Genomic DNA, 72,089 nt, shown 5'->3' on the forward strand with positions numbered 1-72,089 from the left:
AAAATCAGTATTTCCTTTTGCAGATACTGGTTTTTGCTTTTATTTGCTTTTCCTACATCTTTTTCTTCTATGTCATGCTATACAATACTAGGCATTTAGCTTGAAAAGAGAGTATCTAGTAATTACTCAGAATGCTATGAATATATGTGGTTAGTACTGACCAAAAGAATAAACTCCACAGTAGTATTTTCTCCTCTTTAGTGGAATTAAATTAGGATTTGATACAGACAGGAGCCTCATGACCACCTTTGTTACAAATAAACTATAAGCATCCTTTTAGTTAAAAGTGACTTGAAATTAATTTAGTGTTCTACTGCTTAGAAACATTTTAGACTCATTGTGAAAGATACTAGAGATCTGCAGAAAACATTTGAATCTTCTCCGAAAACACATGTCTGAAGATCTGAATCAACTTCCTTTTAAACCAGTGTGAATGTTTCCATTCGTTTTCAAGAAATCATTGTGAAAAACAGATACAAGTCTACATACAGAAAGATGAAATCTTCTCTTAATCCTCATTTCCTAAGTTTCCACACTTCAAACTGAGTTAATTGGTGTTTTGCCCCAGCAACACAACCGGGACCAACATTTTGTGTTATAAAATGATAAACTAGAACTCAATTCCTTTGTTTCCTAAAAAAAATTAACATCTCCATCATCCAGATGCTTTTTTGAATACAGTCAATGAGGTAAGAAGCTGACTTCTCTGACATACAAAGACTGTTCTTACTCTAAATAGGGTGCTGTAAATTCGGTTTTGATAAAATCTGACTCCCTGGCAAGTGAAGAAACATACCCGGTATTAAACATTCATTCTTACAGTTCTCACTGACATGAGAGCTTTGCCAGATTAAGGAATTTTTTCCAGCTTCAAGACCATGGAATTTTATCCATTATCTTTTCCTATAGCCAGTGCAAATAACTTGCACTATTCTTTTTTGTACATTAAAGGCAAAATAACCACAGCAATCAAAGGAGACTAAATAAGAGCAGTCTCTAATTTGTAATGGATTTCTATCTTTTGGACTAAATTACTCAGGACTGTACTTCAGCATTTTAAAATTATAGATTTACTGTATTTTTTTACAATACTTTGGAAATTAAATCATTTAAGCCACAGACTGTACAATCCTCATATTGAAGGAAGTTTAAGTACTGCCAGCATAAACCTTGTATATCTGACTTCAGATTGGATAATTCCTGCTACCTAGAGTAGAAGAAATTGGCTCAGACGTAAACACTTGTATTACTAAGTGACTAACAAAAGCACCTTCTGAATACATTTGATTCTTGATGTTTCTGCAGTACATGTCAAGTTGGCATCAGTAACTAGTTTATGTCACAAAAAGAAGCACAAACATTGTGTTCCATGCAGATTCCTAGCTTTGATAACTTAAGACAGTAACATTAGGAAAATTTATAACATTTATAATAAAATAAGCAGCTTTTTTCCCATTCTAAAATAAGCAAATTTTTTTGCTATCCATTGCCAATAATAAGGAACTTGTGATCTAATGTCACAATCAGTTTCATTTAATTAAAATAATAAATATTATACAGTAATGCAGATTGACATTTATATTTTCATTTACGTGAAGCTGGATTTATGGTCAACACTTTATTTGATGGAGGCCACAAATAATGGCTATTAAACTGCCACAGGATGGACACAAGATCACATTAATGAAATTAGACAAGGCAAGGCACTGATATATGGAGCCCTCCCGCTAGAAAATAAAGTAAGTCATGTCCAAAGCAGATGTTTTCTTTGGCTGCAGTTTAAGCTTGCTAAATTTTCAGTGGGCAGTTTAACTTCACATACACAAGGATGGAAAGGAGCAGCACCCCCACGACAATGCCTTTTGAGATGTATCACAATTAATGCAGCACAGGAGATCTGCTGCCCTTGTCAAACATATCCATGCAAGAATGATTCTTAAGGGTAAAGAAATGTCTAATACACTAATTATAAAATTTCAGTTAAGAAGCCTGAAATAAGGTTTTTGTGCTTATTGGTGGAATAAATAATTCATATCTCTATTTTGCTAATTAAACATACATCCAGGAAGCTAACTACAGATATATTCACAAGGTTTTAGATCTTATTTTCTTCCTTTTTAAAAGAAATATATCAGGGGTTCCAGAACATTGGAGTTAGGTTATTATAGGACAAGCAGAAGGGATCAGAGGGAAAAGACATTTCCAAGAGGGAGGGCTCTCCTCTTACCTCTGCAGCTGCACCCCTACCAGTTTTTCTAGCTCATCCTGGAATATGATGCACTAGGCAGTAGTTCATTGCTCCTCACTCCAAAGTTTTCCATGGAAGATAGTACTGCAGTATCTATCCTCACAGTGCTTGCTTAACAAATCAGGGTAGTCCATAGCTCTGCTGCAGTGAATAAACAATCTCAAGTAGCAGAACATTGTGAAAAATGAAACTAACTTGCCTTGTGGGCAAATTATCTAACTGGATGCTGTGTGAAGTTCAGATAAACATTCAGTTACATGGAACAGCATCTCAAAGTTTGATATTTATCTTTGTGGATTTATTTTCACCTCAGGATCTTCATGTGCCATGCTAATATGATGCCACACAGGTTCAGGAGGGAAAAAAAAATAGTAAGTAGGCAACAGAGACAATAAGAAGCACCAAAACAATGAAAGTCATTATATTTTCTGCTTCTGAACTAGACAAATGGCTTTGAAAGCTCTGCCTTCTAAAGAATGCCTCAATTCGGTCATTTATGCTAAAACTTAAGCATACAAGCCTAAGGGTCTGGTCTAAATAACAATACCATCATTAATCAGTTTATAACAGCTGAGATTCTATTTCTGGCTCTAGAGAGGAATGCAATATAGTCAGCTGAAATTTGGCCTCACATTCCTCAGGCTCAGGTGAAAATGACACTGCAAATAATTTAGACATCTCTGGACAATTATTCAATAAATTGTCGAGCTTCTTGATCTATTTATCACAGGGGATGGCGCTGATTTAACTAACAACTTTACCTGCCTTATTCCAGAATAATTTCTGCATTCTCTTTCAAATTCTCCCTTGAACAAAATTAATTTCCCTATACAGATAAATCTATGCTTATGTTTTGAGACACCATCCACACATAAATCTGAGGCCTTAGGCACTTTTACCTCCACACTACAAAAGTCATGCAGTGATGAAATACTGTTGGCTCAACTTGTGACTTTCAGACATTGTCAGATGCAATACCCAGGTCTGCAAGACAACACAATCCCTTCCCAAGAGTCCTGCTAGATGGGCTCAATCTACAGCCTATGTCCCTTGCCCTGTGCAATCTGCTGTACTTTTTAGAGCCACAGAGCTCTGCAGAGTGATGCAGACCTGGCCAATATTACAGCCCTGTTCTCCTCATTCCCTTCTTGGTACAGGCAGTCATGAAGCAATTTCTGCCTCACACAAGGCAACCACAGAGAGGTCTTGGGCCAGTCTTCACAGGTGAATCATATGAAATCATCAGAAGGCCTAACCCTAACCAAGTGTCCCATTTGCTGATGATCTCACCCCTTCAGTGTGTCCTTGGAGACTAAGGGATTCAGACCCATGGTAACGTAATTGCAACACCCAACCTACCTGTGGCCTCCCGAGTGAAAAGATCCTGTGAAAGCTCGTTAACAAATAAGATGAGCATTTTATAGGAATATTTCCCTTTTGCTCTGTACCTGCCTTTATCCTCATGCAGACACTCAGGAATGCTGTGAGTGCAGAACACACCTGGTTATGTGAGGTACACAGAGTGTAGTACAGGGTATGCTGGTGCTCCCACATTGACAGCTCAACTGCTTATTTTGGAGGAGGAACACAGCACACCATTACCAGCACATCTCAGTGCCCCTCTACAACATGCTACACAAAGGTTCAAAACTGTGCTTGAGAGCAAGCACTGAGAGAAGTCAGCAAAAAAGGATACCATTAGTTGGACTAATTATTTTTGTTTATTTTTTAAATATGCTTACTCAGCATTATGTCAAAGGACATATTGAACCCTGAGGCTCATCATCTCTGTGATGAGCACCCACTCTAGCAGAATTGCTACCTGGCTCCCTGCACCAGAGTCCCAAGAGTCCTGAGGACAACCATTAGCCCACCAGAACTGAGTGCACCTCAAACTTTGCTCAGATCAAACTTACCTGCAGTACCCACCTCTCTGACAGTGGGTGCAGCACCTCTTCCAAGTTAACAATACTTTTTGGGTTGTCTTCCACATCTTACTCTGTCACACCACAAGGTTGAATTGAACAGTTTTCACTGACATGCGCTTCTGCATTACACCCATTACACCAAAATCCTAGCAAGGCAGGGCAAATACAAAAGCAAAAAAGGGCCACTTTGTACACATAAAAGCAAAAGAGCAGCTAGAAAACCAAAATCATACTGATCTTAATGACTGAAGGACTAAGCCCTTCATTTTGGTCAGCTTTCTAAGTAAGTTATAATGTGCTCTCTGCTACATCTTTCACATTACAGACAACCTTCATTAAAAGCAAATAAGTTTCCTCTGGTGCACAAAACCTGTATCACATTTCAGCAGTAAGCAATGTGTAATCATTGTGTAAAGCAGACATCCCACAGTATACTGCTATTTTATGCATACATATAAATTGAATGAAATGTAAAAAATCAGCTTCAGTAAGAGAGGAGCTCCAGACACCTGCAAACACTGGTTTTTTTTGTTCCTACACATCTCATGACATTCTGTTAAGCCAACCCTTCAGGAAAGGGCTTCACAACATTAAGTGCTTTATCAGTTCATGCAGATGAGTCATTAAAAATAAAAAGTTTGTTGTCAGAAAGCCAAGCATCATTCATTCTTTTACAGATAGTGACTTCTGGAAAAAAATAATAAAACCCTTGTCTGCATCAGGTTTCCGTACCTTGTTTATGACCTTAGTCATAAATATGGACACACAAAGCCAAATCATAGTCCTGGTGAAATCAAAAGTTTTGCCATTGTATTGTTCAGTCTACCAAGTTTCAACTCCATCCTATTACAAATCAGGCTAACTGAAGAGACAGGATTCCTTTAAACAAACCCAATTGCCTTTACAAGCTACACTGCTTTTCACATTCCGTGTTTACCATGCGGAAGTTAAGGCAACATTCCTCCTGTCAGGCTGCACCCCATGAATAATAGATACATCATTTTTTAACTGGCAACAAAGTATCTGTAAGAGGTGCACTTGGTCCTTTTAAATATCTACCGCAAACTGTTTATTTGGCATTACACCAAGCTTGTATTTTCCAACTAGCAAAGAAATTACTAAGGCAGACAGACATGGCAAACCATCGAAATAATTTTACTCACACCTTATTATCCTCATGTAATATTTAATTATCTCCTCTCCTACTCCCCTGCTTCAGTGACAATTTGCTCAATTATGTGTCAAGGAGATGGAAAAAAAGCAAAACAAATGAGGTCAAACCTGCACAGTAATACACTGGTGTTTATTTACTAAGGGCTGAAGCCTCAGTGGCTGCTAATGGTGCAACTCCTGTGCAGCAGTTGAGCTCTGCTGACTTACACCAGATGTGGACTGGAGCACAACCGCTGAGAAACAGATACCACTTCTGTGATCTGAAGTGTAAACCAGGTCGTGTTTCAGGTACAAAGAGTAAAGGAGAGCTGAAGCTGCAGTGATAAGGTGACAAATACTCCATAAACAGAAGAGGACAAGTTCTGAAGCACTGTAAATGGCCACACTTCCCTGGAGCTCAGCTCAGGACCACCCAGTGTTTATGTTGCTGTGGTCTCAGTTACTTCCTTCATAACAATTAGTCTCACGTCTCCTATTTTCCTTTCAATAGTCCATTAGAAGTGCTTCAGCATCATTCTTCTGTCAGCAGCCCATCTGATGCCTTCAGCACTCTCCCCTTCACTGCCATTCCCCCTTCACCACTATACACTGGAAGCATTCATCCCCTCAGTCATGCTAATTTGACCCTTTCTATGGCCATGCTCGAAATCAAGTATGCAAAATTATATTTTTTTATATTAAAATATAATTACTGTTGGAGATGTAGAGCCCAACCACACAAAAAGCTGAGCAGGAAAGGTAGAGCAAGCAGTGGGAACAGGAGTTATGGGTGATGGTGATGGTGATGAAACAAGATCTGCCACCACAGAATTATTCAAACATCAGCAATAACTCACCTTATTTCTTTGGGTTATAGCTGGGCCTCAAATTTTGTGGGTTTCTATCACAGATTATTCCAAGAGCTACCTGATATTTAAAGGGTGAACAATTCCTTATCAGGTGAGAATATGCTATACTGGACACTGTCAACATTTAAAACTTTCCTGCATACACGTGGATATATATTCTGTGCCATAATATAACAAGTTGCCAATGGCCAAAAAGGTGGCAGAGCTGGTATCAGAACAACCATGTTCTTAACTAGATGACAACAAACATGCTAGAAAGGATCACAGCCGTCTGTGCAGTGACCAGCACTTACCCGTCATGCTCTGGAAAGAGTTCACGTGTATGTGTGTGTGTGTGTTCAGGCTGCCACACTCTCCTCCTTGTTTGGAAGGACCTTTCGATTTCCCTCCAGTGTGACTGGCAACAGGAGCAATGGTGGGTACACAGCATGGTGGTTTAGGAGTCGCATGCATTTGTTCTCAGCAAGGCAAGAGATCCCTTTAAAAAACAACTACCCACTTCCCACACACCAGAGTTTTCATTCTTGATAGCTCCACTACAGCTGAAAAGCTGATAGGAGACACTGGGGAAAATTAGGACGGAAAAAAAAAAAGGAAGGAATAGACAGCCCTAAGAATGAGGCTCCCATTACTGTAACTTGACAGACTATTAAAAAAAGGCCAGTATCCACTTTAAATATATGAACAAATTAACAGAATAGACCATGTTCAGCTACATGTTAAGAAGCATTAATGAGAATAGTTTGCAGTTCAGTTTACTTAGCTCTTTAAATAAACATGGGCTATTGGAAATGTTATACAACGCAGGCACCGTAAGTGTAGCTCCAACTCCTGTCATTCCTGCAGATGAGTTACAAATCTACAAGAACTTGTCTGCTCCATGCTTGCAGCCACCGCTAAACTTAAATTAGTAACTATGTAGGCCTCTTCCAAGGCATATCAGAGACCAGCTGTGCAAGGACCTGTCACCTTCTTGTCAGTGAAAGTTTTCTGTCCAAAGAACTTTCGTCATCCCCCATTCCTCAAGTAGCTGGATGTCACTTGAAGAGACAGCTGAAGTCACTTGCAATGAATGGTCTCAAATCAGAGCTCACTGCCCTTGTCACAGAAAGTCTCACCCCGCAGCTAAAACTGTCACTGATCATGTTTAGATATGTACACTGAGGTATCAGATTAGAAAAGAGTATGCACGAGATGGGAGCTTAAAAGAGGCCAAGTTGCAAGGAAAATCTTAATAGGGAGAATCGAGGGCTTGAAGAGTTAGCCCTTTTCCAAACCCAATTTATATTTCCCATCAAATCCAATAAAAAATATCTAGCTTCTAAAACCGGCATGTTTCCAACCAACATATTCAAGAAGAAGCTATAACTTTAAGTACTTTGGCCAGAGAGAATATAGATTGCTAGGCTATTATGGCATCTCTGCAGCAAGGTATTTCATTAACAGGAATACCCAAAAGGCATATCCTGACCTCAAGATTAATGCTCAACATGGTAGATGCATATCCAATAGTTAAAAGAAAAAAAAAGGTATTAAATTGGCATATTCTTAAGAATCTCTTGAGAATATGAGAATGTTTTCTGCTTGTTTTTGAACCTCTTGCTTATATTAGTATTAGGAGCATCGCCTACTGGTTATGTCAAGAGATGGAGCAATCTAGGCTCCACAGTTGCTTTCCCGTCTCAGGTACTGACTTTGGGGTGACTCGTTTAGACTCTCCCTAACTTCTAGGAAATCCAGCTTAACTGTTGGCAAACTTAACTGTGTGGGCTTGCCAAAGAGCACTTGAGGACACATTTCTAAGACTGACCTCTACACTAAAAATAGCAAAGCACAAGCTGGGTTGCAGCTGCTAGCAGAAAGACAAAGGACACAGAAACATCCAGAAGATGCTCATTATGTCCTACATAACTTTATTTTAGACTTTTCTTCTAAGATATTTCTGTGCCAGTGCATCATAGGATCTAGATCCCAGGGAATGCTCTGCAGATTTGCCCATGCTGCACTGCAACCTCTGGTGTTCCTCAGGAGCAGCCCCAGAGCAGTGCAGGACCAACAGAAGGTCGAAGGGACTATATTTCCAGTCCAGCAGCTGCAGAACAAGGGTTTCTCTGCTATGCATCTTCTCAGATGGTGAACTGCTGTGGGACAGTTAGCTAAAAGCATGGAGACTAGGGCTCAGTTGACAGCTCCAGAAGACATTCAAAGGAGAATGAAGGAGTGCTTTCCTCTGTACATAGCTACCTCCTCAGAAGCTGGAGATAGCCAAGCAGCCCTTGACAAATCTCATTCTGTTCAGTCTGGAAATTAACACATACTTGAGCTTTCACTCATGCCCAGTTCTCCTTCAAGGCTTTGAAGGCCTTGAATGTAATATTTGGGCTCATCTCTGTCTTAGAAGTTGAATTACCCAGTACTTTATTTTCCATATATAAACGAAAATGTAATCTTCAGTCAGAAGCATCATAAGCTTCTTTCCTTCCACCCTTGCACTGTTGGCTTGAAAGCAAAATAATTTGTTACAGCTGCTTATTTGTAAAGACTTACCTCTGTTTCTGCTTGAAAACAAGGAGAAATTTTACTTTGAATTTCATATGCCAAAATTGTCTCCACAAATGAAGCTCAATAACATGAAGGAAATTAATTTCAGCATTATTTTTTTAAGTATATTTCTTTTGTTCTTCCCTGAAAGTACAGCAGAGAAACTGTATTCCAAAAAATATGCAAGCGTTCTGTTCAGAATAAAACCCCAGTTTTAGCCCAGGAAGTTTTATTCCTGATCTTCCAGGCTCTCAAGAGATCATAAGCATGTACAGAAATACAATCAAAATGAGTCTGCAACCAGCACTTACTTTTTGAAATACCAATTGCACACTAAGAACCAGCAGCAGCTACCAAAGCCCACTTCACACTGGAGATGTCCCAGTGGGGTACTGTGACCAACCAATGAAGCCCTACCATGGAAGGTGGCTGAGAGATACCTCGCAAGGATGATGTGTTTGTGGTGCACAGAACAGGAGACAGGAAGTCACCACAGCTATGGTGAAGTTGAACTTTCAACACAAAGAAGATTGAGGGTGAAGTCTGTTTTAAACAAAGACTATCAGTTCAGTGGGTAAAGTGGTAGACAAACTTCCTTAAAATAACTGATAGAGAGTATTATCTTCTGGAGCCAACCAGGCCAGCAAAGGGAAGTGTATTATGTGGCTCAGCTCAGGGTATAAAATTGAACAACCAAAGTGAACTCTGAAAAAACCAACAGGCTTGAGCTGGCTCCAACCCACATATTCCTTCCCAGAGACCAGGGACACCAAGCATAATGACGGTGAGCATGTGGAGACCAGCCGAGCGAGTTACATTTGTATTGTGATCGAGCCGTCGAGTGCCATCACTATACTGTGTGTGTGTTGCCATTTTGGACTATTGATGTATCACTCCACTCAATCCAACTCCCATAAAGCACCAAATACCTACAAGCAAATTTTAAATTAAACACTAAAGCCCCTCATGTGGAATATCTAAAAACCTGCCCAGAGATCACTTACTCCAAACAGGAGCTCCTGGATGCTCAGTCCTTTCAAAAGTTAGGTCACTGCCTTAGAAACCTAAACATAGACTGAGGATTTTAACTGTAGACTCCTATTTTTGAAAGTCCTTGGTCTTTAATTTTCATAACATGGTAAACAAAGCATCTTTTCTTCCCCACTAGAAAGTATTCAGGGTTCAGAAGTTTATTGGAAACATAGCTGACATGCAAATCAACACAGACTGCAAAAACAACAGGGCTGACAAGACAGAACACTTTCAAAACATCACACTGATCATTAGAACAGCAGAGCAAAACATTAATATCATAAGCTGTTGCAGTCAAGGTCTCTGCTCTAGCTGGGTATAGCTCTTTAAGCAATGGAAACCTGGGAAAACAGACTTTGAAGATAAATAGATGGATTTGCTTTCCAGCAAACAAATACAGGATCAACAAAATTGAACATGATGACTATTCCATAGGCAACAGTGATGCTGCCATGCAGATTTTCAGAAGTGTCACTATAGCAAATAAGCCTCTCTTTTGCTCCTGGGAGGGACAGAAGTGAGAAAGTATATAGCAAAGGACCTTTTGGCAAGAAATAATAGATGAAAATAAAGAAATTCTTCCCATCATTAAGCAGAACTTTCAGTTTACCCAGTCTAGGTCAGGAGGGTGGGGGCATAGATTTAACAAAACAATACATTTTTTGAAAGATCTTCAAAACAGCAAAACCATTATTTTAGCACTGTGGAAGAGAAACAAACACACTCAGAAATAGCAGTTCAGCTCTAATAGAGAAGAGTCCTATGTACAAAAGATGTTTAGAGTAAAGTCAGCCCTATTTCCCCTAAATTCAAACCCTTTACTAGATGAAAGCCTCATTCTTCTGATCCAGACTGAAACAAATTGCAGCTTTTTACACTAAGACTGGAGATACTTTTTTGAACACTTAAGAGTCTTTATTTCACATGTGGAGCTTGACAAGAACTCCCTACAAATATGAACTTCATACATTTTAGTGACATGAGTGCCTGTAGTCCTTTCACAAACAGACCTTCTAATGATCTCAAAGGGAGTTGCATGCACAGAGAATCAATACCGTTGACACTGAATTAATGGCGTGCAGATATACTATGTTTGATACATGAACGTAAGAAATAATAATTCAGCAGTTTGGTCTTCAAAGTTGGTAACTGTTACTGGAGGTGCTGGGCCCTCCACTATTTATATTATTTGATTATTGCATTCTTTTCCAGAGCAATGACTTTGACCTGGTAAACACCTTTTCCTTGCCAAAGTATGTATATTTACAACAGGGAAACTAAAAAGCATCATTCCCCTAATGTCCACACAAGACAGTTTGGCAATAAAGCATATCTTTATTATTGTGTCACACACTATGCTGTTATAGTTAAATATCTGATTTTCTCAGTATTCCCATTATAACCCTGATCATAAAAGCATGTTTTGAATGAGACAAGTGAGAGGAGAATCACAGCCTTTGACTTGAAGTGATATAAATTAGGAGTTAGTGCACACATGGCATGCAGGAGAAGGGGGAGAGACTTGAGTTTCTGGGGGGAAAAAAAAAAAAAGGAAAAGAGGATGCTTTGCACACATGATGCTCAATGTGCAGACATCCGCAGATACAAAGGTGAGCCCATTTTGACCCCATTAGCTCAGACTTTCACTACAAAAGCATTTGCACAAATTCTATAGATAATCTACATATTTAACAAATATGAATATGCTGTGTTAACTCTAGGCTCACCTGTCTCTAGAAAAGTGTAGTATTGGTATGAGGGAGACTACCTTTTAATTGAACAGGTTTGAAAATTGCGTTTTAAATTAAAGGCAAATCTGATCCAATGAAAAAAACATGGGACTATAAAGATAGGAAGTTTCGGATATTTATCCTATTTCTGCCCATGATTTGATGGATCACTTTACTAAGTTCACTCAGTGTTTGGATTATCACACATTCACTGATTTTTAACTGAGGATACCAGCACTTGCTAATTTTTTGAACCAGAGTGTTGTGAAGATTCAATAACATTTCCACATGTTAAGCATTAGAGAAGTGCTAAGCAGTTATAGCGTCTGATTTAATGCTCCCTTTTCTGGAAGCTGGGGTAGAGTTACACTTTTCATTCTAAGCTTACCTCATACTGCTTGTCTTGGTAGAGGAAAGGTCTCTCCTTAGCTACATATCATACAGCATATATTCCAAAACCAGAACCAGTGACTTCCAGGCCATAAAAGAAAAGCTTTAGATGGCCATGACGTGCATTCTGGTCAACTTTAAAGAACAAATCCAACCCCATGTGCCAGTGTTTTATTCTCATCTTATAAAAACTCTTTAATTTTTCCTGCATATTTTTCCATTCTCGTTGCCTTGGTTATTCTGTCCATCTCTGTACTTCACCAGACTCGCCAAGGTCACACTGCTGGATATGACATCACACATCACAGTCCCCATGGCAACTGCCATGTTGTCACAAACAGTACCCCAGAGGGAAGAGGGGGAGTAGGGCTAAAGAGTATTTACACACAAATATCTTGGCAATCTCAAAGACTGGGAAAGGAAATGCACAAAAGAGCCTATGACAGCTTAATGAGGTTTTGGTAACATGCTGTAGCTTCCCAACTGTGTTCAAGTGTGATCTTGGTTCTTAAAATCTGATTTTTCTTACTTTTATGGACTTAAAAGAACTACATCCATTTTGCTCAGCACAGCAATCTGAAAGTTCACATGTCTGATTTTATTATTTAATGTGTAGGAAGAATTGCATTTCAACGCCTGCCAAAGAAACTGCCTTTTATAAAGACAGTCTACAGAGATATGTTTGGAATTTTAAATCCTGGTGTTTTGCTTTTTTCTTTAATCTTTTATTAATGGTTTGTGTTCCCATTACTCCAAAATGAGCCTTAGGTTGCTGGGGAAAAGCGCCAATCAAATGTGTACAGTGACTGGAAATTATTTGAAAAAAGAAGGAGGGTTAGCTGATCAAAATCACTGCTGCTGAGGGCTAGGCCTGTGATGGACATCTTGTACTGAAGGAAAGAAGTTAGACAAAGGAGAATCATCTTGACAAGCAGCAGGTTGGGAGGCAGTGAGAAAGACTGGAAACCGGCTCCCATTTTGCTTTAATTCTGACTTATCAATCTCAAGAGTTTACGACAAAATCAAATTCAAATGCCATTTACTTTTTTTGTGACAGAGATGGGCATAAATGAATTCTGCCAGCTGAGCTGACCACAGCTCCTCCTGGGGTCCTTGCAGCTCACTCCTGCAGTCTTGGGTCATGAAGGATAATGGCCATGATTTGCTCATCTGAACTCAGCCTATGAGAGAAATGAAACTAAAACTTTTTCTGTCAATATTGACAGCTGAACCTCCATTTTCTGTGCTTCCTCTGCAAACCTAAGCAATTGCTTGCCATTGTGTTATAATTGTATGTGTGATTATAGAAAAAAATTAAAAGAGAAGTGTGTGTCTGAAAAACAGTATGCTCACATACCGACCTTTCCCTCCACAGGCACAAATGCAGCCCTGATTAATCAGGTTGCCCAGTAACTGAGTTCTTCACTATGCATGGGATAAAGAGATAGCAACTCATTTGCTACCTCCCTGCGAGAAGACAGCACAGAGCAGAGATGGAGGCAGAGCAACTGCAGTGGGCCCTCCTATTTCAATGAGGATGCAGGTCTGCCCTTGCCAGAGCTATGCATATTTGACTGCTATTACTACTACCAGAGCATACTATCCTTCCTTCTCCACAGATTATTATTAAACCATCTTACAGCACTTAATAGGAAATTTTATCACTGCTAAGGAATTCTGATTTAAAATTATCTACAAGAGTAATTTTAGCCTGGCCAGTGACACTGCTTATTATGTCCTGATTTTAAGGTCACTGTTTTGAGCAGTATTAGCAAAATGCTAATATAAATTATTTTTCTTGTGTTCACCTGAGGAGTTGTGTGCCTTCAAGTGCAAACCATACCTAAGTTATCACCTTTAGGAAAGTCAGACAGACAGAAGGAAGGCAGCATCACAATACTCCTTCCTTAGAATTCACATGAAAAAAACCTTGTTGGGGTGCTGGTCAGTGTGCATGGCCATCACTCAAGGGGAAGACAGGGTAAGAGGTCAAAGATGTGCATAGTATTAAAAAGAGAATAATGAAATCAAGGCCAATAAGTTAAAGTTAAAAAATTGGAGATGATAGGATGTTTCCCATTTTCCTAGCTATTGATATTTGAGTTAAAAATGAGTAACACCAGATTGTCAGAAGGAGCACTGTAGCAGTAATGCAGCATTTGAATACTCATTTGAAATATTCTATTTCATGCAACCAACATATGATTGATTAAACACTACATGATAGATACTGACAAAATCTTAAACCTGTGAGGAATGACAAATGCACAATGTTAAGAAAATCAAAAGGATTACTTCAAGATAAAGCATGTTGCAATAAAAAAAATGGCCTTAAGTTATCTCAGCAAAGTTCAACTGGAGCCATTTGCAGTCTTGAAAACAGACTCCTTAAACACAACTAAAATGCATTTCTAAAAGCATTATTAAAAGCAGATATGCTTACGATAGTCTTTTCTCCTTTGGTAGGAGGATCAGCTCAGTTCTGCAAGTCTTTTCTACCCATACAAATCAGCTTGGTTTCAGTGGTTTAAAAATGATGCACAAAGTGTTCTAATCACACCCAGCATAGATGAAACATGATAAGGACCTACAAGAAGTGCAGCAAGTTCCAGCTACCCTACACATTTTCACTGCTGAGTATACATGCTCACCTCTCAACCTCACTTTGCTGCACTGTTGCTACTGTTTTCCTTTTGAATCTTCCCACAATTCAGAAACATTGTAAGGGTTCAGTCCTAAGACCCACACACAACTCCCAAGTCTACTTATACACATCCTGGACTGCCATGTAATCTTGTGAGCACACGCTGCTGTTGATCACGTAAAGTACTCAAACATATCCTTTTCAATCCTCATACATGTAACAGACATTGGTTTAAAGTGATATTAAACATCTGAAGTATAGATTTTAAAGCAAACGGAGCAGCAAGTTTTGTGTTCTGTAATTACCAGTACACTGCAAAGGCTGTGGGATACTGTTTCACAAGTGTACATTACATTTAAAGCAAACTATTTTGATGCTGTTATACAGATTTTATTCTGTATTCACCTACATAGTGCTGCACAGAAAAAAGCCTACACATTGCAGCCCCAGAGCTCAGAAATTACATACTCTATATCCTTGCTTGTGCAGAAAGCATTTTCAGCAGAAATGCATCTGCCCCTCAGGCAAAAAGAAGGATTCTTAGGAACCAAGACAGAAGATGATTAGCTGGTTTAAAGGGGTGTGAGGGAATTCTGGCCAGAGGAAGAGCAGGTTGGAGGGGAAAGTGAGGATCTTGGAGCCCAACAGAAACAGGGATATACTGTCAGCTTTCCCCTGGGGAAGTGAAGCTAAGGTTCTCTGACAACCTATGCTGCATAGAGTGATATTGCTCCATAAATATAACAATATTTAAGAAATTTCCACTAAAATCATTAGTTTCTTTCATTTGGGGTAAATCATCTGAAACCATTTTTTTTTTCCTGCATATCAAGTCCTTCCTCTTGCCCACTAAATGTAATTCTGCAAACACTCTTTTTAATCAGAATCTCACTGGTTGAGCAGCTCATTTTAAGACAACTCTGAATTTTTTTACATCCAGATGTTCAGACAGGTTGGCATGACAGCCATTTCCTTGTTCTGAGTGGATGATCATCTCTTACACAGACTCAGACTTCCACTGTAACTCTTTAAGAACAGCAATTAGAAATATCATCTACTAATAGTCAGATATCGCCTCTTAAAAAATCCCTGGCATTCATGAGCTCTCCAAAACCGGAACTGTATGTGAGATTATTCCAACAAAGCAAGGACAAAGGAACCACATACAGATCTGAGGGGATTCTTTTAAAAAGCAAAGAAGTATCTGCTGTGACCTTCTGCAGTGTTTCTCTACTGCCTACTGTCCATAAATGAATCAAAACCTCCTGGTATGGAGCTCTGTTAGGACTGCCTTTAAAATCACTTTCTCACACTCCTGTGAAATGTCACCTTGTATGGTACAATTTCTTTTTCCAGTTCTGGGACTGAATAAAATGAGTTCTTTCAAAACATGCAGGCAAACTGACCCAAACGTATTATTTGAAACAGTCAATGAAAGCCATGTGCAGCTGAAATAAACACAGTATTCTTGAATAATATTTTAGTCCACTCTAAGAACCTGATAACCACTATCAGTAATCTTGTCCTCACCTCAAAATAGGGACCCCCCCGGTCTCTATGAAGAGAACATGCCCAAGACCAGACACCACAGGCTAATTTTGACCTCACCTCTGTGCCCTATCCTGTTGCCAACAAAACTTTGTGCAATAAGAGATACTGCATATCCCATTCAAACAACAAAACCATGCCATTTCTGACCATTTCTGAAAAGCACTGGGGTTGAACAGTAACTTTTGCTATTGCAAAACATGGAACATTCTCAGTTTGTTTCATGGCTTATTGCTTTAATCACCAGATATTTCTGTGAGTCCAGGCAAGCAGCTAATCTGTAAGACACAGGACAGGGACCTCTGCTCCACCAAGTCCTTTACTGTCTCACTTAGCTGAAGTTACAGATGGGCTTCCCTTTCCTTTTTGCTTAGTTAACTACTCAGTTAACTACTCAGTTAACTACTACTGTTCCTTATTTACAACACTCTACTTCTGCTACATATTGAGCAGTCCTTGAGTGACCTATGCCAAACAAAACGAGCTGCTTCTGTGAACTTACAGTTCTAATTACAAAGGAAACACTACCATCTGGTGGTCTGTTTGAAAGAACTGTTACATTAAAAAACTGAAAACTCATATAGTGCTCTTTCCAGCCTGGTGCCTTACAAAAACCCAGTATCTTTTCCTAGGACTGAAGAAAGCTCAAGTACTCAGATTGGAGAAGCAAGCATTCTCTATGCTGTTTCTCCCCTCTCCTTCCCCACAACCATCATAGAAAAGATTTGATTAAATCCTATCTGAAATAGTGGGATAGCCCACACCTTGTACAATTTCAATTAAGTTCTTGCTTGTATGTTGCAGTCACTCCACAATGGAGCAAGTTATAAAGGTGGGAGAACCTTGCCTGATGGGACAAGCTTTTGTGTCCCTTCCCATCATGAGCAAAGTAAGGTTTTTGGCAAGGCAGAGTTTTCTCTTCAACAAATGGGGCTGATATGGAACACACCTTCCAAACCTGCCCAGATGTACAAGATTGCAGGCTGCATGTTCCAGTCTGAACTTCACTGATGCTCTCCACCATGGCAGGTTAGAAAATAACCCCTGAAACAACCAGATTTAATGCAAGTGTTAACTTCCCACAGGATGTATGATCCAGTTTGTCCAGCTTCAGTTCTGTTGCCCCATTCACATTATGTAGCTCCATTAGGGAGCTAGGAAATTTTACTTTTTCCACTTCAAGAAGCAACCTTTGCTGCATGGGGTTTTGTAATTTATTTCCTTCTTAAAATCTTATTCTTTCAAGTATACAAGGCATGCAGAATTCAACACCACCTGTCAGTACCCAGGGAACAGCTTTACGAAGACAATCTCCTTAGATAAAGTAAAACCCCATTGTTTCTCTTCTTTAAGCCATTAACTATTTTCATACCCTTTGCATCATCTGGGAACTATATATCACAGACAAAGACAATCTCATTTGTTTTAATGGCTAAGTAAATTCAAAATGGAAATGACTAGACAATTTTTTCTTGTGCTTTTTTAATTTTGGTCTCTTTACTCCTCACACCCTTCACCACCATCCCCTAACTATGCCCCCAAAAAAATCATTTTAGTCAAGGACTAGACTTCTGGCAAACCATCTTATCTGCACTGAATTCAATATAAACCAAGTTTATGCAAATCAAGGATTTGGTCTCAAAGTTTCTTTAACTTTCTAGTGCTAGGTTAAGATGCTTTACTACTGGCATTCTTCATTATAAGGCTTTGAAGTTCATCTTTCAAACATTATTATCCTCTCTAATGGCCAACAGATAAAGGAAAAGTGTAATAGCCAAATAATGGTAGCAGTTGCTGTTAAAGCTATAGCTGTACCAGGTGCTGTGCAGGCAGATATAGGTCAGTTCCCAATGGATGTACTGCTTTGCCATTTAACTGGGGCACACTAATCCTTGGCAGGTAATTATCAGTCATCTGCCATTCCTACACTTGAGCTAATCCTAATCTGCATTCTGCAGTGAGTTACTCAAACTCGATTATATTTTTTTTCAGCATTTCTAAATACTGAAGTACTTGAGAAGACAATTTAAATAGCAGTAAGAAGGAAAACATTTTTATTTAGTTATCTAAAGATTCAAAAATCTTGGATAACCAACTCCGATCATTGTGCTAGAGCCTGTTTCCCTCTACAGAAGCTTCTCAAAAGTCTGGAGCACACGATTGTTAATACATCCAAGGCCTGTGGAACAGAAGATACAGACTTCATGTTCTCATTACTTTGAGGCACCTTTAACTTACCATGCACAACATTTCAATCCTGCACAAAAAACTGCTCAGAACACGCCAACAGTAGATTTTAATAAAAAAGTACATGAGAAGCATGAAGTGTCTTAGAAAATTGGTCTTTCATTATGATATAAAACACATGTCAACCAGTTCCTGAGAGCAAAGCAGTGGTCCAGCCCTCTACCTACAGGTCTAACAACTTCTAACAGGAATTGATCCATTTAGACTCTGCCTGCCCTGAACATCTTAGCATAGGATGCACACTTATGTGGCACTGGTTATATGCTGCTGACACAGCATGGACTCATACATACCAGTTCATCTGATTGATAATCAAACACCAGTTACGTACAGCTTGGTATCAACTAAAGGAACTAAATCAGGCTTTTAATCCAGTCAATATACCTGCAGAAGTAACCAGCATTCATTTGAACCTAATGCAACCTGGTATTCTTAATATGATGCCATGAAGTAATCAATCCTATTCACTCTGCAAACTGCAAGGAGAACAGTTTTGTTTGTTGCTGGGGTTTTTTGGTTTGGTTTTCTTGCTGTTGTTTGGTTGAGTTTTTTTTTAAATTGAACCCAGTCTACTTCATTGGCATTCATAGACTTTAACAAATGGAAAATCATGCCCAAAAGCCAAAAGCAGGAAAATGAAGTGCTAAATGACTGGATAACACAGGTAGAATGACCAGGGTACAACTGTTTCAGCCCAAAGTACAAGACTGATAGACTTGTAGAAGAAATCTAACAAGATGAGTTTTTCAACAGATGTACAACACAGACAACAGATTACTGCTAGCACACAACTACAGACAAACTGTGAAAAAGAGAGGTCATTTCTGAGCTGCAAAATGGATTATTTTGATTAAGAAATACAAGAAGGTAATACAGAGAGCAGCAACCAGCGTTTCAGATCATACAGCAATAGAAAAGGAACTCATAAGCTCCTTTGGGACATCAGGCTACCCACCCACACACAGCTTATATTTCAAGTCTTCATTTTAAGGCCATGACTTGACCTCTGTTCGGAGACATATTAAGGTCTTGGCACAGTATCAGATGCCTAGAATAGTGACGTATCGTAAACAGATTTAGTGTATGGAATTTTACACTGGCCAAAATTAATTGGCTAAGAGGTCAAATTACAGCTGTTAATATTTGGCAGCACAAGCCAAAGCCCTCCAACTGCCCTGAAGTCTATTAACCATTTCCTTCTTTGATTTTTACGTCTCTAGTTACTTTGTTGGAAAAACTCAATTCTGGGGTTTTCAGAAAGTGACAACTAGCATTACAGTGGAGCTCAGCCCTGCACAAATCCTGCTTTCAGCCAGCAGCAGGGGTCACTGATACAGACATGGCCTGAAAGAAAGCTGGAGGAAGCGAGATCTGGGGTTTATAATGCTAACTTAACGTCACAGACAACCTAAGTTAAAGCAGTTCTTGCAGCACCACCAGCTTCTTGCAGGAATTTAGGCAATTCATTCAGGCACTATCAGCACACATCGCTGATTGTAAGGGCTAACATCAAAGGCGTCATCATGCTCATGAGACCAATAATAAACTCCAAGACACAACTTTCTGTAGCAGTCCTGTCCAGTCCTTGAAGGTCTGAAATGCTTCCAGATAAGTCAGCCTCTGCTGCGGCCCACTTGCAGTTTAACCATCCCTAAATGCACTTGATCATTACTCCCTTCCTTCCTCTTTCCCTCATGCCTGCTCATACATACAAGGGTTGAAGGAATCCTGCTTCAGCAGCTGAGCCCCTCACTATACACCTGGGATATATCTTAGAACCATTCTGGAGTGAGAAAAGCCACATATACATGGTTGGCTTTAGTATAGGCCCCAAGGTTTAATACAGATGGAGGACTGACTTCATGGCCAGCCCTAATTATCAAAGGATGAGGAAATACTTTCTGGCTCCACTGAAGGCAATGGCAGCAGTCCCATTCTCAGGATTTTAGCTTATAGTACTACAGCTCTATCATCAGCTCACTTCCCCAAGTATTTATGTACTATTGCTAGAGGTGGGGTATATTCGAGCCAAATTCCAAAATTTAGACTTGGATGTACAGTAGTGTCAAATGTAAATTTTATAATCCGTGATCCCATAAACTTTGTGCCCATATTTCATACCCAAGTAATGAACTGTTGGACCCATTTCAGTAATTGTATCTGTGCCTGGCTTGAGCCCATAAAGTCAGAGGTGCTCAGGCTTATAGATCTTGAAAGTCCATGTATTCTAGCAATTCTTAATTGTTCCTAAATTGTAATCTGACTATAAAGTCAGTTTAGAGCCACCAAGTTTCATGAAGTTTACACAAGTCTACTTCAAACCCAGGATGGCTCAGCTAACCTGTACATCTTTTAAAGTGGCAGGAAAGTATTGAACACATGAGCTCTTTTAGGGTTGGATACCAAGATGACTGGGACATTAATGAATACAAGTTTTTAAATCAGCACATCCTTCAAAGGTAAGCACTTCAGAGTTCTCTTGTGGTCTCTTGTAGAGGACTGTCCTTATCTCCCCTCTCCAAGGACTTTTGAGAAAAAAATTAAGTGCTACATCCCAAAAAGCTATTCAATAAATCCCCTCCTTTCCTATCAGCTTTGCTAAACATGCAGGTAATTTCCAATATTCTTATATAGCTGTGTCTGTAGTCCTTTCAGATGGTGCTTATTACAGATATAAGGAATATTTTGCAGGAAACCAAAGTAACAAATTTTACTGAAAATGTGTCATAAAAAACTTTTGGCCACATACAAGATTTCACAGAAGCTGGAAATACATCTAATACATCTAAAAACAAAACTAATCCTGAAGTTCATTTGTTTCTCTTCCTTAGTACTAGAAATAGGGGTATACTAAAAAGCAAGCTAACAACCCACCTCAAACCCAGTTCTTGATATCTTTATGACTTGGAAAATCAACAGGAGCATTTTCTCCATTAAAGCCTCTGAAAGGAGGCTAACTTACTTCACCAGCTACAAGATAATAAGATTGTATCAGTGCACCACTCCCCTCCAATCCAACATTGCTTAACCTCCTTTCTGCATCCCAGTTGGCATCACACAATCATCACCTCACAATTATAGAACAGCCAGGTGGCAGCCATAGCACCACTTGCATTAAGAGTATAATTGGGAAGGCATCACTGTTGCTGGTTGACTTAAAAGTGAGAACAGATACATTCTTTGTGAAAGAAAATACAGTCTTCTGCTTCTCAATTCATCTTTTCTTCCCATATGCTCAGGGCTTTTTTCCTACCAAAAACCAGACAGAAATACTGTAAGACAACCAAAGTTATAACCAATACTTAAAAGTAAAACTGGGGTTTTGAACTCAGATGTTTCTCAAGCACCATCCTCCCAGTCCCAAGGTACTGTTGTTGCCTTATCTCCATATTCCAAATTTAAAGGCCTAGTTTACTTGTGCAGGTTTTCCTTTTCTAGAGCAAAATTTATTCTAATGCTGCCTCAAGTCTTGACTAAGCCAGGGTCCCACTGTGCTAAATATCACAATGAACATAATCTTGAACTGTTTATAGTGACTATCCCCCTTTTATACCAGTAATAAGAGATTTTGGTGTCTTCAAATATAACTCTATCAATTTGCTTGTGCTCTCAATATTGAAGAGATGGGTGCTAAGAAAGTGAGATTCTAAATGACGATTTGAAGTCAAAGCCTTTAGTTCTAACTGATTTACAAATCCCAATCTGCAAATCATGATGCAAAATTGCAAATAATGTATTGACAGGTCAGTTCAGGTCACTGCCACACTCAGATCAAAGATGAACACACAAACTCACAAGAAGCACAACTTCCCAATATTAGAGAAGTTAACTTCTCTTCTGTCCTTACTGCTAGTGTTCATAAAACCTTTCTTCTTCCAAAAGGCAAGAAGGGTATAAGCAGGCCTAACGTCTGATTAGTTTACAAGGCCAGAAGGTGGAGTTGTAATGTAAAGGCCCATTACAGAACATCAAAAAGCAACACATCCAATTGAAACATAGCTTTTCCTTTACTAGAAAAATACACTATGGTCTTGTAATCATTAAAAGAGAAGCCACTCCACTATATTCACGTCTCTTAGATGCTGGAGTACAGCACCACTGAACAACTGCATAAAAGCCAAAAGCAGAGTGCACTTAAAGCCAGCAAGTAGCCTTAAAAAGGCAAGCAAAACCCATGAAAAAGTAGCAGTACATGCAGTTTTTACTTCTCATTTTTTCTAATTCAGATTATTTTGGTAACATCTGCAAGGAACCTTTTAAGTCAATCATTCACTTATAAATGCATATTAATAATGTGTAGAGGTAATGTTGTTATTTTTTATATAGACCACTGGATAACCATGCATATACATTTATCTGTTGAAACACACAGCCAAGCCAGTCAGCTGGAAAACTATGCACTGAATGGAAAATCTGAAACAAAATCATGCTGTGATTACATCTCAACAGTGTCCCTTTAAGCCAAAATAAACATTTAGCACCAGTCTATCAGTAGTTAGTAGGAGGATATATTTAAGCTGACTCCCACATATTGGCAGCAGTGTAATTGTGGGTGGGATGTTAAATATGCCACCCTTTCCAAGCAGTGCTGATTTCCCATCCTGGACAAATGAAAATGAAAGCACATAACATCCTTGAGAAGCCCCAGAGCCCTGCACTCACAAATGAAAACTGAGTCCTCAGTTAAGACTTGGCAGGAAAGTAACTCCCTGACATTCATCAGAGCTGATGCCGCTGGTGCGGTGACCATCATTCACGTTAATATGTTCAGTGCTCAGCTGTCCCCATGGCCTGACTGCAGAGTTGGAGATCCTTGGGTATAGAAGTAAAGATTTAAAAACACCACACTAACAGATCCCCATATCCAATGTATCCAGAAGCTACTAAGTTCTCAGTTTACCTGCTACAAAGCTGAGGTAAGGACAGACTTCAAGAGCAGAAGTCAATTGTCACAGAATTTATTTCAGATTAAGACACCCTGTAAAAATTCAGTTATTACAAAGCTCACTTTACACCAAATAATTTCTGAATAAGACTTTTCTAATTTTTGAAAACAAAAGTGAACAGAATTTAAGGAATAACATTTTTTTAGAGGAAACAGGCTTTTTTGCTTGAATCAGATGCTATCGTCTTCAAAGCTTATTGCAACTTCAAGCACAACTAAACAACCCAGTAAGAAGACCAACGCTTCAGCCTAATACTAACAGCTGACAATCTCAGAAAAAACTCAAATCAATGACAAGTTTTCCAGAAACACTACTTTTGGCACAGGAAATTTTAACCCCTGCACTAAGTATTCTACATTGTATATCTACCCCCTATGTTGCACTGAGTTTTGGAAATGCTGAGGTCAGTTTTTGCAGCAGGGTGATACAGTTAGTCAGTGCACTGCTGGGAAAAAAAAAAAAAGCATATGGCCATTCAAATCAGAATTTTAGGGACTATTCAGGAGTTTTAGAATTGGGAAACTAAAGTGAGAAGACTTGAATTGCAGACTTAAGAAAAATGTGGTATTCGCTTTAGGAAAATAATCAAAATAGAACAAAAGACAAGACTGAGCATTATATAAAACGCACAGTGAAACCAGAATCAATGCATACAAATACAAATTATAATAAAATTGAGGAGGGAAATATGATAGATGACATGGGTGGCAGAGGACTCTCACTAAAGAAAAGACAGGCAGTTAAAAAGCAAAATAGCGTTCCTGTTGGAGTAAGTCATGTGCTCATGAATCCCAGAACACTGAAAAAAGAGTAGCTTTATTCCAGATGAGACTGGATTCTTTTTAAGAATTCTGCTGAACTGGATCGTATAATAAAATAAATCCTTCAAGAAACTGCAAGTATAGGGAAGAAAGGTAATGTGTATGGGACAGACACCAAATGATGTTACATGAGCAAGCACGCTGGTCTAACAAGCTTGTGAATACAGGAACATAAAGGAAAAGAGATGAGAAGGATACAGCAGAAAAGCTGTCAAGCCCTACAGACTAAGGACAGAATAGGACATGCTGAATGAGGAGGCAAAAGGGACAAGCCATTGCAACCATAATTTCCTTGACAGAAACAAGAAACTGGAGAGAGAATGACACAACAGTTGTTCATCTTGAGGGAGGAAGAGGTTAGAGAGGGGATGCCAGGAGGTGGAGGGAAAGGAAATTACTCATAAGCTTACCTTTTGTTAATGATCTAAAGACCTACTTCAAAAAAAGTTACTTCTACAACCAAACATATTTCTTGGAGTCTTGAGTCACCGTGTACTGCTTTCTTTAACAGATATTAAATATGTTTTGGGTTTAGCTTTTTTCCTTTATTTTTGATTCAGAGTATTTCAATTCATCAACTACTATACTTAGCAAAGGTCACAAAACATTTTAAATAAAAGGTCACATAGGAAAGATATTAGAAATTAAAGGTTTGTTTTAAAAAACAGCTCTTCTTGAAGTGATCTGAATTGAGTAAAGTTTTATCAGTTGCTTTACAGTTTAATCAGAAGCTCTATTGTCATATCTTCCAATTATTATTTTAGAGAATGCAATGATAAGAATCAACTAGATCAGCACACTAGCAAACTGTTTCTTATTAGGGTATTTCCTACACTTAAAATAGCTATTACAGTACACATCATAGACCATTAAGTACCCCAGACATTAAATCTCTATTATTCTCTGATGAAAATCATTGTAAATGATAAAAATACATTTGAGATTCGTTGTGAAATGTGTGGGAGGCAGTCTGCCTTTTTCTTTAAACAACAAATACATATGATATGTAGTCTAGCATGAGGTGTCCCTGCCCATAGCAGGGGGATTGGAAGCAGATGATCTTAAGGTCCTTTCCAACCCTAACTATTCTACGATTCTATGGTAAGTCTGTTGTGTAGCTTAGCCACTTATCTTCCTTCACAATATTTAGTCCATATAAGTGACTAACTTGTTTCTTTCATTTGTGCTTTTGCTTTGCTTTTTCCTCTTTTCTTGAACGACCTAAAGTACCAGCAAGCCGAAAAAGTAGATAATAATAACATAGAATGAAGCCTTGAAAAAGGCATCACACTAAATTAATCTGTCTGCATCAAATCCACTGCTCAGCTGGAGTTTACCAATGCAGTTGGGAGCTGCTTTGCCAACTAAGATCTCTGCTTGGACAGAATGCATGTTTGCAAGATGTACAGAGGTCCTGTTAAAGTCTTCTTCAAATTGACCTCATGTAAAGCACACACAGAGAGCAAAACCCAGAGCATTTGAAAGGAAAGCAGTATTTGCTTGTAACAAACCCTGCAGGGAATGAAGCAGGTGCAAGAGCCTACTTTCTGAGAGAAAGAAAGAAATACGTTAATATTTAACTCCCAAACAAATGCCGAGATTACTGCGGAAAGGCTTACAATTTATACTGCATTGAATCGAGCAGCTGGGGAAACATTTAAACGCCTGTAAGGTAATATGGTCATTAGGACTATTTAAATTCCTTTGAAGGAATTTAGCAAAAGATTCCTAAGCTGCTTCAAATGAAACATGCAAAGGCATGTTGGGACAGGCATTGACAAGGCATAATGGGACGGACAGAAATGTTGTGGTGTTGATAAGAGGACCTTTAAAACTGAAACTTGCTAAGGATAAGTTTTGACAACCCGGATGACAGCTCTGAAGGGAGAATATATCTGAAGAGGCAAGAGGTTTAGATTCCTATCACCCTTCTGAAGAACAGCAAACACCCAGGTTGTGAAAAAATCTGTCCAAAGATGCTCTGAGCTATAACATAGCTTCACATGGATAGCAACTGATCTTTACAATGTGTGAGGGGCAGCAGATACTAGCTGTCAGCAGCAGGGGTACTGGATTACAAGGATGGGAAACCTGTCTTACTATTCTACAGAGATATCTATCAAGATCAGCCACAAGCATATGTGACCTTTCATTTAATCAGTGGCAGACCTGGACACTCATAACTTGAACAAAACTTTCCATCTGTTGCGCTGTTTAACAAGTTTCAGATCAGAAACTGCTAGCATTTCAACTTTATCTGGTATTTGGTGGCCCACACAACAGCAGAAAGAATTGATCATTCTCAAAGCCATGTATTTTCACCACTCAGACCCAAAATTAATTTGTAGTGAAGTTTATTATTACACTAAAAGAAACTAATTAATTAATACTATTGGGCAGTATGAAACTAATGAATTTCTCATTCCCTAAATTAGAAGAAACAAAGCAGCAATCTAACATAACCCAGTTTTGCACACTTTTCTCTCCCTCTTAAGTGCAATCTTCTCAGTTTCTACTTACACTGCAGCAGTATTTCTCTACCCTCAAGCTCTGGCACGTCCTGGATCTTTCTCCACTGCAACACCCTAACCTCTCTTTCGCAGCTTGTCTCCATCATAATACCTCCACATGTTTAGTCTAGTTTTGCTCAGTCTTTCAGATGGAGAGGAACAACACTGGCTGCAACTAGAGCAGACCTATACATGCAGATAGGCCAAACAGCCCTTCCTCTTGGCTGCCAGGCAAACCAAACACAAGAGCAACCTTTCAGCTACTGCAGCTCTGCCAGCTAGATTAGGGGGACTGCAGCTCCCAAAATGCTGGCAGTCCAGGCTTGCTGAAAAAAGTCAGCTTACTTAAGACGATTTGCACTTGTTCATCAAGGGGCTCAATTGATAGAGGAATAAAATACAGGAGCGCTTATTCCTAATTCTTGTCTCCTTAAACCAAGACAAATTCAACAGCAGTGATTCAGCACTTATTCTGTCTGTTTGCAGTCCCATCGTCCAATGATGATAACACTTCAGCAAGAGCCACAGTACTTGTTCTGTGCTTACCTGTATCAAACTTCTTGCTACCTGTTGTGGCAAGGGAATGTAGGAAGGATGGAAAGGGAAAGGGAAAGGGAAAGGGAAAGGGAAAGGGAAAGGGAAAGGGAAAGGGAAAGGGAAAGGGAAAGGGAAAGGAAGCAAAATCCTCACACCTCAGACATTCAAAATTTGAATGTAGAAAGCTATTTTCAAAGATACTCTAAATGTTGCAAAACTCTGAAAGAAGGACTTCAGCTAGGAATACTTGTCTTTAGTTCAACTTTAAAGTATTAAGATGGGAAAGGAGGCATCAGGTACCCAGTGTCACACCAAAATAACATACTCACAAACACCTATGTGATATTTAAACGGAAAAGGAAAGAAGAATGATTTAATAAAAGTACCATGTAAAATAGTGCAAAGCTGCCATCATAGTTGGACAGCTAAAACTAGAAGGTCAGAATAAGTGGGAGATAGGAGGCAAAACAGTATTTACTAATGCCACTAGGGAACAACGCTATTTTATGCAATATTCAAAAGATCTAATTTCCACCAGCACTTCTAATAAGTATGCTATTGCTGCAGTCCATTCAGCAAAAGGATGCTTCCAGCCCTTAAAAACCTCACACATAACACCCTGGTCAGAAGAGCTCTCGGACAGAGGACCAGATCCCATCATGCCTTTGGTTTGTTTCTTCATTTTACTATACCTATACCAACAGAAAACCCTTGAGTTAATGGTTATGTGCTTTGTTATCACATAGTCTTAAATGAATAGAAATGTAGTCATTCTTGACGAAGAATGTTAATACATATTGAGCTTAATTACACAAGTTTTCACCTGAATGGGAGATTCTTACCAGTAAGGTGAATGAGGCAGCACATGTCTAGTCTGCTCAAACAAGTTTTACTTTCAGTAATGAGAACTTGTCATCAGGACTCAACAAGGACAGCACCAAACTGACTATACATATACATATATATGCAAAGATGGAAGTTCCAAATAAAGGTTCTCCAAGATTAAAGGTTAATATTTTAATGATCTCTCTTTAAAAAATACATCATCTTTTGAACAAGTTAATACTTTATAGATGAGAATCTTTAAACCAAGTGTAATTGAGCTAGAGTGTTTCTGTAGTGGTGACCCCTCATCCTGAATCTCTTTTAACACTCATTGATTTCTGCCAGACACTCATTGGAAGAATTAATTTATTTATGAACTTGTCATTACAAGTCATTGATTAAGATGTCCTTCCTTAAAGATTTAATTATGCCCAAAGATAAAAGATTTGCTAATTATTGTCTTTTATCTAATTGAAGCTTTGTATTACAAATAAAGTTCAAAGGTTTAAGACAGTTGCCCTTTCAACCATTTGGGCAAAGATGAGAATTTAATTAGAGGGAAGCCATGTTCTCAGCAGCATCTTCAGATGTAGTCCAAAAGTCATTCTGGTAACAGAATTGATGACTGTTCAGTGTGCAGAGACCCCAGAAAATCTTTTAACCTTTTTTGTCTTTCCACATGTTTTCACAGCATTGCTCTTCGTTTTGGATCCATCAAGCAATTTGACAGTCTGACCCAGCTAGTGAAATACATTAAATCAAAGATTAAGTGTTTCCATGTTTCTTTTCCTCCAATTTTATTTTGCCTTAGGTACCAACAATGGAGCAATTCCTAAGTTTTCAGGTATTCAGGAAAAGATAGCTGCAATAACCTCACTTGAGAATTGTTGTTAATTGAGGACTAGAGCAGAAAGACATCTATGTCTGAATATCAACTTCTCTTAATAAGAAACAACTCAGAAAAATACAAACAATGAAGTTTTTTTTTTTGTGTCGTTAAACAAGCTCATGAAATTGTTGGCTCATTTCATAATAGCACAAATCAGGAAATGGACACATCCACAGAATAGCAAATCCTAACATACAAATTACTTAATTTCCAAGCTGCCTAGGTTGAGACCACATATGTGCAAACCTGAAGCACAAAGGTGTCCTGCTTGGTGCACACACACATCTGTGAGTACCACATGCAAATATCACCTGTGGGATCTGTACTTGCGAACAATAACAAGAATCTCAGACTAGGTTTATAATTATAAGGTTTTGCACACAGCTGCAAATATGCAGCTCTAAAGAGCTGGCCCATTGGGAAGACCTTGTTCCCCCAACAGTATTTACTGTTACATTACAGAGAATCCAAGGCTCAATTGACACTTCCACTACACAGATAGCAGGACCTTATGGCAAAGACTGTCACAGTCCCATTAGACACAGAATGATTGCTCTAAAACTATCAGCTATTCCAAGCAGGTATTTGATCATAATAAATACCCACTAGACTACTACCTAATGATATTGCTTGATGTCTATACATTTAATTAAAACAAGTATAGTCAATCAACCCATCCATATAAAATCAAACTATAGCTTTGAAAGTCTCCTTGATTTATGACATAGTTTATAGGAATAGAATATTTAGTACTTCAGTGAGTCAGTGTTTTGTCATTTTTTATTTCTCTTTTTGAAAAACCATACTGGACGCTTGAAACTGTAAATGAACTTTGAATGCCCTCTACCAAAATAACTTTACCAAAATATTCTGGAATTCAAGTACTTGGCCCAAATTTCCTGTAGTTTATAACTTTTGAGAAGAACTAACCAAGTAAATTGCCATGCACACAGTGGAGCCATCCCGGCTGAAAAAGACAGACATTCATTAAATTACCAGATGATACATGAGCCATGTGAGCACTGCCGTAAGCATCAGTCATCTCCTATAGAAAAAGAAGCAAGATATAGGATCAAGGAAATGTATTTTGAGTCAATGAGTTCTGCTCAATAGTACATGTCACACCAAGTGTCAGCCACCAAAGTCATTCAAACAGGTCTGGAAAGACAGAACAGATCTGCAGAACAGGAAGCTTACTCTGTCCTACTTAGTGAATTACCACCTAGGATACCCAGGAGAAGTACCTGTTTGTCAGGTAAGTTCACACTGTTCCTAGCATTCAGAGTACCACACATCGGGACGTTTACACTGTGCTGCTGAAACTAGAATTGTCAATTCCTTTCAAAACTATAATAGTAAGAATATACTTCTAAGGTACAAGACCTGTACTTTTTACTCTTACAGTTATAGAATTACACATGTAGCTGCCTACAATTTTTTATAGTTATTTCTAGAAAAAATGCCTTCTGGCAAAAACTATTAACCCTTGCTTTGCAACTAAACTTTCCCAAAGTTAAAGCACAGTTTTCATTAGTATGATGGGACTCAAAATGGAATGGAATTCCATTGGAATGGAATTCCAAAACTACTGAAGATGGTTATGGCTCAAATCTTGGGTTTCATCTGCTGCTTTAGGATATAAGTTTCGATGCCCACCATCTTCAGACACAATTCAGCAAACTTTGCATGTCATTTGACACTCAGTTGCTTAAATCAAAGCAAGATGAAATTTTCTTTTTTTAAAGAAGCTGGCAAAATAAGCATGGATAGGCACATATTCCTTTATTTCTCACTGTACAGCTGCAGCAAGTCTTAAGAGCATCTAATCAAACACCTTTTCAAAATCTATACTTTATCACTCTAGAATGTCATGGCACAAATAAAACTGTTTTAATTACTTGGCAAGAGCATATTCTTCCATATCACTTCAGTTTTCACCCAAGTGAAAACAACCAAACTGAACAGGCATCTGGTTCCTTACACTGCTTAGTGCATGTAACTTCTTCCATTTTTGTTGCATGCAGACCATGATCACAGGTTAAAAACTACATCCTGAAGAGGAAACCTGCAGTAAGAGTGCCACAGTGCCCATAAAAATCCCATATATACTTCAAGGTTATGCTTAGCTTACTTCCAACAGAAAGGAAAACTTAGTTTTACCAGTTTCTGCCTTCTTCTTCAAAACCTGACTATGATGTAAAATAAAACTGACGATAGAAAAGAAAGCTTTCCTCTCTATTCTAAATGGTGTTTAAATATTAATATTTTCCTTAAATGAAACAGTGGGTTATCAGAAGATAAAAATAAAAGCATTTGCTGAGACCTGAAAAAAAATCATGGCAATTTACTGTAAAGCATTTGTCTTTGCACAGAAGACAGAACCCATGAGACAGTGATTTGTATGTGCTCCCCAGAAACATACAACACTGATCTAGGCAAATACAATAATCTCTGTTCAAATAATATTTCCAATTTAAAAACTATTCTGTTCAGTTCACTGCCGTGTTTTATTTTTTTTACTTTCAAATATTCACACTGTAACCAAATTTCCCCATTAGTGAGGCTCACTAACATTACTGATGCCAGAGCAGGTTGATTTAGGGATCTCACCAACAGTAAGTGTGCACCTTGGTTTCTGAACCTGTTAATCAACTAAATTCTATCACGCATTACATGCAGCCTCTCAGAAAAGAGTAGCATTGACAGCAAAATGTTTGATAAGAAAGTAAAGCTAACCAGAACTAAAACACCTCAAATTTGCCTAAAAAAAATCATATGCAAAAAAAAAAGAGCAATTCCAATCAGTGATTTTTTTTCTTTAGTGGGTGATCTTGCCAAGTGAACAGCAAAGTGCTCCAGCAGATAAGTGGGGTGGTCACCAGAAGCTAATGCATTATTGCTCTGAGCAACTTTGTGAAATCTGTACGTAATGCCCCCACTGAAGTCAGTAGACAATCTGCCTCTTCCTTCCATCATACCAGAATCTGCACTCTCACATTCAAATACTCTCAAATTTCAGATTCTACTTTTTTTTTTTCCTCTTAGATTCAAAATCTGGAAAGGATACATAGTTAAGCATGCCTGTAAGTTTTCCATTCTTGATGCTTTCATGCTATTTTCAAGGTGATTTACTTCATTGTCTTAAGGGACTGCAAGGTAAGGATGAGGACTTAGTCCCTGCACAACAGGTCCTGCTCTCAGAATAGAGTAGAAAAGGAACATGAAGCGTCCTCATACGGGAGAGAAGCTTGCATCTTGTCAGATTTTTATGTGGTTTATTTATTTTCCTAAGAAAGCTGTAGTATCTGGGCATCTCCTACTTTATTTATAGACATTTCTATAGAGCTCATAATCACAGTATCTGAGTGCCTCAGACTATTTATGACATGCCATTTATCTCTAGAGGGTAGAATTCTCCTCCTTTCGGCTTTGAAGATGGCTTCTCACAGAGATAAGGTACAGATGATTAATGCCTACGGTACTTGGCATCTTCTGACATGGCTGCTTGGGGAAATGTAAGTCTTGAACCATGTTCTAAAGCAGAAGATTTGGGCTCAGTTTGATCTTTATTGACTATACATTTTTTCTCCAAATTCAGAATACATAGTCAATTTCCAAAAAGTAGGAAGAGAACAGGAAATTCCATAGAAGAATCAGCAAATGCAGCTTTTCCTCCTGCAGATGACTAAGTATCTTCCTTAAAGAAAACAACCACAGTAATGTCTCCACATCAGCTGGGTGCTGCTCCAGTGGGTCTTCATTTCAAACACGTCTCAGCGTTCCAGCATTCCAGGGGACATTTTCTCCTTTTTTTTTTTTTCCAATCTGAGAAGGTCAGGATGTTTTCTAAGATGCTGAGAGAAGGGAAAATGAAGCATCCTTCACATTGACTGACACTAAGCAGTAGTTTTTCCTAATTGGGATGAGCTCACATCTCCAGTGATAGGATTCTGAATTGCCTTGATGAATTGAGTTTCTTTAGTCACACTGAAGAAAAGACTGAGATTTATCCTTTTATCAAAACATACAGAAAAACACAATCAGCTGATAATCAGCAAGTCTCTGATGATGACAACTCTTCAAAAATATATTTAGGAAAAGGAGTAAGCAGATACTATGTCAAAGAGGTTATTTAAGAGCAGCATGAAGTTTCTCATAGCTCAGGAGAATTTTGTCAAAACATAGGTTTCAATTTCTGAACAAATTAAGTTTTTAAATGGAAAAAATGTAAGTATGAACAATATATTTCCGTCACTAAGGAAAGTTTTCTAATCCTAATTCACACCTCTAAGGATGTTACTGATCCTTAGAAGACCTTTTTAGCAAAGACTAGAGAAAGATCAAAGAAAAAAAAACATCAATAACAGTAACTCAGATTTTTAAAGTCCTCCATTTTCCTTGGTTATATATCTTCAGCATAGGACATACTGAGCTTAAGCAGAACCGAAATACTAACAGGCAGTTTCCCACTAGAGTAACTACTGAAAAACCTTCTCTCAACGTTCCCTTCACTGGTTAAATGAATTTTCATGGACTTTGCTGACACTCAAATTTCACAAACATTTCAATGATGAAGATTTCTGAAAGAAGGGCAACTGCCAAAGGACAAAATTCATGAGAACATAATTTAATTCTAATGATCTCTAAATAGCTCAAAAAGACAGACTATGAACAGGCACTTCCAGAAGCTTAGCACATGTATCTTCAGGAAGCATCACCAGAAGTATATTCTGAGTGAAGTGGTGTCAACTTAGGCAGATAAACGTTATTTCTATAACATGACTCATTTACTAGTTGCCAGACACTTTCCCATCCGCATCTTCTAGTCTGTTAGAAACAGGAGCACGATTTTTCACATCACTTATACAGAAATGCTGGTTATAAAAGAGCTGAATTCTCAGATACCCGTTGAGCACTTGAGAAAAGTCTGTCTAACTAATCCTTCCAGTGTCAAAATAGGAACAGAGCTCTTGACAATTATTTCCATAGTGATGGGTGTGGGGTCCTTTGGAAATCAGCCCCAGGGTACAGGCTAAAAAGCATAAAGCTTCTTACTTTAGGAAGCCCTCAGGGGTACCACTCAGTTTGAATAGATCGTGACTGTAAAATAAATTCCAAACAGAAAACAAAGGATAGCAAGTAACTACGATGGTATGCCCAAGAAATCATAATGCTTTCACAGCTAATCAAGTCAGAAATGCCACAGTATACAACTGGCTCAGATTCCTAAACGTATTTGTCCTCCTAATATACCCACACATGGGGTACAAAGCACTGCTGATGCATGGCAGGTGGGGGGTTGTTTGATTTTGGGTAGCCCAGCAGCAGAAGACCCCTGCCTTGGCCAAGCATCTCAGTTTGTGGCAGAGTCCCATTTACCAGGCTACTTTATACACAGGCAGCCAAGGTCAAGCTTCATTTCTGAACCCACTGTTCTTATCCAAATTAAGTACATAAATCGAAAGAATGGAAGGGAATCAAATGTAATCTTAGAACCAAATGCAAAGAGAAGTAATTCAGCTTTAAACTACTGAAGATATATTGGTATGGAGTTTGGAAATTTGACATTAGAATCAGCTCAGTATTCCTTATTAGGAATTTAGTTCCTTAGCAGAGAGATCACCAGATAAAACCATCTGGGTAAAAAACAAGAAAGCAAAGATGAGAGACACTGAAAGGTATAACAGTGAAGGGTAAATCAGCTACATTAAGGAATTTTATGAGGAAAAGCAAATTCACAATATTACACACCATTCCGTTCCCATCTAGTTCAGAGAAAACATTTGTAAAACTACAAAGGTACATCAGAGGGCACCAAAATAATTCAGGTTTTTAGAAAATGATATAACAGTGAGTGAAGATTTGCTGGGATGGGCCTCCACGGCTTGGGAATGGATGAGTGAAGGGAGAAGGATTCAAATTCCAGTAAAGGCTGCAAAAGCAAGTGATGGACTGATGCAGATGAACTGTTTCTTAGTTGCTATTCCAAAAACAAGCAGCCACCAGCTGAGGCCAGGGAGATTAATAACGTACAACAATTCAGTTGCATTTCATAAACTGTGCTGGCACACAGCAAGACGCCAAAGTGAGCAATAGATGTAAGCAGCATAAATCAGATCAAGAAGCAAGCTAATACACACAAGGCCTGGTCTTCCTATTTATACCAGCACACAACAGGAGGGAAAGCACTGAAATCAATACCGCTCTGAGCATAGTTCAGGTTTGGGTTAGTTGGTATTGGTGAGTGGGGTTTTTGGATGGTGGTATGTGTGCAAAGAACACGAATATAGGTGACTAGTTTAGGCATCCCAGCAAAGAATGAGGTGCTGTGGGTTCAGCTTCTGTGTATCAGACAGATGATGCTAGTTGAACACTATTTCCCTCCTGTGGCAGAGGTTCTCAGAAGTATTCTACTAGACCCCGTGCTGGAGTCTGCAATTTTCTGGTGCTGAGCCTAGATATAGAAGCAGTGATGTTCTCATGCAAGACTATGTAAGTCGAGTTCTCAAATGAAATCTATTCCAGGCTGAGAAAGCTTGCTGGATTGCATGTGGGAAATGCACAAAAAAGGGTACTGGCAAAAAGGATAATGGCAAAATGATAAATGGATAAAAGATAAACTGGAAAAAGGATAATGGCAAATTTTTGTTGCTTTTTTGCAGATGTGTTGCTAAAACATGATGGACTGTGTGCTTCTGCCATACTCCTCTGAAAGCTCACTGCAGACAGAACTGACAGGATGACAGTCCCTGTTGACATCCCTGCTATGCAATGCCAGTCACAACTCACAAGAATACTTTTACAAGGCCTGATATGAGGCTTTGCAAGTGTTAAATTTTTATCCTCTAGTACTGAGGTGGGACAAAGAGGGGTTAGGTATCTTCAGCCCCTTTTCAAGCATTTTATAATGTTCCCAGATGCTGCATGATAGTCACTAAGAGATCCACATTATCATAAAATTTACCTCCTCTATGGGCTGAAAGGCACCCCTCAATGAGATAATAAAAGGCATATTATTAAAAAAAAAATGATTAGAGGATCATATAAAGATATATAGAGCATGGAAAGACATTGCAAATAATTTTTCCTAAGGACTTGAAAAAAATAACAGCAAGATAAAGCATTTGCACTTTTTCCATGATTTTTCACTTAAAATAATCCCTTGACAACAATACTGGACACTTGGCATCTCACACACCTAAAGCACAATACGAATCTTAACTGGAGTTCTGGAGCAGTCTTGTAGGTTGGTGTACAAATTCTTTGCTAAGAACACATGGGACATCCTTTGATTAGTACATTATCATGAACACTAAGTCACACTTGGGCAGTGAAGAACACGTACACTGAATAACATCAGAGTGTTTTAAAAATGGGATACAGTACACTTTCTTAACATTTAAACAAACCATGGTATTTTAGGTTAAGATACTTGAGATACTATGCAGAGAAGATGTAGTTTAAAATACGCTGTGGAAAACAAGTGATAAAGCGTCACCCTGACAGCAGTATCTAAGTTTATTTCCAGACATTTCAAAGCCTGGCTCAAGGCCAAATGCAGGTCTACACTTACCTTAATATAGCAAAAATACAAACTGCACAACACTTCAGTCCTGTTAAACTTTTCAACCAGAAAAGCAAAAGATATGCTTTAGCCTGACATAAAGACAAAACTTAGATTCAGGAAACGCCTTGTAAACTCACAGGATAAAATATATTTTCCCATGAATGACCTCAACATTTCATCCTTCCATGTTTTGGCTATGCAGCATCATCATTTGATCTCACAAGATCAATACCTGGGGTTAAATCTTTTTATGGGTTTCTCTGTAAGTGTCTAAACAGTCTTCCCAAGGCATTAAACTTGAGAAACATCAACTACACAGTAAAACTTTATTTTATGTACAACCACGTAAATGAACCATGTCTACTATTTTCCAGAACTGATACCAGTGAAAGCATTTAAATACTAAATTTGAACTAAGCAATGTTCTTATAACCACTTAACAGGAAAATGTACCATCTTTTTTATTACACTCATTTACCAGATTACAAAAAACCTAACAAAACTGCATGCTATAGCTATTAAACACTCAAATACTACAGATTCAGGAAGGACATGCCAGATTTATACTAGCTTTCAGGAATGTGGGCACAATGATGCACTGTGGTTTGGGACACTGCAGTTATTCCCATGCTAACTACAAAAGACAACTGTGATAGTTCAAATAGCACAGTATAGTAACTGTTGAGATTCTAATGATAAATATTAGTAATGTAGTAAATTAATGCTAAGATTCTTTTTTAACTGCAGTGGGTAATAAGAAATGGATCCATTTAAGCTTGTTTTCCTGTAAATTAAAACGAATTCCACAGAAGCTACCATTCCCCCTTTAAACCATGTCCCACCTCTCACACCACAGTAGGACAGTAGTGAATTGTACACAGTAGTGAATTGTACACAGAATATCCCAAGAAGCCAGAAATTCTCAAAAGAGTTTGCTAATGAGTTTTTACAATGACAGACTTATGTTGGTGCTCTGCACCAGTAATTTTTCCAGTTTTATGAGACAGCCTAATAAATTATGTTAGATTTTTCTTTTTTCCTTATTTCTTTAAAATGGGAGGAAGGATTCCTGTAGATATCCTGGGTCCTTTTAAGGACTTTTCTAAGGCTGAAGTCAAATTTAGTTTGGAGAACTCAAGGCAATATGTACCAGCTTCCAAATCATACCAAATACCGTTATAAAGATCTATTCTTAATAATGATTTGGTGTCATCAGCACAAGAAGGACATGGAGCTGTTGGAGCAAGTCCAGAGGAGGTCCACAAGGATGACCAGGGGACTGGAGCACCTCCTGTATGGAGACAGGCTGAGAAAGTTGGGGCTGTTCAGCCTGGAGAAGAGAAGGCTGTGTGGAGACCTCATAGCAGCCTTCCAGTATCTGAAGGGGCCTATAGGGATGCTGGGGAGGGCACCCTTGTAGTCTTCACCTGGGACTGTAGTGATAGGACAAGCAGGAATGGTTTTAAACTTAAACACAGAAAGTTCAGTTTAGATATAAGGAAGAACTTCTTTACTGTGAGGGTGGTGAGGCCCTGGCATAGATTGCCCAAAGAAGTGGCAAATGCTTCATCCCTGGCAGTGTTCAAGGCCAGGTTGGACAGGGCGCTGAGTAACACTGTCTAGTGTGAGACTTCCCTGCCCATGGAAGGGAGTTGGAACTAGATGATGTTAAGGTCCTTTCCAACCATTCTATGATTCTAATACAAATTTCTGGAGGTCACAGTAGAACCTCTACTCCTTTCTGCTGAACAGGAAGGTACCATTAACTTCAGCAGAATTAAAGGGTTGATAAATATTGCATTTAAAGGCCATATGATTTATCATGACCAGTAATACTTTCTTGGCAGCTGCCAAGATTTTAAAATCTTCTGATGGATAAAAAAATACCACAACTAAAAAATGATGTTCATTAACAACAGCTTTCCCTTCCATAGCCTCTCAATGTCTTAGCCACGATAATCTGTTAATCCATGTTAACTTGATAATCCTAAATATATGTCAAAGTGTAGCCCAGAGGAAACAGTTTGGCAGTTAAAAGAATTAAGGTTCTTAGAATTATCTAGAAATAGAATTTTCATTAAAGGAAAAAAAAATAATCCACATTTTGAAGTTAATTTTCATCTTTTGTAAATCGTGTGATTTAACTGTAAATTACATCACTGAAAATTATAACTAGCGCTACAAGTTGAAAACCCAAAAAGATGAGTTTTGCCAAGTTACTGGCCTATTAATCCCATATAATCCCCATCCTTAAAATAACATCTTCAGAAGGATTGTGGCTATATCCATCTGTTCAAGCACTGAATATTTTATTATGTTTTACAGAAACACCAACACATTATAGAAATGTCATCTAGTGAAGTTTTAATTCTTTCTGTATCTGACTAGCTGATGACATCTCTGTTCCAGAGCAAAAGCCAGCAGGTAAACTAGCACCCTGATTCCACTCAACAGGCCACTGGAAGTTAGAACTTCAGGCAGGATAAAAGAAACATTGCCAAATTCCAGAAGCAAGAGTAACAAAACATGCCATCCACCTTTTCACATGGTACTTCAACACTGACGTGACTGCAAACCCCAGATGACATCCAGCTTGTTACATGGGCAGTGCTTGCAGGGGGGTTTCCTTGAACCATGCTGATAACAGCACCAGGATTTAATGGGATGCTTGGTGATATTATAACTAAGTGAAAAGGAGATGCCACACAATCCACCAGGTAAATTACTGGTTCCTTATGCTCATTTGCAAACCAAAAACAAAAGTCTTGTCCACCAAACATATCAGAGGATTAATTCCTTCTTCATGGACCCCCACTTTTTCTCACTACAACAGAAAAAACAGTGGGGCACACATTTAAAACCAACACAAATATAACAAATCAAAGCAAATACAACCTATCAGAAGAGAATCTTATATCTTCAATTCACTTAAGCAAATAGCCAAAGCTACTTATCTCAGTGGAACTGAGTCTCTAAAAGAGTCATAGCACTTCAAAGATGCATGTCTGGACCCAGGAAAACATTTCTGAAGTTCAGAAATATCTTGGAATTTGTGAGTGGACCCTGATTCTTACCAGTGAAACCACATCCCTGATTCTTACCAGTGAAACCACATTCCTATCATAGACGTGGGCATTTAATTAAACTCAAAAGGACTGAAAAATCTAATGTATTTGCATATTAGGCAATCCCTTTTTATACGCTTCAGTTTTCAGTTTAGGATTAATGGTAGAACAAAGTAGGGTCTGATACACATCTACACTCCGGTAGTGAAAAATGGTCTTAAAATGGGCATCAGCGTAATTTCAGTGTAACCAAACTCAAGGATAAAAGGTCAGTTCCTAAAGATTTATATCCATGTTATCAACTCTCTCCACTCACAGAAACTACAAAAACTTGAGAGTAAAAGTGATGAAAAACTGTTTTTTTTTTTTTATACAAATGCTACTAAAAACACACAGAAATCAGTAGAAAATTATAACTACTTTAAACCTAGCTGTTGAACTTTATGGTAAGGATATAATTTTCTGCTAAGTTTTATAGACGTGCCCAGAAATAAACCACCAGGCCTCTATAGAGTTTTATAGGGCTTTTCTGTAAGAATTACAAACAGTGGTATTCAAATAATACTTTTGGATTAGTCTGCCAGCAGCCCTGAAGCTAAAACTGCATTGCATAAACCAGGCATTGAATAATTTGGGATAATGAACAAATTCATAAAAAGTCAGTGGCTGTTTGTCAGTAATCTGTGAACAGACAAAGTGGTAAATTCGTTGAATGAAAAACTCCCAGCTGTGAATAGTTCACCCAGCTTTACTGCTTTGCCTTTAAGGGACTGCCTGAAGGGCTTATAACTCCACAGCATTCTTGCCAGGTAATTTGTGCAGCATTTTTTAGCAACAGTTAAATTAAAAAGCCCTTATGGGAAAAACTCAATGAATTTAATAGAGAAGAAATCAATATGGTTCTGCAGGAACTACTCCAAAACCTTCAGTTAGATTCTCTCCCCCAGTCTCAGCCCCTTTACAGAGCACGGTATGGTCAAAGCAGCACAAGAGAATCCTCAAGTGATTACAACTGCAGGGAGTCTCCAGGGAAAGCATTTGTGAGACCCTGTTAGAGTGTGTTTTGCACTTACAAAACACACCTGGAACAAGAGGACAGCATGACGAGTGAGGAGTGAGGCAGTTCTTAGAACAACCAGAGGATGTTGATGCAGTTTAACTAGGAACCAAATTACACCAATAGTGCAAGGAAAGCTGAAATGCTTTTCAACTTCACATTTAGAATCATAGAATAGTTAGGGCTGGAAAGGACCTTAAGATCTTCCAGTTCCAAAGCCCCCTACGATGAACAGGGACACCTCACACTAAACCGTGTCACCCAAGGCTCTGTCCAATCTGGCTTTGAACACTGCCAGGGATGGATCATTCACATCATCCCTGGGTAACCCATTCCAATGCCTCACCACCCTAACAGGAAAGAACTTCTTCCTTATATCCAATCTAAACTTCCTTCATTTGTTTTAAGCCATTACCCCTTGTCCTATCACTACAGTCCCTAGTGAACAGTCCCTCTCCAGCAACCTTGTAGGCCACTTACAGATACTGGAAGGCTGCTATGAGGTCTCCACACAGCCTTCTCCTCTCCAGGCTGAACAGCCCCAACTTTCTCAGCCTATCTTCATATGGGAGGTGCTCCAGTCCCCTGATCATCCTCGTGGCCTCCTCTGGACTTGTTCCAACAGTTCCATGTCCTTTTTATGTTGAGGACACCAGAACTACACACAATACTCCAAGTGAGGTCTCACCAGAGAAGAGTAGAGGGGCAGGATCACCTCCTTCAACCTGCTGGCCACACTTCTTTTGATGCAGCCCAGGACACATTTTCTGGGCTGAGAGCGTACACTGAAGCTGGCTCATGCTCATCTTCTCATCAAACAAGACCCCCAAATCCTACTCCGCAGGGCTGCTCTGAATCTCTTCTCCACTAAGCCTGTAGCTGTGCCTGGGATTGCTCCGACCCAGGTGTAGTACCTTGCATCTGGCGTGGTTAAACTTCATGAGGTTGGCATCAGCCCACCTCACAAGCGTGTCAAGGTCCCTCTGGATGGCATTCCTTCCCTCCAGCATATCAACTGAACCACACAGCTCGGTGTCATTGGCAAACTTGCTGAGGGCGCACTCAATCCCACTGTCCATGTCAGTGACAAAGTTGTTGAACAAGACTGGTCCCAACACTGATCCCTGAGGGACACCACTCGTTACTGGTCTCCAGCTGGACATTGAGCTATTGACCACAACTTTTTGTGTGCGGCCATCCAGCCAGTTCTTTATCCACCGAGTGGTCCATCCATCAAATTGATGTCTCTCCAATTTAGAGACAAGGATGTTGTGTGGGACAGTGTCGAATGCTTTGCATAAATCCAGGTAAATAACATCAACTGCTTTACCGCTGTCCGTCAGTTCTGTAGCCCCATCATAGAAGGCCACCAAATTGGTCAGACAGGGTTTGCCCTTAGTGAAGCCATGCTGGCTGTCACCAAGCACCTTGTTGTTTTTCATGTGCCTTAGCATGCCTTCCAGGAGAATCTGCTCCAAGATTTTGCCAGGCAGAGAGGTGAGACTGACTGGTCTGTAATTCCCTGGGTCATCCATTTCCCCCTTCTTGAAAATGGGGGTTATATTACCCTTTTGAGACAGTGCTCTTCCTCTGGGACAGGTAGCCCAGAGAATAAATACAGGAATCCTATCTCAACTAGGGAACCATAGCCAATTTAATATTCCCACAGAAAAGCTGGCCTTCATGGCTCAATTCAGTAAAATACTGCCTTTTGCCACTCCTTTACACTTAGCCTGCCTCAATGGGAAGGTAATATGGAGAAGTCAACAATACAGAAAGCAGGACAAAGCCCATCGTTTCACAGATGAACAAGAGCATCCTGAAAGTCCTAAGTGAGGCCCAACTGATGAAAGTAAACACAGGGTGTGCAAGCCAACGTTGACAGACACTCTTGAATACAGGGAGACCCTAACCAAATTCCATTTGGGAACAAAAGCCTCACAATAAAGGTGTCTGGGGGGGCAAGAATAACATTAGTAGTAAAATGGACCCTATTTTGCACTATTATTAGCTCAGATTACACGACAGTATACACCCACCATCTCCTGTATTCTGTTTCCCCAGGGCTGAGAAGTCAGACAGTTAAGTCCAACAGACAGAAAGGTGGTGCTGCACCTAAGAATTCCTGATTTTAACTGTAACTATGCTTTCTGCTTCCTGGGACACCATGTGAAAAACGCATTAAAGTCTGAAAGATAGAGTGGTTAGCATGGAAATTATAGCACCACCTTAGACATGGGGGAGGGGAGGGCAGGCACAACCAGAAGACTCTCTCTGCAAACAGTTACTCAGTTTCAAGGAAAATATTTAATGTTTTGTCTCTTAATCTTTACACTTTCTCCTCATTAGCTTTTAAAGCTTAGTTCTAGTATCAAAGATAACCTAAGTGGATGACGAAGGGAATAAAGTGCAGCTGAAATCAACATGCTCTTAGGAGCTGTTAGATTTTGTAGCTTTTGTTTAGTAGTAAGCACATTCATTAAAGTGCAATTACCACAATAATAAATATAGATATTACTAATTATAATACTAGATTTTAAATGCAACTTGAGTGTCTCCAGTGGCTTTTAAAGTGGTGTAATACCACAGCCAATTCAAATTTAATTAAAACTATCAGTTTTATTTAGTCTACATTTACAGCTAAAAACACTAAAGAAATCCAAACTTTAGTCATTCTATAACTTTATTCCAAATACTCATATTAGGTACAGGGAAAATCTGAATATTTATTTTTATAAATAACTTTATTTATCTTTTGCGCATCTATGCTTACATGTCATCTTATTCTTTATTTGACTTAGAGTAGGAAAATGCACACACTTCCCTTTTCTTAAGGGATGCACATGCATTTTTCCACTCAGTGCTTAAAGAATTGGACAAACAAATCCCACTGGTAATTATAACACGTAATCTTATCTGAACTTCAATCTGTTGCCCTAGAAGTCTCTCTTGTGACATTTAAAAGCGTAGACAGATACAACGGAAGATTTCTGGAATCTGTTCTGCTGTCCTACATGACTCAAGCCAACAGCAACAGGACTGGTCTCAAAATTGCCATTATGCATAAGTTATGCATAAAGCTTTGATTTTTAAAGGAGTCCATGAAAACTGACTCATTCTTCCATCCTTTTGAAATTCCCAGTCTGCACCCCTATTTGTGAGGAGGATTATTTCTATTTTATACAGGGGTAGTATTTAGAGGCCCCAGCACAGATCAGGGCCTTGTTGAATTAGACACTGAGCAAGCACAGCAGAAGGCCTGTGCTCCAGGAAACTGACAAAGGAGAGTGGGAAGGGAAGCAGAGACACAAGGAACTGGTTTGCTCAAGATCACACAACACATCATTAACAGGCCAAGACCTTCTGGCTCTCTGTGAGGTTAAGGAACTAAAGATCCCCAACATGAGGTGAACTTCTAGCACTGAAAAATGATACTTTCTAACATTTATATAGCAAAATGTCCTTTCACCTGACTGTAAAAACACAATATAATGAATATCATCAAACAAGGTACTGGTTTAGAATACTCACAGCTCTGATCCACCACGGAAATGCTGATACTCCTCCATCTAGCCTTCAAAATAAAGGCAGATTTCAGGATCATGTACTAATCAAAGAACTTGCTGCACGGGTTAGCATATAGTGCCTGCCTTCAGCTCAGTTTCACTCCATCATATCCAGTCCTCTTCAAGCATTATGACTATTAATACCAATTTGCTATTTCCCTGGAAGAGAAACTTGTACCAGCTCTCATAACACCAATGTATTTCCACTAAAATTGCAATGCTGCCATTGATTTCAATGGGAGGAGAATGAAGACAGTGCAAAGAAAGGAGGAGGGGATTTCAGCACCACAGGTACTACATGACTTGCCTGCCTCAAATGGCCATCCCCATTTGCTCACTACAGCATGAAGCCCCAAAGAAAGCATAAAATTTGTTTCAAGGCAGAAGTATGTGTTGAGTAGCCCCTAAAAAATGCTGTTCTCTACAATCTGAGCAGGAAAAAGTCCTGTAAGTAGCAGCAGTTCATAGAATCATAGAATAGTATGGGTTGGAAGGGATCTTCAAAGTTCATTTAGTCCAATCCCCTGCAACAAGCAGGGACATCTTCAATAGATCAAGTTGCCCAGAACCACACCCAGCCTGGTCTTGGATGTCTCCAGGGATGGTTGTACTTAATCTGCCAAGTCAATTCTTACAGCTTTTCCTAGCAGATTTTGAAGTTCCAAACAATGGAGCAGTGAAGGATCTCTACCAGACTGGCTAAAATCTGTAGCATTCGTTGACACAAAGACCATTAAGGCCCAGCTGGGATTTAAAAGGCACAGAAAAGCCCACGTCAAAGCTTTTATCTTTGCCAAAGTGTGGTCAGCCATCTAGACATTTATGAAGGGTTTACAATTTTATTTCTTAAGTATGCTTTCTAGAAAAACTAGCATGAGACCAAAGTTTAAGAAAAATATGCCTGAATGCAGTGCTTGTTCTAGCCCAAAACTAGGCCAGAAATAGAGCTACATAGTTTTGGTGTCACTGATTGGTCAAAAGTATCTTTTAGTTTATATTTAATCAAAATGAACATTAAAAAATAGCAACCATCCTAAAAGGTTCCCTTTCTAATACCACACTAAAGCACTTCACCCAACTGCAAGAACCACTGTATGACTTAGCTCTTTTCCAAAAATTGTAAAATTTCCAGTAAGAAAGTGTTCAGAACATTCTTCAAAGTATTAGTCTTTCTCAGAACCACGTATCTGCTCTAACTGCACTGTGTTATCAGTCAAGGAGTCAAGTGCACTGAAAGCAGGAGAGGTGTGGTGCTGGTTGTGTCACAGAGAAATTACCAGGACTAAGTGCAACCCAGGATGAGATGGGTAAGGTACAGAAAGTCAGCTTAGAAATTACACAACAGGAAAACCCTTGATCAGCAGGGCAGGGTGCATAAATGTGCCCATGAAGGGATCATAAGGAACAGACCGACTGCTGGCACTAACCCAGTGACTGGAAGCCAAACCACAACCTCATCTGCTTGCTTACCTTCTTTAGGCATGGGACTTAGGCTCACCTCCTCATGGATCCACCTCTTGTCAATATTGCTTGACCAAAAAATGCTATTTAAACATCATTCCTAATCAGCAACAACTCAGCACCTAAGGGACTTGCTGTTGTCACATTTCTCAGTATGCTGCCATGAACAATGATTGCTGCATCACTGAGGGAGAAAACACCTCACAAGAAGGTGAGATCATATAAGACACACTCGGTGTATAGCACCAAAGAGATAGCAGCTGGCTCAAGTGGGCAGCCAGCAAAGAAAATCCCAGGGTCAACAGCTGAGGTGATATTCTAACATTCTCCCAGCAGCCCTTGAAGCTAATTCCCATCTCTCCCTCATTCAAAATTACAGCCAGTAAATCAGCATAGCTAAACCATCATAAGACTGGCAACTGAAAAGCAAGTAAAGTTCCCTGGATTAAGACACAGAAGCAGATTAAAATAAACATTATAATAGCAGCTTGCCAGCAGGAAGACTTAAATGCTGGCTTTCTAAAGAAAATTACACCATCTGATACAACTTAAGAACTGTATTTTTTTTTCATTTCTATCATTTAAAAACTGTTCTAGTGTTGACTAATAGCTATGTTCTAGTTGCCTGAATTTTATCCTACCTGCACAGCGAGTATGCCGATATCAAAATTTTACTTATATCCAGTGAGCTTAATCTGGTATCAGAAATAAAACTTTATTGGAATTCGAACGTGAAAGAAAGATTCTCTCAGGTATCCTTTTAACATTTGTTTGGCAACTATCACTGGCATATTTTTTTTAAGGATTTTAAGTCTAGAACCAAAGCTGTTTATTATATTGACATGACAGTCTCCAAGCAGAGTTGATTCAGTATAAACCCTTGGGCTGTGCAGACTGAAAAGGCTCAGATTCACTTGTCAGAGAGGAGGAAGAAGACACTGACAAATGCTGTCAAACAACAGACTTGTACCACAGTAGAGATCATTTCTTTGATCAAGAGAATCACATCCTGATTCTCTGTAAATACCAGCACTCTGCACCATCACAAATTGTGATAACAGTTTTACATCGAATCACTACTGAACGTATTTACTCATAATAACTGCTGAACATAAGGAAGCTGTTCAAAAAGCAGTTTTGAATTTTCATTCATGCGCAAACCCTCCCTAAAACAATCTTAAATATTTAATGGGTCAAAGCAAAACAGCAACAAAAGGAGAGACTGGGAAAAGGGCAAACATAGGGGGCAATAAAGGTTTAAAACAAAAGCATAGAAGATGGCAAAACTGCCTCAAATATAGAGTTGAACCTGGGTATTACATAAAATCCAGGAAAGATGTTAGTATAAAAGGAAGGATATCAGCACCTTCTGGCACTTCAGTTTCCCATTTCACTTCTTCCCCTGAGCTCAAGGGGATAGTGGGACATACTATCCTGCCTGTGATCTACTCAGGCATTCTGACAATTGGCACCTTCTGAAAGGTCAGTTTCTAAAGGTGATGAGATCTTCCCAAACCAACATAACCTCCCCTACTCAGTAAGCTGTTGTGAAAACATGTTCCAGAAATGGGGTATTCTATTTTGATAAAATATACACAAAGGAGAGGGAAAGGAGCTGGATTAGACTGGAAAGTGCCTTCAACGTTTGGCCACCGGCAACAGCTCCTACCCTGACACCACAGATCACTGCTATGGATGATGCACTGAGGTGTCCACTTGAAAGAGAATGCAAAATCCCAAGAGTCATGATTGATGGTGTAATGCAAGTTGTGTTTAGAAAGCCCCTACCCGTGTTTAAACATTGGTTACTTGGAAACCTTGTGCCAGTGGCTATTTTTCAATTTACATGTACAACCTCACAGAAACATTTACTCCACATGAAAGACAGCATACACTATTTCACCGTGGTTTCTGGTTCCACTCTAACGATGTCAGTCATACCTTTACATCTACTTGTGAGCTTGCCAGTTCCAAGAGCACTGCAGACATTTGTCACAGGATGCTGCTTTGATGCCACTTCAGGTTACCTTTACAACTATCGTTCTGCTGGCATTTTTCTAAGCTTTCCAGTTGTAGAAAGACTGAACTTAACACATTTTTCTGGTTAGCTTTCCTGGTAAAGGTGACTAAAGCATTTAAAAGTTTACTAAGTCACAGTGACACATCCAGGAAGAATGCAGCTGGTGAGGCTGCAATGCTGGGTTACAAAACAACTTGATCTAGTGCAAATCCTTACTCATCCCAACAAGTTTTGCAGTGGCCACATACCACCTCTAAAGGCCTTCTGGTTTACTACTGAATTTATTTCTGGTTTTGGACTCAGACACACCACATTAAGATGCCTAAAAAGAGAAGCTAAAAACATCAATGGCAAAACAACAAGTCTCTAGTTACACTAATTTTGATTATTATAATAACTGCAAAAAGAATCCCACTTTTCACAAGGGACAGAAAGTTTACAAGCAATTTGAGTTATGTCAGACAAGTCATGGATGTGAATGACAGAACAAGTGTCTCTGCCTTCTCTTGGCTTTCAGGTAATCCAGCCTAGGAGTTACTGGTTACAGCATTCTCCTGGTGAGAAAGGGTCAGTGTCATGTATAAACACAGAATTTTTCTCAGCAATAATTGATGTAAAAAAAAATTGCAATTGCATTTGCTTTTCTTTAAAACCAGGAATTCTGATTTTTCTAAAATAACAAATTAAAATTTAGCCTGCCTCATAATTACTTCTGTTGTAACTAATTTTCTCATCATTGTTCTATTAACAGTGGCCCCAGTAACTCTCATAATTAAGTTTGTAAACATTTTATACATTGAAAGAAAGCCTTTAGGAAAAACTCCTAACAGCAAAATTGCTCCAAGCAGTTACCTCTTACCCTGTTAAATAAGCTGGTAGCAATAGTGCTGGAGAAATCTCACAATGTTTAGTCGTGTGTATACTTAGTGAGGTGTTTTCATATTTCTTTGGTTTGCCAAGACTATGACATTTTGGAACTCTTCTGGACCCGAGATGAAATAATACATAAGAATATTGCATCATCAAAATACATGTTGCATTTCTGGGCAGTAGTTTAATTGGGACTTTCAAAGATCACCCAGAACACTCCAGTAATGGCAAATATAGCTCTTGTCCAAAGAAAAGGTGACCAAATGCAGTCCAGCCTCACAAAGAATCTAAAATGCAAGGTGTCAATTTATATCAGAAAGGATGGAATAATCCAGGTGAAATAAAGCTTTAAAATACAGTTCAATGGTTCAGGCCACTCCTTTATTATTGTCTGAAAACACCTTTTATGGACAGATGTCTTAGAAAGATGGGCATGTTCTTTCTTGTTCTTACAAAGGACACACAGGACACAGTCCTTTGAGCTAAATGTAAGGCTCAGTTATAGCAGAGACTGGATAGCAGTCCTGGATAATAATCCTTCCTGGATTATGCCCCTCTGTTTTCACAGTTCTGGAGCCCAGTGCTTCCATACAAGTTAACCAGAAACATAGCCCTCACTGTCAGCAACGGTGCTAACTTCAATATGATTCAGCCATCAGTAGAGTCATTCTCTAAACTGTTACTGTTTCAGTGGGCATTTCCTACCACACAGGACTGTGGAACATCAGCATATATGGCACAGCATCCTCCTTTGTGATGCACAACACTTTCTATTGTATATTCGCAGCAGACCACACAAAGGTCATCAAAAGCTGATGAATACTGCTGATAAACTGACATGCCTGTTCTGACTAAACCCACTGAAATAACCAGGGTAGCAGGGAAGTATCTACCTTCAAGGTGATAAGGTAAATGTACTGGAGCAGATTCACACAGCAGTCTGAAAGCCTCTGAGTGGATGGTTTAAAAGTCCAGGCAGCAATGGGCTCACAATTCAGATTTTGCTTAACTACCTCAGTACAAGAAAAGTTAGCAGAATATAAAAAAAAATTAATTTTGAGGAAGTTCTGCATAAGCTTTCTGCAATTAACAAATAAAGTGTCTCTACAGCCTCTGCCTTCCAACTGAACCAAGGTTATTATCAATTTGCTCTTGATATAGAAAAGTAATTTTCATGTACTTACATCTGCTCTCAGAAGGATGAGAAAATGGTTTGTGAAGTTCCCATTAGCATACAAAAGCAGCAACATCTGCTGGGAGTTTAAGAGGCTCATTGCTGTCACTTAATCAGCACCACAGGCTACAGTTGGCCACCTCTGCCCTTGTCAGCACTCAAGGTATGGTTTCAAGAGATGAGGGGATAATTTGACCACACAAGACAAGGTCCCTGCAAGATTTCTGTATCTATAAAAGAAGTTCTATTCTTACTTAGCTGAGGATAGCTAAGCCAACTACGCGGATTCCTCCTTACATAAACCTGTAAGCAGTATTGTAGCTGAAGTCATTAATCCTTTAGTACAATATGTAACTTAAGTGGCATTTTAACAAGCTGCACGAAACCTAACAGCGAGTTCATCTCTCTGTGCTGTAGCTGTAGCACCATCTAGAGGATTCGAGCTAGAAATCCCTCACAAGATATGGGGGGGGGGGCCCCCCCGGGGAATAATTGCTCTCAAATGTTAAAAAAGAAAAAATCTTTACACAAAAAATATTTTGAGTGAATTTTCATTCTAATATTTATCTACAGAATAAAATTGCTTCATACATGACTACATGACTTACAGTTTTTTTTACTTTCCCAACTTAATATATTTGGATTCAAGAAGGTAAAAAGATAAGAACAAATAAAACTTTATCAACAGATAGATGGGGAAAGATCTTGATCTCATCCACTCTAGGTGACATGGTTGCTATGATCCGTTTTTAGGTGGAGGAAGGCAGGATCTTTCCTGCAGTTTTGTTCATAACATTGAGAGGACAACTAACTTTACTCTTTCTCTATTTTCACTTTTTAACAGTTTTTAATAAAATCAAAACCAAATTTTAATCAGGGGAAAGGGAAGAGGTTTTCAATTTAACAACAGTGATTATGGTTTTTATTATATTTCACAGATATAAGGAGATACTGACAACAACTGATTGCTTACTGCAGAGCTATTAAAAGATGGGGAGAAGGACACATACAGCCCTGGAGCCCTGTGGATTATTTTTCCATCCACAGACACCCCAAACCTCACTCTGACTACTTTCAGCTTAGCACACTCTCCCCCATAACTTTCCTCTGCTGCTGCCACAAAATAACACTTTCGTTCCTGAAGCCTTCTGGGGATAGCAAAATTCAACCTCCTTGTTGCTGCTACAAAACTCAGAAAGCTTCTTAGAGACTGAAAGACAGAATTAATTGAGAACATTAACAGTGTAATTGCTCCACAGAGGTTTGGGGAAGGAAATCCCAACTCTAACTCCCGTTCATTGGTTGGTATGCGACTGCCCAGAAGCATGATACATATAGTGACACATCCTCCCTAAATATTCAAACTTTTTTACACCTGAACACAATTCATATTTCTCTGTCAGTATCATGTCAAAATGATCATGTAATACCACACAGTCATTTATTTTTAGAAACTCATACGGACTGTGTGCTAAGAATGGGCTTCACACTACTATGCCACATTATCTGCTTCTACAAAATTTCCTTTGAGAATGTTTGGCAGAAAGGATTAAACAGAAACAACCAATGGTACCATCATCACCAGCAACACTATTGGTCATGGATGAGTACATTCCACTGTATAGGCCAACAAAACTAAAACTTCTGAAGATCTCCCACCACAGAGGCAAGGGAGTTATTGTAATAGCTGGCAAACCTTTACAGTTACTTGCAATCAAGACCACTGGTTATAAAAAACAATTTTTTTCCTGTACAGAATGATTTATGCTATTTCATAATGGCTGGCAGCAAATCAAGTCTGTTTACAGAACTTTAGTATAGCTCAAGTCCCTCAGAGTGCCTTACTCCCTCCCTACCTCTTCCTGGTCTCTGGGCTAAAGCAGCAAGGAAAGAATAAAATTCTCATGTACTTACCAGCAAAATCCTCTTCCTAGCTTCCATGTGGAAAATTACATCTTCTGTCAAATGGGGACGAGGGGGAAAGAACAGTTAAATATTTTCCACCTTTCAACTGATTTTCCTATCTTAACTATAAATGCAGACATTAGTTCAAACACCAGACTACAGGTGCAAACACCCAAAGTTTAAGCATCTCTGGCTACTTTTACTAGCAAATACTTAAACTTATTCACACAGATAAGCATTTGATAGATTCCAGTCCTAGACTATGAGGGGTTTCTGGTTCTCAAGCAGTCTCACTGTGTTCCTAATACTGCATTCACTAATACATATCAAAATAATAATTCTGTTGCTTGGAATCTGAATTCTCAGTTAAATATCAAGTAGCAAAGAAAGTATTTTCATTTGTTGTTATGTGTCTAAGTCTGAGACAAAGCCTGAGTATCTGTAAAAGTCTGCATGTTTCAGTCTTTCATGCTGAGCATATATAATGCTTCCAAGAATAATCCTGCATCATGCAATCTGTCATTTTGTCTCCAGTTCAGTGTTTTTGCAAAGCTGAGATGGTATTTTTATTAGTTTTAAAAAGATATGTAAGCATCTTGCCTCCATGTGGGAAAACAGTGGTCTTGAAAGAAGCCTTTGGAATTAAAAAAGAGCAATAGGGCATCAGAGTAGAAAAGTACCTCCTTTTCATTTTTCTAAATCCCTGCAATTGCCAGCCCAGTTACCAGAGGTAAGATCACCACTATCCTTTACAGTATGTTACCCTACAGTGTGTTGACTTCAACTGGACTGTAATAGCAAGGATCACTCCTGTGACCAACACCAACAGTAGGACCCAGTTTATATTGTGTAATCTATAAATTTCCATTTAAGAGCACCTACTGACTGTATTATAACAAAACTGCTCAGCAGATGTTCCAGTCAGATTCAATAACCACACACCAGTGCTTCCAATTTTTCAAATAAAATGAAAACAAATCTGTAAAGATACCTCATTTCCAAAAAAAAAAAAATCAGAACACCACACATCTCAATGTGGCAAACCTACATAGGTGCTATCAAGGCAAATTGCAGTGCTGGCTGAACTGTTTGCAAGTGAAAACTCACACAGCTGAAGCAGTGACTTACATGGCAGGCGGGTTGGACTAGATGACCTTTGAAGGTCCCTTCCAACTCAAACTATTCCATGAGTCTATGAGTATCAGCTACAGGCACAGTGTGCTTGATTGTTTTCTACACCATGCCATAGGGTGCTGGGTTAACTCCTAATAGCAGCTTTTAGAATATAAATACTGGTATTTCTGATAATTTCCCCTTTCCCTCATCAACCAGATTTTCAGTTCTGTTACACAGTTACCTGAATACACAGCAACACCAACACTTCTGACCTATGCTGCCCCTGCCAGCCTGAAACTTAGTAAATGCCTAGAATAACATGGTTGCAATAGATAGGGCAATCCCATACACTGATGTCATTTGCGCTGCAACATCAGGCCATAAACTGCATTAAATTACATGCTGATACTGTTGCAACTTTCAAACACGACTGGATCTTTAAATGGTTACAGATTAATAACCAGATTGTTAATTTGTTCTTAAGACCACTCTGTTTAAAAAAATAGGGTGAGAGGCAGCTTCCCAAAACACCGAACTGTAAAGTTGACAGCTCTTTGAGGTAAGCAACTAGAAGTGGCACGGTGCCCAAAAAAGCTTCACATACAACACATAAAACTGAGTAAAACTAGCCTCTTTCTCGTAAAAACACACATCAGAACCTTTTGAACACATCAGCACTATTTACTGTGTGCATAGAGAACTATGGCTCTTCAAGTACCTTGCATGTGAAATCTATACCTCTACAACTTCAGTAAACAGAAATACATGTGTAACTTATTTACACTGCAGTATTATAAAAGTGGACTATTGCAGTTTTAAGTCTTGTAAACCATAGCAGCAGCGTTTCTTACAGAAGTGCTTCACATACCAATACATAGTCACCACAGTACAACTAAACTTGGAAACATCTATTGATGAACAAGCAGCTCCACACACCCACATGGTATGTAACATTTGAGGGAAAACAGAACACGGACAAGGCCAACACACACAGGAAAAAGAAAAATTATTATTTCTAATAACAATAACTTAGTATCTCTGGCATTTAGCTAGTATCAGCCTCATCTTTAAAAACCCTTCGACACCCAAGAATTAAGGCAACCTGCATTAGTTTCACCTCACTGCCCAGCCAGGGTCCGCCAACACAGCCCAGGCACTCCACCACCCAAACCCACGTTAACAACCACCAACCACAAGGCGCTCCCCGGGCCCGAGGCAGCACCGCTCCGCGGCGTCACTTCCGCCGCTCCATAGCAACGCCGGCGTGGCCGTTGCGAAGCCATGGTAATGGCGGTGCTCTCGCCCACCGCCCCGGAAAATGGCTGGGGAATTGGGGGGGGGGGCTGGCTGAGCCCCGGGGCTTGCTCTGAGGCACGGCGGTCCCGCGGCTTCCTCACAGGGGTCGCGCACGCCGCCGGTCGGAGGTGCGGTGGCGTCCTCTGTTGTCCTCTGGTGTGCTTTCTCCCCACAGGCTGAAGTGGAGGAAACCCTAAAGAGGATTGAATCCCACAAAGGTATTATCGCGACTATTGTGATAAACGCCGAAGGTAAAACGCCATCTGCTTTCTCCAAGTAACAAGCTTGGTAGTGGTAATGAGCATAGTAACTCCAAAGCACAAAATTGCGGATTATGAGGTGTTAATGCAGCCCACTTGCGATGTTCGCTGAAGGTGGTGTGACTTTGAAGAATGTATGTTTCATTTCAAGACACGAACGTTTGGTTGGTGTCCATTTCTTCAACCTCTCCATATGATGTAGTGTTTCATTTGAGTTAATGGAAAGCAGAGCCTTGACTTAAGTTTTCTTTGAAGAAATGGCTAGAGGTATCATAATCCTAATTTAAGAGGTCCCATGTTGTTACTTAACCCCCTTCTTTAACTAAACTGTACTTTCTTTTTCGGAACCGCATCTTGGGTATGTCTTGGTAGGTTGCAGAAAGGGAGAACACGTGGCATTGAGATGTTGCTTTTACAGGTGCTTAGTCCAAAATTCTTTGCATAAACAAGAATATTCACTGCCCCCCTCTTCTGAAAAGTGACAACAGAACAGAAACGTCAGGAGAAAAATTTCTACTGAACAAAGTTGGTTTCCTATTCTGGGGGCCATTCCTTGGCCCTGCTAAATATTCACAATTTCTTTAAATTGCTCATTCTGTTATGGTGTGTTGTCATAGGTGGAAGAGCAAGCTTCATTTCAGGCCAGCTTTGGCTGTGATTGTGAAGGATGCAAGCCAAAAGCTTGTGAAGAAACCAGTTTTCAGGAGCTAAGCTTCCCAGGTTAATGTGTTTCAACCATTCCCTTACAAAAAAAGACTTGAGTAACCTCGCCTATAATTTATCTGACCTCCTTCACTTTTACGTCTCCCGTGTCCCCAAAACTATGGTGTGAGCAGCAGATTAGCAACAGCAGGCAAGAAAACTAAGAAAGCCTAAATGTTGTTTAGTGTTTAGAAAATGTGGACAATTTAATTTGTGTGCCTGGAAACGTTGAGTAAAAAGTGCCTTTGTTCACGTAATAGATGATGCAGGTCAAGAGAGAAGGGCATAGCCTGGCAAATAGGAACTGACAAGCTGCTTTTTGCCTGCATGTGCTTATGTCTAGATATGGCTGTTGGCTACAGTGAAATGCAACCTGGCTGCAGAACCAGTACTGCTTCAGCCATTTCTGTATTGTTTCAGTAGATAGGATGTGACCTGATCCAATGATCACTTGGACTAAGCTGCAAATGAAAAGTGAACAAAATCAAGCATTTAGATAACACAGATTATCCCTTTTGAGCTTGCTGATTGATATATTTCTTAAGGCAAAAGCACCACTGAAATCAAACAGAAAACTAACCCAGTTTTACGTTCTGCTACTTGGAACAGTAGACTTCTTGGCACAATGTTGGTCTAATATGCTTTCCCAATCAGGTGTATTACTGCTGTGCATCATGACCTCAGGTAGAGCTGTGCAGAATTAGGATGATATCATGCTTTTTAAAAGACTGTTTTGGATTACATCTGTCTCAGTTTTGATTTACTAAAGAGTGAGATAAATTCCACCTTCCTTTTTTGCACATGAGACTTGTTTATAGCAAGGTAAAAAGTTCCCTGGGTCCTGTTCAGACTTCCTCATCCTCACAAATTTGTAGAACATGTGGCCAGGCTGAAGCTGGTGGACAAAACCAGTGCAGGATTTGGGGATTTAGTTTATCATTTAGATATGTTTCATTGCCAGTTGTGAATACAACAGAGACTCTTCTCCATAGAAATGTGTTTCATCTAAAAAAGATGAAGCTCTCTTTTCACTGACATAAATGGTTGTCCTTCACTAAGATTTTATAGTAGTGTAGGTACATACATACATAATAGTGTGCAGGTGAAATAGCAGATTAAAGCTTCCTGATACAAACATTGCCTATCACTTTAATGCTTAATGTTGATTTGTTAATTGAAACACTACGCTAAGTGTACCTTGTTTATTTGGAAAATCTCACTAACTCTTGCTGTTCTTCACAGCTGAGAAAGATCACACTGCAGCATTTCTAATGAAGGATTTATTTGCCTTTCTGTACTTGGGAGGCAGAGGCAACGAGAATTTGTCCTAAAGCAGTCACAGCTGAGTTTTAATCTAAGGATGTCACCAGTGTCCATGCATTTTCATGTTATTATTAGACCTTGGAGGATCATTTAACATTTACCATTTTTGTTAAAAGTGCTGTATTTGTTGAAGCAATCATCTAGGTATAAGGTCATATAAACCTGACACTAATTCATTGCTGCTTTTAAGTGACTTACTCTTTAATGATGTGATTTTATACATATTCTCATGCTAATGCAGTGCTTGGGAACACCTGGTTGTTTCCATTAAAACATCAGTTATAATCTGTGTAATAAACATTCAACAAAAAGGGTCTTCTGGGTCATTCTGTACTCTTCCCTACACTTCACATCCTACGAACTAAAAAATATTTCTCAAGTGTAGTAGTCTAATATCTGAGGGTGTTCTGTAACTTTTTACTCCTTTGCCTTTAACGCTTTATGTAGCTTTCACTGGTTTTATATGTTGATTCTTCATTCATAAGCAAACTCTTCAGCTCAAGTCATACTGCTCTGTTTTTGTATTGCTATCCTGTCCATGTGGAAGGCACAGTATAAATGTATGCAAAGAGAAAACTGCCTTGCCAGCTTGTAATCTATTGTCTTTGCTAGTAGGTCAAATAAATTTTTTATTAGTGGAACATGCTTATTAAAGCCAAACAGTTTGACACTTCCAGGATTAGAGTGAACCCTGCTTTTACTTTCACCTGGTAGCCTATTAATATGAAAAGTGTTATTTGACAACTCAATGATAAACAACAATTCATTAAATTGTTAAAAATTAATCTTGACTTATGTGGTCATATTTTTAGAAGTTGGGATCAGGACACTGTGTACTACCAATTGTCAATATTTTGCTGCTAATTGGAAGGGGTTGTTCCAAGGGTGGGTTTGCTTGCCAAATGCAAACATGCCACTTCTGCCCTTTGATTGCTTTTTGTTTTTCACTGGGAATGTGTAATTTCTACTGCTGCACAAGCCAAATGCTACAGTTAAAGTATGGGCTGAATACTTGCAACCAAGATACAAACTTGGTGACTGCTTAAACTGATGAGGCACCATAACTGGTTAAATACTACAGAATGGAACTTGGTAAGTATTTAAGAGCCCTAAACAGCAGTTACGCTCTTTCCAAAGTTCCACAGGACAACTCAATGTTTAATTGACAGTGATTAATATAAATGATACTTTTAAAAGTATATAGATACCTGAAATCGACATAACTCCCTTCTACTACAAAACAGAAAACACTATGAAATCCTTCTTTTTCCTTTTATGTTCTGCTATATATAAAGAATATACAATTAAAGTGAATGATTATTAAAGAATTATTTGTTTGCAGGAATTCCAATTAGAACAACTTTTGATAACTCTACAGCAGTGCAGTATGCAGCTCTTCTTCAGCAGCTCGTCATGAAAGCTAGGAGCACAGTACGAGATATTGACCCTGAGAATGATCTAACCTTTCTTAGGATCAGATCAAAGAAACATGAAATTATGGTAGCTCCAGGTATGTTTCTATTAAAATAACAATAGAATTGTATGTCTTTTCAAGTTTGGGATTTTTCCTTTACAAAGAAGGCTACTATAGAAAATCTCTATTTTTGAAAATAAATGTATGAAAACATAATCGTATATTCACCATATACTTGGATGTGTTAAGATTTTAATGTGCAGAGTTCATATTATTCAAGCTCAGAAACAGGAAAAGCAATTCTAGATCTGATTAATGTTCTGGTTTCTGTGGGTTTGCACAAAGCAAAACTGGACAAATAAATATGTATCAAGCAGAGTGTGTCTATATGTATTATTAAAGGCAGGAAATATATTTTAGCTCAAAACAAATGCAAAAAATAATCTTTTTTCTCTTAAAAAAATGTTTTTTACTTAGTATGTTGTGACATGCTAGCCATAGATAGGATTTGTGTCACAGATACACAGTATTATCACCAACATAGTAACTGTGATGCAATTATTTTCCTTAAAGCAACCATGGGAATATAGTAATCTGTTTCTCACTCACGATAAATACAAATATATGTTAATTTGTTAGTTGTGTCTCTAAAATAGATCACAAGGCCAGATGAAACAGATGAAACTTTAAACAGAAAGAGAGTAGATTTAGATTAAATACAAGGAAGAAATTCATTACAGTGAGGTTGATGAGGCCCTGGCACAGGGTGCCCAGAGAAGCTGTGGTTGCCCCATCCCTGGCAGTGTTCAAGGCCAGGGTGGATGAGCCTTGGAGTAACCTGGTCTAATGGAAGGTGTTCCTGTCCATGCCAGGGTTTGAAACTGGATGAAGTTTAAGGTCCTTTCCAATGCAAAGAGTTTTGCGATTCTGTAAGCTATGGTGAAGCTGTGCTCACTTACCAGTACAAGGTGACTTAGGCAAAGTGGAAGTGGGATCAGAGTGGAGCAGACATCCTGCTATGTGCGCTAGCTCACTGAGAGACCAATAGTATGCAGGACTGTGACTGAAGTGTCCAATGGGGGTATGCAGAACAGAGAGGAAGCTTCAGGGATCTCTTTGAGTGACTGTTAGTGATGACCAGCCTTTACTGGGGCAGTCCTCTAATGCTGATTTCATAGCAAATGTGGAGCAGAGGTACTGCACTAGGTATGCATTACCATGCCTTGCTAGAATTATTTATAATGCTGCTATGAAACCAGGATGTGTGAAAGAAACCTGGCGCTGTCATTAAGTGTTAACATTAGTCATCAGCTGGTAGATTAAAATTTTAGTTTCTATTTTGGAGTGTAAGCATAATGCATTTTTTAAATCATGGGTTTTGCTCATTGATTTAAACTGATGCACTTGATTCTTACTTTGCATTTGCCCTTCAATTATTTTTCAGAGGTGACATTTTGACTAGCAACTATTAAAGCATGTTGGTCTGAGAATAAGTGGTATAAAATGTGAAGCTCTTTTGCTAACAGGAAGATCGGTTGTTCAAAAGCTTGACTGTATGTTACTATAATAGAAGGTGGCAAATGAGCCACCTGTAATCTGTAAGTTGGTTTGGCATGAAAGTGACAATGCGGGAGTGCAGCTTCTAAATCTCCAAAGCAGATATGACCCTGCTAAATTCACTGGATGCTTCAAGAAATGTTAACAGATAATGTTAAATGGCTACGCAACTGAATTGTTTCCAAAACATCCCTGGGCATTTACAATTAGTAGGTGAAGTCTGACATTCTTAGAATTTATTCACAGTAGAAGTCTATTCAAATCTTTTCTGCTTTTTTTTAATGGGGTTCTTGATTCTGAATAAACTAGGTAGTGAACTGAAAGACCTTATCTGCACCTGCAGGAAAGGCTGCAGATGTCAAAAGTATTTTTATTATAACAAGTGCTAGCTTCCAGGTGCTTATCCTGTGACTTTTTTCATGTTGTTCAAATATTTTTACAGCTTCTTGAAAGCATACCTACTGCTTACTAAAATAGTTTTAATTTGGTATGGTTAAGATGTATGACACAGGTTATTTTCTTATCTGTAATCTCAATTTTTGTACAAAGTGCTTACATTTTCTAAATGTGTTTTTCATATAAGTGCCATTGCTTTTATGTTTTAGAAATAAAAAGTTGAAGAGAAATTATGAATAAAGGGTATTTATCAGCAAATAAGATAAAATATTGAACTAAACATTTTTACATCTTTTTGCAGATAATGGTTATCTCCTGGTCGTTGTTCAGAACCCATGTGAATAGTCCTACTACGGCAATACTTTCAGAGACGATGTAGTTCTACATGTTAAACTGCTACTACTTGTTGATATTTAGTGTCAAACATAGCACTAACTAATTTACATGAAGTGTAACTGTCATGTCTGAAACGTGGACAATTTAAAGCTCCCAGCTGTAGCTATGTCAGTTTGTGTTGGAGCAAATCATTATGCATCTACCAAGATATTGTATGTTTATCTTGATACTCAGGAGAGCAATAATAAAGCAAAATGCTGAAAACTCTCTTAATGGATGTTCAAGCTATTCTTGCAATTAAATCATTCTCTTTACACTCCTAACATTATGCAGAGGGAGAAATCCTACCTCAAGGGAAGCTGTAGACTGCGTATTCATATATCTGTAAGTGTGTCTTTATGAACCAAAGTACCCACAGTTACACAAACCAAAGAACCCAAGTATAGTTCACGGTAGTAACAGTGGACTGAATGTTGCCCTTGTCTTTTACTCCTGGGTTTTAAGTTTTCGAAGGAAATAAAAGTGAAAGAAAAGCTCTTTTAGTATTTTCCAACTTCTACATATGGGATTAATAGCTTCCATTTAATGTTTTCAGTACTGGGGATTTCAAGCAGACAAAGTTGAGCCTGCACTCTGATGCAGAGCTACTGTTTGTTGGTAATGGTAAACAGTTCTGTTTGGTAGCTACTTGAGCCTTTAGATCCAGTACACAAGCAGCACACCTTAGTGACTTTGGACAAAGGGTGGGTTAATTCTTAGAATGTTTTCCAAATCAGATCTGGTTTTATACAGCAGCAGTATAGAGCAGATCTGTATGGTTGAGTGTCTTTAAAACAGATGCTCTGACAAAACGCTGCTACAGCTACAGCTACCTACAAATCCATTCTGCTCAGAAGATACACTGTGTCAGTGCTTTTAGATGAGTCTCTGGTGACATAATATCCCGGCTGTGGGAGGGCAGTACAGAGCGGGCTGCAGCACCCCTGTTCTGCCAGCGCTGCTGGCCTCAAAATCCCAAAACCATGTGAAGTACATTTGAGTACATGAAGATACAGTGTGAAAGGGCAGGAGTTTGAGCTGACCCTGTGCTAGAAAAAGCATCCTGTCATGCTTGTACTATAAATCGCCTCAAGTTACAGAGATTATATATAAATTTTATCCATTAATTAATTAGACATTAAAACTTCATATTTCCAGTTGGTTACAAGAAGGTTTTTCTTCTAGATATAGGAAGGAAGAACAACAAAGGGGGGTGGCTGTGAGGATGAAAGGAAAATGAATCTGTTGAACACTGCTCAGGGATCTTTGTGGTACATCGTATGAATTGTGGTTGAGGTTATGAAACTGATAAATCATGGTCCCAGTGGCTATGAAGTCAGCGATCACTGTTAGGACTATGTTATGTATCGCTCAAAACTTACACAAAGGAGAATATCAAAGTCTGGTGCTATATTTTTCAAATCTGAGTGTTTGTTCAGATTTTGCTGAGTAGCTTGAAAATGCTAGATTTCACTGAAAAATCCGGGAGAATTGCTCCTGGGAGCTTAAAGTAGCCAAGTGCTAAGATCTCAAAGGCTACACCAGACAGGTCCCACACCCAAGCAGTGGGCATGGGGACCAAGGAAGATTCTGGGCACTGAGACGAAGCAAATCCAGAGGCCCAGTGTGTTGGAAATTAAACCCATAAGGGCTATTCAGCATGATAATGCTATGTAAATCAACAGGACACTACTGGCTGCACTTACTGTAGTCAGTGCTGTGCCAGAGGAATTTCCCTACTGTGGGAGGGAAGACAACCATTTGAAGTTGTCTGTAATGAACCGATATATTAACATGTGTCAATGCTTTCAAAACCCTAAGTTTTTGTTATCTTCTCTGCTTCTGTTGTGATAATTTTAAAAATCCAACTTATTTATTGCTATGCATTAGTGCATATTTATTCTATTAATATCCTGGCATGTCAGACACCCACCAATTCAAAGCCCAGACTTCTCAGCACATACCCAAAACTATGGCTGAATTCCAACCAATATTAATGAGCTTTTAGGGCAAATAGTTTTATTTTCATGGTTTTCTCTAACAGCATTAAATTCTGTGGAGGCTTCACTGTGTAAGTCCAGAAAGCTGCCACAATTACCATCCCTGTTACACTTTTCTATTGTCAAAAATAATATTACTGTTGCAATTTCCAGCATCATTAAAAAATGTCCTTCATCTCGAAGAACACAATAGTGCACCACAAAGAGGAAAGCTTAGTGTCTGGCAGTGCTCTTTCCTTTTGGTCTTTCTGATACATGTATTCTCTTTAGAGACTTTAATCCAATATTTATGAAGCAGCTGATGATTGCTGCTTGATAGTAGCTTGATAGTAGCTTGATAAAGCACTCAAAAAGACACTTAAGCCAAATCATTAAAATTAAACACATGCTAAATCATTTTGCTGAAAAGTGGTTTTATGTGGAAAAATGGCCTTCAGCAGATGTGTGTAGTTCTCCATGGGTCAAATGCTGCTCTCAAATTAGGTTCTTTCCCATTCCTAGGAGAAGCATAGGTGCAGATAAGAGGGCAAAGTTTGGTCTGTTCATAATGATGTGTGTTGGTAACCAGCGCTATGCAAACACACGGGCTGAGCTGTGCTGCTGCCAGGTACTCTTACCAAGGCAGTCCATAACTGGGTTTCCTCATAAGCACTGGAGTATTATACAGTTTTGGCAACATCTTCACTAGGGAGCGTAAATTGAAATACTCCATTTCATTGCCTGACAATTTGTTCCTATTTCCTGTTAGAAAAAGCAAGCTGAACATGTGTAAACTTTTCATTTAGGTCTTTCGGTGGGAAATGAAAGTAACCATGGTTAAATCTCTAGCAGTCTTAGTGGAAAACCTTCATCAGCATACTGATCTGAACAAACGTGGGCCATTGGAAAGGAATGGAATTGTCCAGACAAAACACAAGGGTTTTGTGCTGTAAGCTATTTGAGCACCTCAGAAGTGTTACACCAAGTTATTTAAGCTGTCTTTTATGTGGACTGGCAGAGATTTTACTAGTTAACAATAAACTGGGGGGGAGGTTGAGGAAAAAAGTAGCATGAAAAAGATTAATTTCATAGATGATCATTTCGACAAGGGGATGTTGGGAATGTCAAGAGGGCTGTTGTTCACTGAAGGGCAGCGCTTGGGTTGAATTGTAACATGCTAGTTCAGCAATCAGCCAAGTAATAAATCATGTCAGTATCACATGCTTGGGGTCCTCAAAACCCACTAAAATAGAAAGGTCTTGGAGAGCCTCCCACTTTAAAATAAAGTACCTTGTATTTTCCTTAACATTTAATTGTTCAAAATGGAAGGTCCCTCATGGGACAATGGCTTAGGCCAGCTGACTCCATCAAGGCAGTTGCTCATTTTTTATTTTTCTCATCTGCCAATTAAATACTTAATTTAAATATTTCATTTAATGCACATTCAGTGGGTTCTCTAGCAAGAAGACAAATCAATCCCAGCTCCACTCTCTCAGCTCTGCAGGACACAAGTTCTGGGGTGGACCCACAGAAAAAGCCGCAGTTTTGCCAAATAAAGTGATGGACATCCTTTTAATTATGTTTTAATTATAAAATCAAAATCTAAATACAGTAAGATGATTGCCCTATCAGTTTTTCAAATCTCAGGCTGCTAAATTAGAGCGCCAGGAGAATTCCAAGTTTCTGTTCCCATTACTTGGCACCTGTACAAATTACATCTCTCAGTTTGTAGAAAAATTAGGTCATAACAAGAAGGCTCACTGCAGGACTTCACAGTAGTCGTGGGAGAAACGAAGGCCAATGCTTGGAGAAAAGGCCTAGAATGTCCCAGGTTAATTAAACTTAACAGTAAGGAACTGTTCAGATCATGGCATTATCACAGTATCACAGTATGTTAGAGATTGGAAGGGACCTCAAAAGATCATCTAGTCCAATCCCCCTGCTGGAGCAGGAACACCTAGATCAGGTTACACAGGAACGTGTCCAGGCGGGTTTTGAATGTCTCCAGAGAAGGAGACTCCACAACCTCCCTGGGCAGCCTGTTCCAGTGTTCTGTCACCCTCACTGAGAAGAAGTTTCTTCTCAAGTTTAAGTGGAACCTCTTGTGTTCCAGTTTGTACCCATTGCCCCTTGTCCTATCATTGTTTGCCACTGAGAAGAGCCTGGCTCCATCCTCGTGACACTCCCCCTTCATATATTTATATACACTAATAAGGTCACCCCTCAATCTCCTCCAAACTATAGAGACCCAGCTCTCTCAGTCTTTCCTCATAAGGGAGATGCTCCACTCCCTTAATCATCTTAGTTGCCCTGCGCTGGACTCTCTCCAGCAGGTCCCTGTCCTTCTTAAACTGAGGGGCCCAGAACTGGACACAGTATTCCAGATGAGGTCTCACCAGGGCACAGTAGAGGGGAAGGAGGACCTCTCTCGACCTACTAACCACCCCCCTTCTAATTGATTCGAATCTCTCTGAATTTCAGGACTTTCACAGTGGGACTAGAAACAGGCCCCTGTAAATAACACAGCAACTAGCAGGAAAGCAAGGGCCGCAGGGAGAGCTGAACTGATTCCTTGAGCTTTGCGGACAATTTAGAGAGAGAAGGGTAATTCTCCTTCAAGATGCACCCAAGCAGAAAATCAGCCAGTCCAAATACATGCAATTTTCAGCCATCTCTGCAGATTATCCTTGAATAATAATGAAAGTGCTCAGCATTTGTTTCTGACGAGTTTTCAATAGTTACATTGAACAAAGTACACTCTTTTTAAGAATACCAATATAAGTCAAACTTCTTCAAAGTAGGTGATTAACAAGAGGGCATGAGTTGTACCTGCTCACATCACACTTTAGGCAGTGGGTGCTCTAGGCTCTGCATGTTGATTTGGGTGGTGCTGTAATAAGTATTCTTCCTCTCCTCCGAAAATACCTAAGTGTGCCTTTGACATGAGTCCCCCATTAGTTGCTCTGGCTCTGCACCATTGGTGTCTGCGAAACTGGTTCTTTCTAAAGCAGGTAAACCAATGCACAAAAGATACCATCACCTTGAGTATGTGCTAATCGGGTCAGAAGGAAATCTCAACATGCTTTGACTGCTTTGTCTTTAAAGATAATGAATAGGAAGACAAGAGCACTAGACCATTTTTTGATGAAGATAGGCAGAAGTCAGCAACAGGTTTATGAAGTATTTTCGAAGGCCATGACTGAAGAAGCAAAATAGCTAAACAGGTTCAGGCTAAGAAAAATTGCTATAATATGGCTCATCATTAAAAAAAATTATACTCAATGGCACTTTGCATTTTCAAAGCACTACAGGAATGCAGAGAATGTTGTACTGAAGTACCTCAGATACCACAGAAGCAAGAAGGAAAAGCAAAGATTCAGCTTTCTTTGATACACACGATGTCCAGTTAGTGGAGATGAGTGTAAAGTACAACAACAAGGGATGTGTTCATTAGCACTCTTCAAGGAATTTAAAATGCCTTTTGAAACATGGAAGGGAGACTCTAGGATCCGGTAAATTATTCCTTTCCCTTCTTGCCCCTTGTCCTCAGGCAAGTGTGCATTTGTCAGAAGAAGCCTACTGTTTGTCAAACTTGTTGCTAATTTTGCCAAAGGTGACCTCAGAATCTGATCTTAAGAGCAGCATCTACTTACCACAATGCTAAACCATAATGCCCCCCTACAACTGCTACTACTGCATTTAAACATATTCTTCTGCTAAAATCAGATGGAAATCTCATGGCCAACCTTCTACAGGATGTCTGAGCTCTGAGTGGCTTGCAGTATCTCACTTTGCCAGGCTAAAACCCAAAAAAGTGTAGTAAGCGGTAATAAATAGTGATATTTAAAATAGCAATGAAAATGTACCATTTCTGTAAGGAATTCTTACTATCAGTTGGGAAAAGCTGCCACTTTCCTTCTAATTTACTAATTAGCGATTTATAAGAGAGAACACCCATCACTAGAATTACCCTTTTGTCTGCAAAAAAAATCACAGCTATATCAGTCTAGAGCTCAACATTGGCCAGCCGTGCGACTGACAGCACATGTGTCAGGATGGGGGACAAGGAGCTGGAAATGCTCTTTTCTCCAAGTAAGTGTGAGAGTGGAGGTAGATGGAAAAGTGAGAAGTGCTCCTGACTGAGCACATTTTACTTAGTTGCTGTCCTATTTTGTTAAAGGAATTTACAGCTAAACTATAATCCAGATAAAAAAAAAGAGGCTGACTAAACCACAATCTTTACAATTCCAGATTATATTATATTCTAGGAGGATTTTTATAGTGTATTAACTCCAAGAGCATTCACAATATGCTTGCTATAGTCTATCACCCAGGACAAACCCATCCTAGGCCTACAGGGCAAACGGTCTTTTTTTTTAGGCCTGTTTTGTTTCTTTGTACCAGTGTTTCATTCAGCAGAATAACTTCACCGACATAATTGAAATTCTTCTGCATTCAGATGAGCTTTACCTTCAGCCTGTGTGTTCCACTTGGGAAGAATTTCAGAAATAAAAGAGAGACTCATGGTTCAGCAAACTGCAAAACAGGAAAAGTTACAGTCAAGGAAATTTAGTACCTACAAAATATCCCTGCATTCAACCAGTTTTCTCTTTTCAGTTTTATTCCTCTCCCTTAGGGAACCAGAGGAACCACAGACAATTTATAGTCATTTACCCTACTGCAATCCATTAAGAAGACCACTGTAACTCTCCCATGGTTACCAGCAGTATTAGTTTCCCTAATTAGTCGCAGAGGTGCCCGTGCTAATGCACTAGTACAATACATTAATGCTTAGATGTAGGTTGATTTTAAGGATAGGATCTGAAACAGGTTGTGGGTTTTAGAGGGAGCAGCTATGAAGCCACTAGCCTGCTAAAAAGGCAAGACACTACTGATACACTGGTTATCTGCAAAATCTCATACCTTGCAACCCCAGTGAAGACAGCGTTATGGTATGTAGCAACTGATGGGTTTCTCTTTGCAAAATGGGGATGTTTTACTGGGTTTTCATATATATCACACCCACAGTATCTCACTTTAAGTAATGCATTTCACCTTCTGCTTTGGGTTAGAACATCAGAAAACATTTTAAAGACATCACATCTTGTTTTCAGAAACTCATAGTTACGCTTTTCACCCATTTTCCCTCCCCTGCTGATGTTCTATAAGATAAGGTATGATATCTTTCCTATTGTCACAGTTTTATACTCAGAAATGTATTTTTAAGTGTTCCATTGAACACCATTTCCTGTTGAAGGAGGTAATGTCTACTTGCACCATTTGCATTCAAAACAAGCAGAGCTATATGGAGAGAGGGATTTATTCACACACACCATTACTTCAGCCAGATGTCATTTCAGAAATTGCTCTAATTTGTGGTATTTAGTTTGAAATTACCAACCACCAAAAAAATTTCATAAGCCCTTAGGGTGTGGAAATTCCCTGAATTTCCAGGAAAAGTTAGAGGAAAAAGGAAATCCCTACTTAGGAAGAGAAGTTCAATTTTACAGTGTCTTTTTTGACTTCTGTTGCAGATCATACTCAAAGACAATATTTACCCAGTGCCTGTAGATCAGATAAGCATGGGGAATAATGGATATACAAATATTAAATGTGCACAACTACAAAAAAAACCCACAACCTTCACATGAAAATTTGGCAACTGAATGCTTAAATTAACATTAGCATATTCAAATCAGGGCTTTTGTGAGCAAGCTTGCTATCTTCAGCTTCTGTTTCACAAAGAATAACAAAAGTGGGTATTTTTTTAGAGCAGAGGAAGGCATTTTGAATAACATTATGAAATTGAAAGGCATGTTTCCTAAACAAACACACCAGCATGGCAAGTGATGGTCTTTCCTTCACCCAGTATCCTTCACTACTTACAAGAATTAATGTTGCTGTGGGAGATAAAGGTATCTAGAAGGCACTTCATAATTTCAGCTCTACTCAGACACCCCTATTGACAGCCGTTTCTAATATAGATAAGAAAGATGGAGCGGATATTAAAGCAGCACTTTGCCCCATCTATTCTTTGTTGTCCTAGCAGAGATTTACCTCGAGCACTCTCTCCATGTCATGGAACTGGGGTCAGTTATTGCAGATGCCACCTTAGTCTGCCCGAGAGGAAAAAGCATAGGTGTGTGTTAGCACTCCCCATCAGGGAGAGATCTTATACAGTGCAAAAATGGGGAGTGTGTGCCAGTGCAGGGGACAACTGGAGAAAAGAGGGAAGAACAGAATTATTCACTGCTCAATATGTAAATACAGGAAAATTTTAAATGTCTCAAATTATGTGTTTTCATTCATATATAGACTGATCCTTGCTTTCAGATACGCAATGTTTAAAAGCAATGTATTGCAGGCAAAGATGGGAATTCTTTCATAGTTTTTAGAGGTTTTCTGTGTCATCACACTATTTTTAAATGATCACCTAAGCCCCTGTGTAACGCAGTTACACCTGCAAGCAAAAGCTTGTGTTTCTTCTTACTGTCGTGTATATTTAGCTCCAGAATCCCCAGTGACTCAGATCCCAGAGGATAGAACCAGGTTAGTTTACTTTCTTGTCTGGCCATTAGATGGCAGACAACAGAACGGCCACTGCAGTGCATTGTGCCCTTGAGTTGATGAAATAAGCAGGAAAACGCTGCCTCTCTCTAAATTAGCTCGCTTGTCATACACTAACAACAAAGCACACAGCACCCCAAAGGTCTTCAAAGTCCCCTTCCTTCTTTTTACTCCCAAATCATGCATTGCAGTAACTCAAACCCTGTAATAAACATGTAACAGCGATTCCTTCCTCTTTCCCTGGCAGTCAGTTGCACTCAACTTTAAGCAAAAAGCACCATCTGAGGTTCCATCCCCTAACATTTCAGGATTAATCTCTGCAATGAAGTAGTTGGTCTCATCTAAATTACAACTTATTTCCCCACGGCAGGATTTCTTAACGGTATGAGAAAATGTCTGACGTTGCTCTCCTACTAAAGAGCTGTTTAAGCAATGGAGTATAATTGCACACTCAGCCTCCTTTTTGAATCAGCACTGCACTATTTGCAAGGGGATTTAACTAGCTGGTTTTCAGAAGTCAGTGATAGCATCTACACTCACCTGCTGACACTGGAAGAACATCTGCAATGCACAAAACTAAACATAAGCATGGAAACACATCTTATAAACACAATCCATTTCTGTTCGTCAGATATGGCGATATGAAAACCTATTTCTTGGTGTAATTGCATTGTTAATCTCTGAAGAGTGACAAAAGAGTAATGGAAAAGCACTGCCCTCGGTCACATCAACAATAGGAAATTTCCATCTACCGAAACTCAAATGAGGTGTGATTGGTAGCATGACTTTCTCACTGGTGACACACCTGTGAACATATGCATCAACAGCACAAAAGGCCTTCCCAATATAAGCTGTGAAAATCACATTTTATATACATGTGGATTACCCGTGGCCTCTGACCCATATAAATGGCATCAAATCAAACCAAAGTACCCCACTCTTGCCCACTTCATTCTTGCACAACCTTTCACTGAGAGCTTCTAAATGGAAGTCCTACATACATGAAAGGTGCTCTAAGATAAGTCAGAATCAGGTTTGTATGTGCTTTTTCAGGAGTCCAGCTCCATGATGTGTTTGAATAATGTTAGTATAAAGCACAGCCAAGTGTAAGTTAATGAGATACACTTAGAGTGAGGATAATGCACATATTACATGCAGTATATTCCTATGCGTCAGCACTGAATGCAACACCAGCGTTAGCAGATGCGGTCAGGGTAAAGTGTCTACAGGAGAATATTTGCAAGAGACATAGGAAGCATTGTAAAAGTCAGTGATTTACAGAATGACAAAAACTATTATCAACAGACATCAACATAATCTGTTAGTCATCCATGAGCTGTATCCCACCTAACAATAAGTTTCCAAAACATCTTCTTAAAAAGTCCAATCCTACTAAATTCAGAAAAAGAAATGAAAGTTTATGTGCTGTTATCTGAAGCATGGAGAGGCATGCTTCAAGTAACACAGAAGGCATAAAGCCAGCAGGTCAAAGGAGGTGATCCTGCCCCTCTGCTCTGCTCTTGTGAGGCCTCACCTGGAGTACTGGGTGCAGTTCTGGTGTCCTCAATATAAAAAAGACATGGAACTGTTGGAACAAGTACAGAGGAGGCCACGAGGATGATCAGGGGACTGAAGCACCTCCCGTATGAAGACAGGCTGAGAAAGCTGGGGCTGTTCAGCCTGGAGAAGAGAAGGCTGCATGGAGACCTCATAGCAGCCTTCCAGTATCTGAAGGGGCCCTATAGGGATGCTGGGGAGGGACTCTTGATTAGGGACTGTAGTGAAAGGACAAGGGATAACAGGTTAAAACTTAAACAGGGGAAGTTTAGATTGGATATAAGGAAGAAATTCACAGTATTACAGTATGTTAGAGATTGGAAGGGACCTCAAAAGATCATCTAGTCCAATCCCCCTGCCGGAGCAGGAACACCTAGATAAGGTTACACAGGAACGTGTCCAGGCGGGTTTTGAATGTCTCCAGAGAAGGAGACTCCACAACCTCCCTGGGCAGCCTGTTCCAGTGTTCTGTCACCCTCACTGAGAAGAAGTTTCTTCTCAAGTTTAAGTGGAACCTCTTGTGTTCCAGTTTGTACCCATTTCCCCTTGTCCTATCATTGTTTGCCACTGAGAAGAGCCTGGCTCCATCCTCGTGACACTCCCCCTTTATATATTTATATACACTAATAAGGTCACCCCTCAATCTCCTCTTCTCCAAACTATAGAGACCCAGCTCCCTCAGTCTTTCCTCATAAGGGAGATGCTCCACTCCCTTAATCATCTTAGTTGCCCTGCGCTGGACTCTCTCCAGCAGGTCCCTGTCCTTCTTAAACTGAGGGGCCAAGAACTGGACACAATATTCCAGATGAGGTCTCACCAGGGCAGAGTAGAGGGGAAGGAGGACCTCTCTCGACCTACTACTAACCACCCCCCTTCTAATACAACCCAGGATGCCATTGGCCTTCTTGGCCACAAGGGCACAGTGTCGGCTCATGGTTACCCTGTCGTCCACCAGGACCCCCAGGTCCCTCTCCCCTACACTGCTCTCTAACAGGTCGTTCCCCAGCCTATACTGGAACCTGGGGTTGTTCCTGCCCAGATGCAGGACTCTACACTTTCCCTTGTTATATTTCATCAAGTTATTCCCCGCCCAACTCTCCAGCCTGTCCAGGTCTCGCTGGATGGCAGCACAGCCTTCTGGCGTGTCGGCCACTCCTCCCAACTTAGTGTCATCAGCAAACTTGCTGATAGTACACTCAATTCCCTCATCTAAATCATTGATGAATATATTAAATAATAATGTACCGACCCTTGAGGCACTCCACTAGATACAGGCCTCCAACTAGACTCCGCACCATAGACTACAACTTTCTGGCTTCTCTCCTTCAGCCAGTTCACAGTCCACCTCACTACCCGATCATCCAGACCACATTTCCTCAATTTAGCTGCAAGGATGCTGTGGGAGACTGTGTCAAACGCTTTGCTGAAGTCAAGGTAGACCACATCCACCGCTCTGCCATCATCCATCCACCATGTTATTTCCTCATATAAGGCTACGAGATTGGTCAAGCATGAATTCCCCTTGGTGAAGCCATGTTGACTGCTCCTCATAACCCTCTTATCCTTGATATGCCTTAAGATGGCACCAAGGATAAGGTGTTCCATTACTTTCCCAGGAATGGAGGTGAGGCTAACCGGTCTATAGTTACCCGGGTCCTCCTTCTTGCCCTTTTTGAAGACAGGAGTGACATTTGCTTTCCTCCAGTCCTCAGGCACCTCTCCCGTTTCCCAAGACTTGGTAAAGATGATGGAGAGCGGTCTAGCAATGACCTCAGCCAGTTCCCTCAGCACCCACGGGTGCATCCCATCTGGACCCATGGATTTATGGATGTCCAGATTGCTCAACTGGTCTTTAACCCATTCCTCATCGACTAAGGCAGACCGCTCCGTTGACCTGTCTTCATCTGAGGTCTCAGCGGTACAGGGCTCTTCAGGACTGCCTCCGGCAGAGTAGACAGAGACAAAGAAGGCATTCAGTAACTCTGCCATCTCTGTATCTTCTGTC

The 72,089-nt window shown here is 39.4% G+C and overlaps 1 protein-coding gene and 1 long non-coding RNA gene across 2 annotated transcripts; both read left to right on the forward strand.

Moving 5' to 3' along the window:
* Positions 1-41,740: 41,740 nt before the first annotated feature.
* LOC133223122 (dynein light chain roadblock-type 2) lies at positions 41,741-60,215 on the forward strand. Its single transcript, XM_061373545.1, has 4 exons — positions 41,741-41,744; positions 54,129-54,205; positions 57,582-57,749; positions 59,908-60,215. Coding segments are annotated over exons 1-4 (291 nt in total). The 5' UTR covers positions 41,741-41,742; the 3' UTR covers positions 59,952-60,215.
* LOC133223123 (uncharacterized) lies at positions 49,265-50,936 on the forward strand. The gene is made up of 3 exons (XR_009728472.1): positions 49,265-49,371; positions 49,660-49,800; positions 50,576-50,936. It is a non-coding gene; the product is annotated as an uncharacterized LOC133223123 (long non-coding RNA).
* Positions 60,216-72,089: the final 11,874 nt, after the last annotated feature.

Source organism: Neopsephotus bourkii, unplaced genomic scaffold (assembly GCF_033783945.1).
Source record: "Neopsephotus bourkii isolate Nb327-2 ecotype Australia unplaced genomic scaffold, CSIRO-AGI_Nbou_v1 NB_1631, whole genome shotgun sequence".
NCBI classification, from domain to species: domain Eukaryota; kingdom Metazoa; phylum Chordata; class Aves; order Psittaciformes; family Psittacidae; genus Neopsephotus; species Neopsephotus bourkii.

Bases quoted from the DNA above. Each gene is read 5' to 3' on its own strand.
- LOC133223122 (XM_061373545.1), top strand. The intron at 54,206-57,581 runs GTAAAACGCCAT...ATTTGTTTGCAG, and splicing joins TATTGTGATAAACGCCGAAG to GAATTCCAATTAGAACAACT. The intron at 57,750-59,907 runs GTATGTTTCTAT...ATCTTTTTGCAG, and splicing joins TGAAATTATGGTAGCTCCAG to ATAATGGTTATCTCCTGGTC.